The sequence below is a fragment of the Tasmannia lanceolata genome, unplaced genomic scaffold (assembly GCF_043159265.1).
Source record: "Tasmannia lanceolata isolate RefF3 unplaced genomic scaffold, GAP_Taslan_0.1 ptg000035l, whole genome shotgun sequence".
Classification (NCBI taxonomy): domain Eukaryota; kingdom Viridiplantae; phylum Streptophyta; class Magnoliopsida; order Canellales; family Winteraceae; genus Tasmannia; species Tasmannia lanceolata.
The window spans coordinates 1,394,941-1,467,029 of NW_027518712.1; positions in this window are offsets into that span (position 1 = coordinate 1,394,941).

Here is a 72,089-nt window from a genome sequence, read left to right on the forward strand (position 1 = left end):
TCACACGACAAGACACATCATATCAACACAAACAAGACAGACTCCTAACTCTAAAACACCCAAACAACTAGGACAGACTCCTAACTCTAGGGGAAGATCTTTTTGAAAAGGTTTTGAAGATTTTTGTAATTTTGAAAGGTTTGAAACGTTTATTTTTAAAGGTTTGGCTGGACTTGGGATATAGATCCCAAGCTGCACTACGTACCCTGTGGAAAGAGATCAAGCCAACGTAGTTCGGAATAGACTTTCTTAACTACTCCTAATGACTCAAGACTTTTTTGAAAATGCTTTTTTGGATTTTTCAGATGTTTTTGACTCAAGAGGACAAAATCCTATCATCATAAGGGTAAGAAAAGCTCCTGATATCCCGCAAAGGTTGGACAACATCCTATGCTTTGCGGGGAGGGCTGGATGGAATCACATCTCTGCAAGGGTTGGACAGCATCCTATACCTTGCAGGAGTGGATAAAAATCACATGACTTGATAAGAGGTTAGACGGAAATCTAACCCCTATGATGATAGGACTGACCCCTAAAACTGAAGGACTGACTCTCTAACTAAGGAGAAATTCCTATGCTAAGGACTGACTCTGAAATTAGTAATTTTAAGAAGGAGGTGCTAATGAGACAAAGCCTGTGTCCAAATGGTTTGACTTTTTTACTGAGACATAGCTTGTCTCTTTAAAAATAGGTGGGCTCTAGATGACTCTTTCATTGCCCTTGCAATGAATAGGGGAACCTAAGGTCTTAAGGGATATACATATAAAAGACTTGGGCAAGTCTTTTGAATAGAATAGGTGAGTGCTACTTGGACTGAGCAAGTCCCCTAAGGATGGGCTTGAGCTAACGCCTTCATCGCCCCAAACGAAAATCCTTCATTCATATTATTTTGTTATATTTACAAAAGCACATGTAAAGCCTAACTCATCATACTAATGTTAACAGATTATGGCACCAAATTTATCTCTACCCTGTTACAAAGCCCATGTAAGCCCAATCGTTTCCATCTTGGCATTCCCATCTTATTTTGATGATTCCAATACACAAGTGATTTATGATCACTAATGTGTTTGATTGTCTAAGTTGTAGATCACATTGATGCTAAGACAACATTGCTTGGATTGTGGCCAAGAAGATCTCATTGGACCACATCATGAAGGCCAAAGACATCGAAGTCCAAGACAAATGAAGACTTAAAGAATCCATTGAAGATCAAGTTATATTAGATTGTATTAAGATCCAATACTAGTTTAGGATTTTGAAAGGCATAATTAAGTAAATAAACACACACCCTAAAAATGTATAAGTGATTGTCGTTGTGGTGTTCCAACTATGTGGAACCCTCATAACAATCCCAAGTTGGTGTTAAGTTGGAAGCCTAAAAACAAGAAATGAAAATCTGCATGAAATAGGCTTCTCGGAACTCCGAGAGAAATTCTCGGAACTCCGAGAAATGGTCCAGTAGACTTTTTTCCAACTTCTGTTTGTATTCCCGGAACTCCGAGATTTTTTCTCGGAACTCCGAGAAATATTCTTGGAACTCCGAGAACACTACAACGGTCGGATTTTTAGCCGTTGCGATTTTTCGTGGAATTACAACAATGCCATTGAACGGTCATATTTGGTTTTCCCTATATATATGGGCATTCCAAACATTACAATCATGAATCCTAACACTCTAAAACTTCATTTGAACATCCAAAGAGTGAATCAAACTTGATTATGCCTCTCATCCTCTAAAGCTTAGGATTTGGATCATAGGCTAAATTTGTACATCTTCTACAATTCTTGTAAACCCTTGTGAGGGATTTTTTGTTCTCTCTTTCTTATCAAGAACTTTGTATCGGACGAGTGTTCGGAGAAGCGTAGCCCACTCTCCGTGGTGAAGATTGCCACCAAGGTTAAAGGTAATCGGAATTTGTAATCGGCACCGATCTTCGCCGAAGTTAAGAAGATCACATAGAGAACCATCAACGGGTTTGGTTGGTGGAGTGGAGTAGGCCTCGCGTTTGGAGGACCGAACCACTTTAAATATCGGGTGCAATCTCTCTTACTCTTGCTCTTTATTTGCATTTGCACTTTAGATTTAACTTGTGTGCTTGAATTTCTTTTTTGATCTCTTAATCTTCAATTTAGGTTTGAGTTTTCAAAAGGGTTAAAACTTGTTAGAAACCTAATTAATTTTCACTCCTCATAGTTGCCGTACTCGGGACCACCCTTGGAATTTCACTTGGTATCAGAGCAAAGGCTCTTAAAAGATTTTCTTTTCTATAAATCTTTGGTAAATTTTTCTTTAAAAAATTTCAACAAGGGAAAGATCATAAGATCTTTGGCAACTTTCTAATTGTGAATTGGCGGATAGAAATGGAACCGGACTTCCGGAGGGCCATTCCACAACTAGACCTCCCTTCTTTAATGGGTCCAACTATGGACATTGGAAGGCAAGGATGCGCATCTATCTTCTTTCGATAGATGTGGAACTTTGGCATATTGTTGAAAATGGATACATTTTGCCTTCCACACCATTTGAAGAATGGAATACGGTAGAAAAAAGGCATGCAAATTTAAATTACAAAGCTATAAATTCTTTGTTTTGCGCCTTATCTACGGAGGAGTTTAATCGAGTTGCTCTTTTTTATTCCGCCAAGATTATTTGGGATACACTTGCCCTTACCCATGAGGGAACATCACAGGTTAAAGATTCCAAAATAAACTTGTTAAAGAGCAAATATGAAATGTTTAGAATGGATCAAAACGAAAGCATTTCCGAAATGTATACACATTTTTCTAAAATTTCTAATGAACTAGCTAATCTTGGTAAATCTTATCCTACTAATGAGCTTGTGAGTAAGTTGCTTAGGTCTCTTCCTCTATATTGGGATCCAAAGGTAACCGCCATACAAGAATCAAAGAATCTCAAGACGCTAACCATGGAGGAGCTTGTAGGATCTCTCATCACCCATGAGATGCTCCTCACTAGCTGACAAGAGGAGAAGAAGCCGAAAGCGAAAGAAAAAGAGAGTTGATCTCTAGCTCTAAAAGCCTCCAAAGCAAACGCATCATCCTCTAGCGAGGCGGATAGTGATGAAGAAAAAGCTTTAAGAAAATTTTAAAGCTTATGGAGAAAGAAACATGAAAAGGATAAAACGAAGAAGAAAGAAGAAAGTGAAGTAGAAGGAAGAATAAGGTGCTATAATTGCAAGAAGACCGGACACAAAAGACCGGATTCTCCACTTCTCAAGTCATCTTCTTCAAAATACAAGGGAAAGATGGAATGGAAGAAACATAAAGCTCTTGCCGCCAGATGGGATGCTACTAGCACCTCGGGAAAGAGTTCAAGCGAAGGGGAAGAAAAGAAAGATGATCTTTGCTTCATGGCACTCACCCATGAAGATGAGGTAAACTCTAACCCTTCGTGTTATTCATCTAGTAGTGATAGTGAAAAAATATCATATGATGAATTGTGCTCAACCTTGCACTCTCAAATTTCTAAAAATAAAGTTCAAAAGAAATCCATTTCAAAATTAGAAAATGAACTTAATTTTTTGAAAAATGAATCTTCTTCCAAATCTCAAGCTCAATTTGAAAATTTTAAACTTGAGATTGAAACCCTTAAAGGTTGTTTGGATGAGAAAACTTGCCAAATTGCAAAACTCCAAGATGTGGCAAGCTCTTCCAAATCTTATGAAGATGAATTTAATGATTTTCTAAATCAAATAACTCATCTTCATAATGAAAATGAAAGGTTAAGATTATGTCTCCATGGATTCTTAAATGGTGACAAAATTATTGACATAATCTTAAAGAAGACTAGTCAAAGACCTAAACATGAACATGATAGGACTAGCGTATCTAACCCTCATGTTAGATGCCATTATTGTGGAATAAATGGTCATTACCAATTCCAATGTGCATCTAAGATTAGCGATAGTGTTGGAACCAAGAAATCTTGGGTTCCCAAAGCCCCCATATGATTTTCATCATATGTGCTTAGATTAGGGGCTTGCTCTATATTTGAATATCTTTCTCTGGATAATTAAAATATCCCCTCTTATGTTGAATAAAAATTCTAAATAGGGGGAGTTCTAGGTTTGTCTTTTTCCTTGAAAAAGGGGGAGCTTTAATTGAATATTTCAACTCTTTGTTTCTCTTTTACCCCAATCTTTTTGATTGATGCGAAAGGGGGAGAGAATTCAAGTGTAAGGAAAATATGTGCTTTTTATTAGAAAATCTCTTATGCTTGTCATCATAAAAAAGGGGGAGATTGTAAGCCCAATGGTTTCCATCTTGGCATTCCCATCTTATTTTGATGATTCCAATACACAAGTGATTTATGATCACTAATGTGTTTGATTGTCTAAGTTGTAGATCGCATTGATGGTAAGACAACATTGCTTGGATTGAGGCCAAGAAGATCTCATTGGACCACATCATGAAGGCCAAAGACATCGAAGTCCAAGACAAATGAAGACTTGAAGAATCCATTGAAGATCAAGTTATATTAGATTGTATTAAGATCCAATACTAGTTTAGGATTTTGAAAGGCATAATTAAGTAAATAAACACACACCCTAAAAATGTATAAGTGATTGTGTTTGTGGTGTTCCAACTATGTGGAACCCTCATAACAATCCCAAGTTGGTGTTAAGTTGGAAGCCTAAAAACAAGAAATGAAAATCTGCATGAAATAGGCTTCTCGGAACTCCGAGAAATGGTCCAGTAGACTTTTTTCCAACTTCTGTTTGTATTCCCGGAACTCCGAGAAATATTCTCGGAACTCCGAGAACACTACAACGGTCGGATTTTTAGCCGTTGCGATTTTTCCTGGAATTACAACAATGCCATTGAACGGTCATATTTGGTTTTTCGTATATATATGGGCATTCCAAACATTACAATCATGAATCCTAACACTCTAAAACTTCATTTGAACATCCAAAGAGTGAATCAAACTTGATTATACCTCTCATCCTCTAAAGCTTAGGATTTGGATCATAGGCTAAATTTGTACATCTTCTACAATTCTTGTAAACCCTTGTGAGGGATTTTTTGTTCTCTCTTTCTTATCAAGAACTTTGTATCGGGCAAGTGTTCGGAGAAGCGTAGCCCACTCTCCGTGGTGAAGATTGCCACCAAGGTTAAAGGTAATCGGAATTTGTAATCGGCACCGATCTTCGCCGAAGTTAAGATCACATAGTGAAGCCATCAACGGGTTTGGTTGGGGGAGTGGAGTAGGCCTCGCGTTTGGAGGACCGAACCACTTTAAATCTCGGGTGCAATCTCTCTTACTCTTGCTCTTTATTTGCATTTGCATTTTAGATTTAACTTGTGTGCTTGAATTTCTTTTTTGATCTCTTAATCTTCAATTTAGGTTTGAGTTTTCAAAAGGGTTAAAACTTAGTAGAAACCTATTTAATTTTCACTCCTCATAGTTGCCGTACTCGGGACCACCCTTGGAATTTCAGCCCACTTGGGCTTTATTAAACCTATAGCAAACCACATCAATACACATAATGGAAACAGTTCATTGACAAGGTCAAGATATCATGTCTGCATAATTCTGCATTTTCAATTCTATTCCAAACATACAGGCCTAATATGGGTATCATTCTAGGTTGAAATAATCTCAAATAAGAATGAATTGAATCAAATAAAAGCCACTGAACATTGATAATTCTAGAATTTTCCTTCCTCAGACCATGATTTTAATAATTGAATATACACTAAAAACAATAGATATGGGAGAACTAATGTAACTAATCAAGAATGATAGTATCTATTTCACTAATTTTCAATCACACAATGATGGAAATTTTTAAACCCAGCCCCCATCAGGATCTATAAGAATGTCTAAAAGCTAACATCTACTTTGACTAAAATGATCTAATGCATAAAGTGATACAGGTATCTAAGACTAGAGACAAAGTGAATCACTAACAAGATGATACAGTTTCTGAGTGATCTAGGGTACCAATAAAGTTATGAGCTGATTTCAACAATTTAAAATGAGCCAGACCCCAATATTTGGATCACACAAACACCACTGTCATTACTAATTATAAACATTGAATCATCTCAGCTACTTGCATATGAAGGGGAAGAATTCCACATTAAACATCATGACAAACAAAAGCATTATTTATAAGAAATTTATTCTACCTCAAAATTACTAATATATTTTCCAGAGATCAAAATACACAGAGATAATCATGTACACATAAACTATCGACAATCATATCTACTTATACCCATTAAGAACCCTACAAGTACTTCTTAAGTAAACAAAAACCACATAATCCGCAAGTGTAAAGACTCATAGAAACAACAATATCACAGAATACCGCATTTCAACTGTCACACTAAAATCATAGGTTGGGAGAATAAAGGAACTTTGTGTAATCATCAACATCAAATAACTCAAAAAAAAAATTTCTTAGTTTTTTTTAAATTGCTCAACCTCAATTCTAAATTCAACTCAAAACTGAACCATTGAACGCATAAGGCTAGTGAAGATGATATTAATCTGGTCTATGACATATATCCTTGGACGTAATATTATATCTAACAGACTCTAAAAATTCTGAAGAAGAACTGAACATGGAAACCCCCATAATTTCTCATGATAAAACAATGTATGAATCTTTTCACTCTGAAGAACAAAATAATAATAAAAAATTAAAACAAAACATAGAATTTTTAATTCCTTGGAAAATAATAAAAAAAACTACTATAAACCTTTTTTTTTCATTTTCAAACCAATAACCTGATCCTTTAAATTTATAAATTCTTCCTTATAACAATATACTAGAACTAAAGAATATGTATTGTAAAAAATAAAATGAACTACAAGGAAAATATGAAAAAGAAATCATAATTCACAAAGCTCAAAATCAACTTCTTTGAATTCTGAACCTTCATATCTTTCTATAATAGAACAAATTCCTAGATAATTTGCAGAAGAATAATATACCCAGCCAATGAAACGGAAATCCTATGATTCCAAGCTATAGAATATTCACTATCCATGATTTTCATCACCATATAAATCACTATGTACATCTTATATATATACTAGATCATGAAAACAGAGCAAAGGGAACAAAAATCATATAAATTTACTATTTAACTCAAGATAAAATCTCAATGAGAATTGAGAGAGAAAAAGAACAAAAATTGAAATAAACTTACCTGATCAATTGCAGAAAGTAAATCTTGGATCTCCTTTTTCTTCTTCATTAAAGAGATACTGAATGCGGCAAAATGCCTCAGATTTCTTTGGATCGTGATTTTTCTTGCCTCCAATCTTTCCAGTTTAGCAACAATTTTTAAAGTTTATGATCAGGTAGGTTAAATTTTCAATAGGCTTTGACTCAAATCCATGAAAGATGTATCCGATCTAAGGTTTAGTATTAGAGAAAATAGGAGAATCTAAAGTTTCAGGGCTCAGGAACCATAGATATGGGGTTTCAAGAGATGTAGAAGAAGTAGATCTTGAATTTTAAGGGTTAAGGACAGATCAAACGAAATAAGGCCGAGATCAAAGTTTTTATGTGTAAAAATGAGAAGAATCAAACTAAAAGCCTCAGATAAAAATAATCCGGTAAGAACTCCGGCTGAAATTCTGATGATTTTCGTTGGAGAAGATGAAGACGGTAGTTAGGGTAGCTAGATTGAGCTTTGAAACAGATCAGAGATGGAGGCAAGAGTAAAAAGATTGTAATAGTAATGAAGATGTCACTGGAAATAGATCTGCATCTGGGCGGAATCCAGTAAGGATCTGATCGGAGAAGGTTAGGGTTTAGGTAGAAAGAAAAAAGGAAAAAATTGGGGAAAATCTCTGTCTCTTTCTCTAATTAAAAGAAAAACTTTTTGTTTTTTTAAATGTGAAGGTTAAAACGTATTTATAAGCATTTTCGGGTGTTAATATTGGCACTACCATTTTTCATTGGCGCGCGATTCACACGAAAATTTATGGGCACACACCAGAATCGTGTCCCATTCGGAATTGAATCGCACCGTTCCAGGATAAATTCGCCCCCCTCTCAGGATAAACTCACCCCCCTTTCTGGTTTATACTACGGCATTCTCTCAGCTCGATCGCTAGGCAAACGCGCTCGGATTCTGATGAAATTTTGTAGGGACCTAGATGAGACCCTAACCTAGCTTAGGGTGAAGTTTGGGACCCTAATTCATTCATTTGATGGGGTTTTGCATAAAATTGGAAGGTTAAGGGCACGGTCAAAATGGGGTGTCTACACACTGCCCTCTGCTAATGCTGGAACTGGGCTAAAAGCCTATCAACCTCTGAGCTTTGCTCTGCTTTGCATTTGTTCACCGGAGCCACAAATTCTCTTCTTCTCTGAGTTTTTTTTTTTTTTACCTGTCACCCCGGCTTTGGCGGGAATACTAACTAAACAGGACTCTAAAAACTGACCTCGACTCGACAAAGAAAAGACTTTGACGAACAACAAACGAGGACATTGAAGGACACCTGACTCAAATACCAAGACAGACTGAATTCTACTTTTTAGTCTGATAAATGAAATGGTTAAAAATCCACCACTCATAGAGTCTTTTGAATACCATGTTTAAGGTGTTTCATTCTTCTTTTCGGTATTTTCGTTATGGTTACTTCCCTTTGGATTGTTAGTTTTAACCTCCCTAACTCCAAGAGTACTAAAGAAAGCTTTACTGGCACTTACTCAGACTTCAAGAAGGTGCCAAAGAAACTGAAAGTTTATCTGGCTCTTTAAAGCTCTGTCCTCTCTTCATGAAGTCACTGCCATGACCAAATCGCCTTTTCAGGTTTTTGATTCAGCGGACCGCATGCCTTAATTTTTGCCTGGAGAGTCTACCCTTGCAGATTTTCTATCCAGCAGGCTCAGCACCCTGATTTTTAACTAAGTTGCCCTTTCGGGTTTTCAACTTAGCGGGTGAATGACCATAACTTTTGCCTAGACCGCCCTGTCAGGTTTTCAGTCTAGCGGGTCTAAGACTCTATCATTTTTCTTTCTTTCCATTTTTTTTACAAACCGGGGCCCAAAATACACCAAAAGAACTTTCAGGTAGGCGTAGGATCAAACAGGTTAAACTTTGGTGTGTTTGCATGTATTTGGACCGAATCTGGACCCTCCAGACTGCCTATGTATCGCCAAAGAAATTGGGAATCAGGTCCTGCGTAGTTCGGGTTTAAAATCTTTTATGACGAAAGTCATAAAAGATGCCCCTGGTTTAAGTTTAACAAAAAAATTTTAATTTTGCTTTTAGCTCAAAGGTGCTTTTAGCAGAAAGGGTTTCCATCATTCCTTTCTCCTTTTTTTTAGGGCCAAAGGGTTTGCAAATGGTTTAAAATATTTGGAATATTGGCTTGAAGCTCAAATCGTCCAAGGATGGCCTCCTGGTGTACTTAAGCATAATATTTCTTTAATTGATCCAAGTTTGTAGGTTCATTTAATTTTTCTCCATTTTCATTGAGGAGTCTTACGGCTTTTCCAGGCAGGACTTCATCAACGAAGTAAGGACCAGACCAGTTTGGCCTCAACTTTCCTCTTGGGTCAAATACTGGTGCCCTATAGGACTTCAATACAAGATTTCCAGGCTTCAAATCTCGGACATGAACTTTCTTGTTGAAAACTCTCTCAATCCGCCTCTAATATCCCTGGATATGATACAAGGCTCTCAGCCTCTTTTCATCTATCATCTGCAGCTCATCATTCCAGCCCGATGAACTTTCCGTGAACTTGGGATCACTAAGGCAATCCGAATTCCACGCAAAAGAGAGTGACAGAGTCGCCACCTAGATGAGGGATCTAGGACCCATAATTTACTAGAAATCTAGACTCGTTACCTGGTTACGAGAATGAAAGGTATGGGGAGTTACCACCACATGCACCATTCCAGCCCGATAATCGGTCTTCAATTCCAAAAGTTAACTCTTTTGAATTTCTTTTAAATGGCTCATTTAACTCTATATTAATGTACGAACTACATGACATGCATCCTAAGATCTAATTTCAGTGTAATTCCTAAATGTGTATCTTGATTTTCTTAATTTGTTTGAATTCAATCTAAGTGAAAGTTCTCCTAAAATTCTAATTTTACGGAAAGTCCTAAGTGATTTAATTACTTTTAATTTAAGGATTAATGTTCAAAACCCCACCACTTATGTGTGGAGCCGACTCGGGCTTGGTATGCCACTCAAGTATCCAAGTTGCCTACGTATCCCAACCTCACTGGAATCAAAGTCGATCGTAGTTCGGTGCATCTGAACTAAGCTACTTATGCCTAACTCATCTAGGACACCGACCTAGACTAGATTGACTGTTTTAACTGTTTAAGAGAAATTGTTTAATTCAAGTTGAAGATTTTATTATCTTAGGACTTCATCTAAAATACTATATGGTCCTATCTATGTGCAAGATGTCCCTTAGACTAATGTAGGTTAACCTACATCCTAGGTAACTAGGTTTGTCCTAGGGGAAAATTGGGTGACTAGTATAACTAGATCTATGGCACGGTTGCTATCCATAGCAAACGCCCGTGATGAGGCTGGACTCTTAACTCTAGGACTCCCTAAAACTTAGGATACAACATGACATAAGTGTTCCTAAGGGGCCCAAAAGGTTCCTACGATAGGAGACCGTATTCCAACGGCTCCTAAGACGCTGATCGAGTTAATTCAATTTGTTGAACTTAATGATTTTCAATTTTTGAGAATTTTTGATTCCTAAACATCTAAGGAATACCAAAGGCTCTATGGTTCGCAAGTTTCGGCCTCGAATCGCAACCACGGAAGGGAATCGTGCTCTCAACCCTTGTATAATTTAGCACGTAAGTTATAGTATCTTATTGCTTGCCATGTTTCTCAGGATTTTCGTGGAAAGTGGACCTCGGAGCCAATAACATACTATAATTTACGCACTCCAATTATGCTGGATTGATCGTAATTAGTATACGATTATTGTTACGATCTCGGCAGTTAAATTGTCACAGCATAGCCAATTTACAAAGGCAATCTATGAACCCTAAGGTTTTTGTTTAAAAAAAGTTAGGGATTGAATTTATGATGAAAATTTAAGATTTTTTGGAGATTTTTACTGACTTTTGTATTGATTTGCTATTAAATTGTGATTTAATATCATTAAGACCAGATTGCTAGGATTAGACAGTAACCCTAAGCAATCAAACTTCAACTCAGATGAAACTTTTCCAGTAACAAGATATGGATGATTGTGGCTTACTGGAAAATTTTCATGAATTATCATTAAGATTTGATATCAATTTCCGATTTGCTAAAATTCAAATCAGATTATAGATTAATCCAGTACCCTATATCATATCAATTTTAAATTACTCCAAACTTTTACAGAATAAAGATATAGATGATTAAATCTTACTTAAAAATTTGCATGAATTAGCATTAAGATTAAATATCAATTTCTGATTTTTCAAAATTCAAATCTGATTATAGATTAACACAGTAACCTATAGCATATCAATTTCAAATCAACTTAAACTCTTACAGTATAAAGATAATCATGATCTTAGACTAGTGTATGACTTTCATGGATTTTTATTACAATTGGATGCCCATTTAAATTCACACAAAAAACAGATGAAACCAAAGAATTACTTAAAAAGCAAACCTAATGGTATCCTAAAATCAAATAAAAACTTTCAGTAGATATATAATAGATTATAAAATTTTTTATCAAAATTTCAAAACTTAAAAATTAAATCTCTTCCTTAAAATTGGTTTTTAAATATAAGAGATTAATTTGTGTCCTAGGCGTTAAAACCCGTTTATTAAAATAATTGTAAAACCTTATCAAATCTTTGCAAAATTAATTGAAAATATTTCTCTAACATTCCAGTAACCAAAGTTCCTGGTTTGTAAAGAAAAATTTTGAAAATATATTAATTTAATAAGAAAAAGAATTATGGCACATAAAACGGGGAAGCGATTAGAAAACAGTAAAAAACATATTTTTTTAAAATATTTTTCAATGGAAACTTCAATTTATTATTAGGCTTTAATTCTGAAAAGTTTCATCAATTTTTAAAACGATTTGGTATTTATTAAAAATAGCCGAAATTTAAAATAATTAATAATCCGATTAAATAAATTCTAAAAAAAATAAAAAAATTTGGGTGATCTAAAAACCTTGTAAAACTACTGGAAACAAACTTTCACTAACTTTGGACATGATTTGATATACTTTCGGCTCCATTCATCAAGAAATAACTCTTTTCGGGGTTATTCTTTGAAAAATAGAATGAAAAATAAAACGGTCGAACCGCGGTTGGAAATTAAGTTTCCAGTAGTTTTGTATTTTATATAAAATCCAAAAAATATCAGTTTTAAAAAAGAACCATGTTTCCAAACACTTGCTTTGATAATCTAATTTAAATCCACATTGAATAAAAACAAAAGAAAACCATTTTTAATTGGAGGAAAATTAATTTTTGGATCAAATTTTGGATTTTGAAAACTCATAATCTATATTATAACATACTGGAATTTCAAGGAAAAACTCGTTGACTTGATCCATCAAAATTAAAATCCTAGCAAGCTTTTTCTACTTCACAAAGATGAGGAATCCTTACCATTGATCGCGATCCTTGTCTCTAGGGTTGGTGATCCAAGATATACGCTTTGTCCAACCCTTTTATATGCTAAAAAAGATCCAAAGAACACTCCAATAATCCTTTATTGTGTGATGCCTTGGAGAAGAAGAAGGAATTCAAGAATTCCTTTTGTGAAGAACACTTGAGAGAGAGATGAACACACTTCAAGAGATAGGAGGTTTTTTTCTCTTTTTTTTGGAGGAGAGAGAAAAAGGACGAATTTGGATTTTTTTGGATCCTTCCCAGGATTGTTTGCTTGATTTTTATACAAAAAAGCTAGGGTTAAGAGAGAAATAGTAGTTTCCAATGTGAGAACTCTAATTTTTTGTTTGTTTCCAATTTTCCCCTCTTGCTTTCTTTCTTTCCTGTTTTCAAATTGGATTTGATTCTAATCTTAATTTCTTGTCAATCAAGACATGCTATTATCATTCCACATTGCTTCTTTGGAAGAAAACCTTTTTAAGCAATCATTCCCCTTTTCCTTTTTTCCTTCTTTTCTTTTTTTATTCTTTTTATTTTTCTTTTAACAAATATGATGTCACCATTGTGACATCATCAAGATTTGGTGCTCAACTCATGTGGGTCAGCCATGTTGGGCGCCCACCATGGTGGTCGACCCATATGGGTGAACCCACATGAGCTCCATCTTTGCGGGCTTTGCTAAAATTTATTCCCTATTTATATGAGATTTTATATGGTTTCTAATATATGCATAATCATGCTATTTTGTCTTGTAGCAAAAGAGCACCAATTCCCACGTAAGAGTAAGAGGAGCAAGAGAAAACTCAACAAAAAATTATTAAAAGGGAGTACCAAGTTGCTGAAATTATGAAAAAAGAAAAGAGGAAGTTTGCCATTACCAACAAATACTCAAAGTCACAAAATTGTCAACTACAGGTGGTGATTTCCAAAATTACAATACACTTTCCAAAAATTAGTGTTTCTCTTGAGTGTTGAAGATAGAAAGGGAAAAAATTATTATATTGAAGAGAACTCTCCTCTCTCTCCATTCTCTCTTTTTCACTCCACTACTCTCAAGCTCTCTCCCTTAGGTTTTCTTGTTCTTTCTTTTTCTTTTTCTTTTCAACTCTCAATCCAAGGCATCATCATCCACCATTCAATCTCAAGGTGACATCAAAGCTTGAAGGAGGAAGATTCAACCAAAGTTGGAGGAGAAAAAGACTAAGTTCTATTTAATTTTTGTTATTTATTTTAAGTTCAATTTGATGTAATTTTGTTTCAATTCAAGTTAGTGAAGAAGTAATTAGCTTTTGTTTAATTTTCTTTCAAGTTCTATATGGCAATTCTTCTCCCATCTATCTCGTTTATTTTTGTTTTTCTTCCCTTCTTCATGAGTAACTAAATCCTATTTACTTAGGGTTTAGTTGAAACCATGGGGATGGAGAAATATTTATAATTAAATCAATCTACTCAATTGAAAAATTGTGTAGGATTTTGTGTTTGGAAAATCCCAATCATTCATGCCATTGGCTTTCCCCTTTCGTATGAATGATTGTTGATTAACAAATATAAAGTTCTATATAATCAATGTAAATTGGAGAGTGGATTTGATTAATTACTTATAAGGAATGGCATCCCTTTGATCTTATTCCTTATTGACTACTTAATCGAATTTTCAACCCAATTCAAGAGTTGTTTTAATTAATCAATTTAATCCAAACCCATGGTGGATTCTAACCCTAAGTATTCTCTTTTATTAAATTAAAGTTTTTACACTATTCCAAATTACTTTTGCAATTTTTCAATTTACTTAAGCCCTTAGAATTTTAGTTTTCTAATTAGATTAGATAAGTAGTTAATAAATATCATTAGAATTTTGGTACACTTTGCCTAAATTAAGATTTCCAAATCAAGATCGTAGTTGAATTTGATTCTTAGATTGAATAGAATACACGCTTATATATAGTGTTGGCTCCGAGGTCTAAGTCCACGGAAATCCTGAGTCCATTCCAGGCAACATTATATCATAGCTAGTATTCTAATCTGTACAAGAATAGGATTGACAACTAGATTTCTCTTCCCTGAGATCAACCCGTATTTACACGATCCGTGCACTTGCGGTTATTTAATATCTCTAACATCCACCCTATTGGGCGCTTCTTTTTTATTTTGAATTTCAAACGCGCTGCAGTCAACCGGGTGTGTCGCGGTCGCCCGCGGAGAGCAACCTGGACATTTTTATTTCTGTCCATGTTCCTATCCGCGGTCGGCCCGCCCTATGGCGGTCGACCGGCCCGACCATGGTGAATTTTTAGAAACACATCCACGGTCGCCCGTGAGGTCACGGTCGACCGACCTGCTATGTTCCGGTAGGTGCTAGACTTCAGCCACCCTACTGTGGTCTACCGCGAAACCCCGGTCGACCGGCCCTGTTTGAAAATCCAGTTTAACAATTAAAAATTCAGGGACTTGGGCCATGGTCTTGGGTCCTATTGAAATTCCAAGGGTGGTCCCGAGTATGGCAACTAATGAGGAGGGAAAATTAGGTTACTAACAAGTTTTAATACTTTGAAAACTTCTAAGCCAATTTTGAAGATTAAGAGATCAAAGATGAAAAATTAAGCACAACAAGTTAAATCCTAAGTGCAATGCAAATAAAGAGCATGAGACAAGAGAGAGTGCACCCGTGATTTAAAGTGGTTCGGTCCTCCAAACGCGAGGCCTACTCCACTCCACCAACCAAACCCGTTGATGGCTTCACTATTTGATATTCTTAACTTCGGCGAAGATCAATGCCGATTACAATTCCGATCGCCTTTAACCTTGGCAGCAATCCTCACCACGGAGAGTGGGCTCCGCTTCTCCGAACACTCGCCCGAATACAATCTTGATAAAGAAAGAAAGAACTAAAAGAATCCCTCACAAGGGTTTACAAGATGTGTAGAAGATGTACAATTTGAGCCTAATGATCCAAATCCTAATCTTAGAGGATGAGAGGCATAAACAAGCTCGAATCACTCTTAGGATGTTCAAATAGAGTTTTTGAGTGTTAGGATTGATAATTGGGAAGTAGAGAAAGGCCATATATATAGAAAAACCAAATATGACCGTTTGAGGGGCATAGTCGTAACTCTGGCAAAGTTCCCCACGGTCACAAATTTCTTCCCGTTATAGTGTTCTCAGAGTTCTGGGAATTGAAACAGAAATTGGAAAAATGCTACTGGACCATTTCTCGGAGCTCCGAGGAATCTCTCGGAGTTCCGAGCTCGGAGCTCCGAGAATTCTCTCGGAGTTCCCGAGAAGCCTATGTCAAGCGGATTTTCAATTCTTGTTTTTGGGCTTCCAACTTTACACCAAGTTGGGATTGTTATGAGGGTTCCAAAGTGTTGGAACACCGCAAGGACAATTACTTAAACATTTAGGGTGTGTATTTATTTACTTAATTTATGCCTCTTAAAATCTAATACTAGGATTGGATCTTATACATTCTAATATGTCTTCGATCTTCAATTGATTCTTCAAGTCTTCATTCGTCTTGGATCTCCGATGTCTTTGGCCTTCATGAGCGGTCCAATGAGAGCTTCTTGGCCTCAATCCAAGCAATCTTTGACTTAGCATAATTATGATCTACAACTTAGACAGACAAACACATTAGTGATATAAATCACTTGTGTATTGGAATCATCAAAATAAGATGGGAATGCCAAGGTGGGAACCATTAGGCTTACAATCTCTTAACTTCGGCGAAGATCAATGCCGATTACAATTCCGATCGCCTTTAACCTTGGTGGCAATCCTCACCACGGAGAGTGGGCTCCGCTTCTCCGAACACTCGCCCGAATACAATCTTGATAAAGAAAGAAAGAACTAAAACAATCCCTCACAAGGGTTTACAAGATGTGTAGAAGATGTACAATTTGAGCCTAATGATCCAAATCCTAATCTTAGAGGATGAGAGGCATAAACAAGCTTGAATCACTCTTAGGATGTTCAAATAGAGTTTTTGAGTGTTAGGATTGATAATTGGAAAGTAGAGAATGCCCATATATATAGAAAAACCAAATATGACCGTTTCAGAGGCATAGTCGTAATTTTGGCAAAGTTCCCAACAGTCACAAATTTCTTCCCGTTATAGTGTTCTCGAAGTTCTGAGAGATTTTCTCGGAGTTCCGGGAATTGAAATAGAAATTGGAAAAATGCTACTGGACCATTTCTCGGAGCTCCGAGGAATCTCTCGGAGTTCTGAGCTCGGAGCTCCGAGAATTCTCTCGGAGTTCCGAGAAGCCTATGTCAAGCAGATTTTCAATTCTTGTTTTTGGGCTTCTGTAGACACCCCCATTTTGCTGCGCCTTAGTCAACAAAGAAGTTAGTATTTTTCTATCGGTTTTCCAGTGTTTTCTATTTCTGTGTCCGTCTCTTACATTTTCTCGATCTTGTCGATCATTTCTGCCGTGTTTCGCATTATCCCGCTAAGTGTTGAGAAAGGTTATTCACGAGAATCCGAGCAAGGGGGGAGTTTGGATCCGTTCAGTGGGCCCGCATTGAGCATTTTTGTTTAGACTTGGGACAAACAATGAAACCATGCATTTTTCCATGGAAAATGCATTTCGGCTTTATTTGGAATTAACATTGAAACATTAATTTGTATGAGAAGGTGCTCATGTGTTTTAAGCCATGAGATGGGGCCCACCATGTGCTCAACATGGTGTGGGCCCATCACCTTATTTGTAAAAGCATTTAGACAAATTGGAATAGAGGCCACCATGATAAAAAGTTTAAAGGTAGGGCCATTATCATTTGTGGGGCCACTATCATTAATTTTTTAGTTTTTTGTGATGGTGCCACTATCATTAATTTTTTAGTTTTTTGTGATGGTGCCACTATCATTTTGAGCATCATAATCTGATGTGTGGGACCCTCAATTACGTGCGTGATGTAGATGACCATAACTTTTGGTAATTCCACCACCTAATAAATAAATTCGGCAATGTTTGGGGATTCCCTATGTCATTGTTTTGAAAAGGAAAATTTTTAGGCATGGTGTAAAGTTACTCTCGGTCATCGAAAATAGTTGGCAACATCCTCTCCCTTTCTAGAAAGAGTGCTCGGATATTCCTTTGATAGAGGGTGGGTTTTTTAGCAACACAAAGGAAGTGGGTAGGAATAAAAGAAAAAAAAAGAACCAGGGGAGAGGAGAAGAATCCGTTTTAAGGCAAGAGAAATATGGTTCTAAAAAAAAAAAAAAAAGATTGTAGATAGCAGCTTTGGTGTTTGATAAAAAAAGGAAGACAGCAAGTGATCCACCCTCTAGTGTTAGGAAGCTTTTAAGAAAAAAAGAAAGATACCCATTTTCGGGATGAGGTGGCTCGGTTTTTCTAAAAATAAAGAGCAACTCTATAAAAAAGAAAAACCGTGAGATTGCTAGGGGCGGTGTTTTCCCTCTCCCATTGCTAGCTTCTGGGTTTTCCCTCTCCCATTGCTAGCTTCTGCGTTTCCCCGTCCCCTCACTCACTCTGTTTGTCTTCCTCTCTCCGATCCCTCTCCATCTCACCTTCCTTCGGTCAAAAACAGAGTGCCATAACTCTCTAACTCTTTATCTCTCTGTCTCGGTCTTTCTCACCCTCTCTATCTCTCTATCTCTCCCTCTCTATCTCTGTGTATCTCTCACTCATCTTCTCGGTCTCACTTACACTCTCTGTCTCTCTCATTTCTATCACTTTCACTCTCTCTGTTTATCTCCATCTCCCTCTCTATCATTTTCTCTCCCTCTGTTTATCTCTATCACTCTCCTTCTTTATCATTCCATCTCTCTATCTCTAACGTTCCTCTCTATCACCCTCTCTCTCACTCACTCTCTGTTATCCCTATCTGTCGTCTGTATCTCTCTCTCTCTCTCTCCACAGTGGGAAAAAAAAGAAAGAAAGAAAGCGGAGCGGATTGCACGTCGGCGAGATTTTTCGGATTTTTTAGCTCTTGGATTCGGCGAGGATCGCGATCAAAGGTAGGTGCACAATTCTCAGATTTTTCCAAGATTATTTGGCATTTTTTATATATTTTTTGCATGATTTTTAGCATTTAATTGAATTTAATTCAATATTATATGTGTGTGCTCAAAATCATGATCTACATGAGTGTTTCAATTCCGATTCGTCCCGAAATTTAATACACTGATCTATTTAAATAGACTAAAATAACCATCGGATCGAATCGGACATTGAATCAAAGGATTTCGAAAATTTGAGTGAAGAGAGGAATTTTATTTAAAATAGTGGCTGAGAAATTACAAAATTTGAAAAAATAGCTATCTTAGGATGATTTATTTTGTGGAATTTCAAATTTTTCTTGTGTTCATCACATCAGAACAAGATTAAAGGACATTTTCCGGAGTCGTAATTTTCTCAAAAATCATGTTTTAAAAAATAGAAAACTCTTCGAAAACATGTTTTTGACGAAGAAAAATAAAATATATACTAAATAGATTCTACAATTAATGAAATTTCGTGGAAAAATAATATGGTACTGATCTATTCTACCATGAATTTTTAAGAATTTTTGGAGTCTGTTTGGTATATTATTTGATGCTTTCTTTGAAAATTTTCAGATTTTGTGAGATTTGTTACTGACATCAGATCACAATTAAAATTCTCAAAATTTTTAAATTAGTATTATATTTTATATTTCTTACTGTTGTAAAATTTTCAATTGATTTGGATTTTTTTTCCTAAGGGATGTAGTGTAAATTCATAATTTGGTCTTAAAATTGAAAAATCCGAAATTGATAGTAAATTGTCTTTAAAATTCATGAAAATCTCACAGCATGCTATGTTTATTCATATCTTATTACTTTAGAAATTTGAATGAATTTAGATTTCTATTTCTACTAGTTTCTGTGTTATTTTTACAATCTGGTCTCATTATTTTTAAATCAAAATTAAATAGGAGCTTAATGTAAAAATCTGCAAAACTCTATTAATAAGCTACATACATTCCCATCTTGTTGCTGTAGAAGTTTCAATTTGTTTCGAATTCGTTTGCAATAATTTCACTTGTAAAATCACTCATATGTTTGAAATTGATAAATTCCATTGAAAATTCGAAATTAATTAAAAATCATAGTGAAAATTTCCAAAGAACGTTAAATATCTGTCACATGTTCACTCCTTACTCCATTGAAACAGAAATCTTAGGATCTTTAGATTTTCCTGGAAAAGTGGCTAGTGCATCCATAATCGTATCCTAATTGCAATCGATCTTAGACAATTTGAATATTTAAGCTATAGCATGTTATTGGCTCCGAGGTTACTGTCCACGGAAATCCTGAGATATGCTAGGTAATAAGGTGCTATAACTTAAGTATTAAATTGCACAAGGAAAGAGCGCACGATTCCCTTCCGTGGATGCTATTCTAGGCCGAAATTGGTGAACCATAGAACCTTTGGTATTCCTTAAATGTCCATAAACCGAAAATCCTTGAAATCTGAAATTAATTAACTTCAAGAACTTGAATCGATTTGTCTCGAGTCTTTCGGAACCATTGGATTATGGTTTCCGATATAAGAACCATTAGAGCCCAACTTAGGAACACTTATGTCAGGTCGTGTCCTAGGTCTTAGGGAGTCTTAGGTTTTAGGGAGTCCTAGAGTTAGGAGTCCAGCCTCATCACGGACATTTGCTATGGATAGCAACCGTGCCATAGGTCTAGTTACACGAGTCACCCAATCTTTCCCTAGGACAAGCCTAGTTACCTAGGATGTAGGTTAACCTGCATTAGTCTAAGGAACAACTTGCACTTAGATATGATCATATAGCATCTTAGATGAAATCCTAGGATAATAAAATCTTCAACTTGAATTAAATAACTTCTCTTAAAACTGTTGAAACAGTCAATCCAGTCTAGATCGGTGTCTTAGTTGAGTTAGGCATAAGTAGCTTAGCTTAGGTGCACCGAACTACGTCGACTCTGATCCTAGTGAGGCTTGGATTCGTAGGTAGCTTGGATGTCTGATGGCATACCAATCACGAGTCGGCTCCACAACAAATTGTGGGGTTTTGTATATTAATTTTCTTGTAAATTCTTAATTAAATCATTTAGGACCTTCCATGAAATTAGAATTTTTGGAGAACTTTCACTTAGATTGAATTCAAACAAATTAAGAAATCAAGATACACATTTAGGATCTACATTGAAATTAGATCATAGGATGCATGTCACGTAGTTAGCACACTAACATAGAGTTAAATGAGACATTTAAAAGAAATTCAAAAGACTTAACTTTTGGAATTGAAGACCGATTATCGGGCAATAATGGTGCATGTGGTGGATAACTCCCCATACCTTCCATTCTTGTAACCAGGTAACGAGTCTAGATTTATGGTTAATTATGGGTCCTAGATCCCACATCTGGGTGGCGACTCTGTCACTCTCTTTTGTGTGGAATTCGGATTGCCTTAGTGATCCCAAGTTCATATAAAAGATGAATTAAAATCAATAATAAAAGAGCACACGCCAATCGCGTGGGTACGAGAGACCAAGAGAGAGCGTGGCGGCTCGCGCCCCACCCCTCTCGCGGGATCGGGTCCCACAGCTTCCAACTTTACACCAAGTTGGGATTGTTATGAGGGTTCCAAAGTGTTGGAACACCACAAGGACAATCACTTAAACATTTAGGGTGTGTATTTATTTACTTAATTTATGCCTCTTAAAATCTAATACTAGGATTGGATCTTATACATTCTAATATGTCTTCGATCTTCAATTGATTCTTCAAGTCTTCATTCATTTTGGATCTCCGATGTCTTTGGCCTTCATAAGCGGTCCAATGAGAGCTTCTTGGCCTCAATCCAAGCAATCTTTGACTTAGCATAATTATGATCTACAACTTAGACATACAAACACATTAGTGATATAAATCACTTGTATATTGGAATCATCAAAATAAGATGGGAATGCCAAAGCGGGAACCATTGGGCTTACACCTATACTTGGAATTGATTTTCCTGTGGGTCCAACAAAGTGTGGACACTGCTAAGGTCAATCATAGTCCAGTTAGGTCCAATTAGGGTGTGTTGTAGTCTCCTTGAAAATAATTTTTTTAAACTATTTAGGGGATTTTAAAGTGTGCCTTGACAAAGAGAGAATGCAAGAGAGAGAGGAGATACATGCTACCCTTTCTACCACTCTCTTGAACTTCTCGAGCTTCAGGATATTCTCCTAAGTTGAGCCTCCACGCTTGATATCTTCAAGTGATGCTTCAAGCTCCTTTGTCCTTTGGATTGCTTGTTGATCCTCTAGCTTTGGCCTGTATGATCTTCGTTTGTATGTTCAATGCTTTGAGATAGCAAGTGTTGAGCTTGAGCTTCTCCTTGATTGTACTTTCAAGGCATGATTGGTCCGAATATGCTCCAGCTCCTTTGTCCATTGTTTGGTTGATCTTCAAGCATAGGCCAATTGTGTGTGTGCTAGCATGAATTATCCTGTGAATTACCTGTCTAAAACACAACACTCAAGACAAACGATTAGTCCATAAAGAACTAATTAATTTGGGTTTGTTAATCATCAAAACAACGTAAGAGGATGAACCCTTGGGCTTACACTTTTAAAAGTGAAACTACATTTGAGCAAGAGGACTCCAATACAATCTAAAAGCATAAAACTTGAGTCTTCTTGATGTCGTGGCTCCTCAGCACTTTCTTGGACATCTTCAACTTGAGAGAAAGAACTCTTCAACTTTCTTTGGGCTTTGTGACTTTCTCCATTCTTTGAACATCTTCAATTGTCCATGAGGTGGTCACCAATGCTGGTTCATCTCCAAGGTTCTTCTAGCACTTTGCTAGGCATGCTTGTGGGATCTTTGATTTCAGCTCTTGACTCGAACATCTTCCAAGGATGATTTCTCCGATGCGTGTACAAGATCTTTGGTTCATTGTGCATGTTGATCCACAAGCCATGTCTTGAGTTGTGTTGTGTAATGGCGATACGACATGTAAAGTTCCTGTCTAAGGCACAACACTACAAAGCAACACATTAGTCCATAAACAATAATCAATTTGAGTTTGCTAGCATTAAAACAACAAGGTAAAGGTGAATGATTGAACCCATGGGAACCCTTGGGCTAACACAAAGGTCTTCTAAAGCTCCGATAGGGTTTTTGCTTTTTCCAATCAAAGAGGACTATAAAGATTCCATCCGAATCTCCACTTCCTTACTAGTGATGAACAAAATTGGGGATCCTCCAATCTGATGAGTAATAGTGCACGTGTCGGGCCATGGGTCATCGTCCAATTGGGTCAACACCGGGCTGGCTTGGGGCCGGGATAAGGGGCGAGGAACCAACTTAGAGGGGGTTCTACTTCGGCGACACCAACGACAATTCTTTTGCCATTCGAAATTGAGGTACCGGCAAGGGGTACAATGCTAGTTCCCCCTGTCTTTCTCTCGATTACTTTTAAGAGCACCCCCTTTCCCCAACGCAATAAGATGCGGCCCAGGACGATTGCATATTCTATAGATCTTCCGCCGGCTAAAATATGACAATGGCAATGCCTTATTGCAAATCCTCATACCCATTATCTCCCAAATTTTTACCCATTATCTCTCTACTTTCCTTGTCTCTATTATTTTGTTCTCCTCCTTCAAATGAAACCCTCTTGATAAAAGAAACCCTCTTTATAAAATATTAAGTTGTAAATGGGGATTTAGATCGAAATGATTAATCTCCATGGCCTTCCATAGTCATCTATTGGTTGGCTAGTTTAGAGAACAAGACGGTCATATGCCAAAGAAGAAGCCGATCTTGATTTTCTATCTAGAGTAACTAATAGATTCCTATAAGGATAAGGGATATTTACAAAATACATTAGTCATATGCCAAAGTAGAAGCTAGTATGTTTTGTAAAATGATTCCGAGATAGTGGGTGTTAGCTTAACCAAGCAAAGAGTGTTGATGCCCAAATGATAGATACACTGCGATGCTTGGAGGTCAAAATCAAATTGGATATCATATTAATAATTGATGGATTAGATGAATCCACTCTTACTTAACAAAGTTGTTGTTAATGGGCATCCTATGCCCATTGGAGAATCACCCTATTTCCCTTGATTTATGTGTTTGAGTGTCACATAAATGAGACAAGATATGGGCAATACCATTACAGATCAAAAATCCAAATCTAATGGTTACATGTCATGATAAATCTAAAATGGTTAGTCTTGCTTATTTTATGCCTCCTTTCCATTGCATTAGATATGTCATCATTCAATCCATTAGCTAGGATTTTTGAGAACAACAAACTTACTGGTCCAAATTACGTGGACTGGAAGAGGAACTTAACCCTAGTGCTCATAGCAGCGAAAGTTCATTAGGTCATGACTATTGAGGCGCTTGAGTTGCTTGGTCCCGATGCTCCCCAGAATGTCAATGTCGAATGTGTTGCAACAACGACATGTCGGAATGGCTTCGTCCATGGATATTATATACAATCTTAGGAAAATGTTTGGAGAACGAAATCGCAGTGCTAGAGAAATAGCGAATAAGGGCCTAGTTTCCACTAAAATAGTGGAAGGAACCCCAGTTAGAGATCACATGTTGAAGATGATGGGCTATCTAAATGAGCTCGAAGTTTAAGAGGCCATGTTAGATGGAGAGTTGCAAGTCGACATGGTGTTAGCATCCCTACCACATCATTCAATGACTTTGTCATAAATTACCATATGAACAAACTGTCAATGACGTTGACAGAGTTGTTGAATCATCTTCAATCTACTGAGGATCTTCAGAAAAAGAATAAAAAATCCTCTTTCTTAGTTGATGCTAATGTAGTCCCAACTCCCAAATCGAAAGGCAAGGGAAAAAGAAAGGGTAAATGCCAGGGTTCTAAGAAAAATATTTTCAAAGTCAAGAACAAGAAAACTTTTAAGAAGAAGTCAAACAACACCAATGATGCTTTCTTCCATTAGGAAAGGTTGACTGAGTGCGAACTCTACCTGCAGGTTAGAACGGATGGAATGATTGCAGTCGAAGCTGTAGGTGATTGTAGACACCCCATTTTGACCGGACCCAAGTTCGCTGTGTTTGTGCGAAACCCCATCAAATCAACTAGGTAGAGTCCCAAACTTCACCTTAAGTTAGATTAGAGTCTCACCATGGCCCCTGCAAAATTTCGTCGAAATCCGAGTTGATTTGCCTTGTAAACGAGCCTCGAGAGCATTGTAGTATAAGTGTATAAGGGGGTTGAATTAATCAAGGTAGGGGCTGTCCATGGGGAAAAGGAGATATAAATAACATTTTCATATAAAAGGAGGGTGCATGATCCCGTTCGGACCCGAGCCGATTTCGCACGCTCATCAAAAATTGGCGCACTCACCATTTCTGTGCGCCCATTAATTTGGGGTGTGCCGATATCAATGGCTTTCTTGTGGATATATAAGAAAATCAGCAAAAAAAGGAAAGGGGACTGTTCATTTTTTTTAGAGAAAATTCTCAGAGAGAGAGCAAGATCCCCAAAAATCCCCAATCTTACCTTTCTCCGATCTTCTCAGAACTTCGGCCATTCTTTTCCTTATGTATACTTAGAATCGATCTTCACATCTTTTCTTACTGTAGATCTTTAAAAAAAAAAAAAAAAACCTAGATCTTAATCACTTTTCTCAGATCATCTTTTCCGATCGTTCCTCTGGCAGATTTAGCCAGATTCCGGTCATTTTATCACTTCTTCTTTTCTTTATTTTCTCTAAGTTTTTCTAAATCAGAGAGAGAAAATGAGAGATCTGTATGAAACCCTAGATTTCTCTTCTGAGCTTTGAAACTTTAATTTAAGCTAGGAACCCTAGTTTGAACTCTTAAACTTGTGGATTCCAAAATCAGCTCTTGAAGATCTTCGATCTAGCCTACATTTCTGTAATCTTTGCTCGAATTTTTGTAATCTGTACAAGATTTTGAAGCAAAAGAAGAAGGAAAGGATCTATAGCAGAAAATGGAAGATTATTAGTTTTTCTTGAAGGATACAGAAACATACTTTACAAGAGGAATTTGCTTCTCATTTTGTCTTTGGCAGTCACAATAACATTGAGCATTTCAGAGTTCGATCTATACTTTTCTTAGTTAGGAATTTAGCTCAACAACTTAGAGAAGAGAAGAAAAGGGCTTAGATCGAGGGCTATAATCATTAATCGGACAAGATCTTGTCATTTACCTTCTTCTAGCAAGCATATTGATATCTTTTTCAGGTAAGTATCATAGCAAAGAATGTAATAAGTTTTTTTTTTTATTATATTTGATCGTTTTCATGTCTTTGAATATTTAATTAATTTATTTATTTTATTATATTTTTTCGCTTGATGGTCGGTTGAGGTAGTTTATACATTTAGAATATATATATATATTTTTTAGAGTATTATTTTCTGTAAATTTTTCAAAGGTTTCATATGATCATTACATGAATGTTCACAGAAATGATGTAGTTTCAATATATGTTCCTTCAAGTCATGAAATTTTTTAATTGTTTTATCTGGAAGAAAAGAGAGTGTGATGATGTTTTTCTTTATTAAAGGTTCTTTATGTAAAGGATCCGTATGTGGATTGAAGAAATGGAGGAAAAACTTGATATTCCGCAAGAACAGGGATGAACGTTAGGATATGATACCTAACAACAAAACTCTAAGGGTTTCATAAATGTATTGATTGAAATTATATGAATTGTGTTCAAGATCATATTTTTGTAGTTTATGTACTTACAGATCACTGAAGGTTTCTGTTGATTATGCAAAAAGAATTAGAATAAATAAATAAATTCAGCTTTAGGACATTTTAGTTGAAATTCTCTGTGCTTTATGCCTACTCTAATTCTAGTAACTTCTCTTTCATACTATTCTGTTTTGGCTTGGGAGTCATACCAATTATGGTTTAGAACTGAACTTATTGAGGCTACAGTGCATTAGTTCATGGCTGTTTATACATAAGCATGCCTTGATGATTGCATTCCATTTGTCAATGTTCTATTCTTCATGTTGATTGATTAGTAATAGTAGATAAATAGGGTAAATAAGTAAAATGATTTATATGGTTGGAGATGGTTTAATCATTTAGCTATATTGGTTCAATTTTGTCATAATGAGTGCACAATTTAGTTAATGCTAAGGCCTAAGAAAATGTTTTAATTTGTAGGTCATTTTGTTTAGTTAAGCTTCTCTTTGAATTATGACAACTGTATGAGTTAGAAAAAGTCCTTACCATTTTGATATTTTCAGCCCTTATTTTGCTTTGATATATGTGGCCCTCCTTGGCCTTGAAAATGTTCATAGCAGCCCTCACCATGGTAAGTCCTCACCAACTAGCCAGTGCCTAACAAATGCCTAGCCAGTGCCTAACAAGTGCCTACCCAGTGCCTAACTAGTGCACAAGCTAACCAGTGCACAATCAGTCCAGTGCCTACCCAGTGCCTTAACCAGTCCAATTCTCATCCAGTCCTATGCCTAACCAGTCCATAGCAGCCATGAGTTAATTCCTCATGTTCTATCAGCAGGTCACTAAGGCTAGTGATATATTTCTTTCCCTATTTCATCACACAAACACACACACACACACGCACGCGCACACACACACACACACACACACACTCAAGCCTTATTTATTAATTCTGGTTGCAATTACTTGTTGGATGTTTCACTTCTTTGTTTTCATCAAAGCTGTCAATGATTAAGGATTCATTAAATTGTTTTTGTTAGAAGTGTTGTTTTGTATATCAAGGAGTTCAGAGTGAGTTGTCCATTGAATGTTAAAACCATCTATGATACTCTGAGTTTCATTCTATACGTTTTTTTTTTAACGAGGGAGGTTATAGGCTCTTGGTATTAGTACTGTTTTATGGTAAAGAATACTGTCATATTGTTTAGTATATTCCAGTAGTAATGGATGGTTTTATACGTGCATGGCTGATGCATATGGTCAACATTTTTTTTTACAGGGATATGGTAAGGCTAATAATAGCTTTGTCAAATGTGTTAGTGTAGATAAGCATGTGACATACCTATATAGGAGTTGTTTGGATGTAATGCATTTGTGTCTGTGTTATTAATTCATTAGTGTTTGTACTATTCTAATTCTGCCATTATCTTTAGTTCGTTTGTGTTGGGAATAAGTCCAAGCTTGAACAGAGGCATGTCTTCATATTTCACTTACTTCAGCCCCTGTTTCAACACAGTTTTCACCCCACTTCCGCCCTTATTTCAACACAGTTTTCACCCCACTTCAGCCTTTGCTTTAACACAGTTTTCACCCCACTTCAGCCCTTATTTCAACACAGTTTTCACCCCACTTCAGCCTTTGCTTTAACACAGTTTTCACCCCACTTCAGCCCTTATTTCAACACAGTTTTCACCCCATTTCAGCCCCTGTTTCAAAACAGTTTTCATCTCACTTTTAGCCCCTGTTTCAAAACAGTTTTCACCTCATTCCTACCATTACATAGAAAATGAGACATTCATTTTCACAGCATGAATTTACTAGTTGCAATTCTTCATTAGCTCTTTACGTTTTCAGTTATTTCAAATAAGCTGAGATTGAAAAATCATACAAAACAGAGTGTTATGATAAATAAAAGGAATTGTTTTAGTTAACATGGTACAGATTCTAGAAAAGAGTGTTATGTGTGCTTGTGTTGTTTCCAAAGATGCATTTAAAGAGCTGGAGATTATACTGTCATGTTTTGATAATGGTTGGTCATGAAATTTTTCTCCTTTGAGATTAACCCCTTTATTGCTATCTAAAGTTTCATCTTCAATTAAAAGGATAAAGTTTAGGCATATCACGACATGTTGCATTTGTTGGCCACAATGATTGCTTCTTATGTATGTGCTACCATCAACAAATGAATATTCAAATAAACCATTTTAAAAGGGGCAGTCTAAATGAAAAATGGAACAACTATAATTTGATTTTTTTTTTCTCAAATAGCTACAAGAGAATTGCTTTGAGATCTCAGTATGAATTGAAATATGAGCCAATGAAAAGAAGACAGAGTTATATTGTCTAATCATATTGGGGGTTTATGTGTTAAGAAAATTGGATTGCTATTTACTCTTCACCTGTTGGATAATACGCTATTCATATCATTGGTGTGTAGTATACATTAGGAAGGAACAGGTATAGCATTATTCATTTTGATGTATTAATTTGAACCATTTCTTTATCATTGCTTTCATCTAGTGGAGGCATGCCACACATATCTTATGTTACTTGTAGTAATTATTTGCCTTCATTTTTGGTATGGGTATTAAGCTCAGTAGTATAGCTAAGCCATGTCAATAACCATGTTTTGTTGTATGCGGAGCTAGATTGTTTTCCCTTTGCTCAATCTATTTTAGAGACATTACGCTTGATATGGGAATGTAGTTTTTTACTTCGTCTACTCCCCATAAATTAGCTTAAGTTAACTTACTTGGTCGAGTTCATCATTTATGTAGGTTTAAGCGGTGTAAATTTTATCTGTGGTATATATCCTTAAGCTTTATCAAAGAATCTTTTTTTTAACTCCAAAGTTGTTTGTAAAAGATGTATTTTAAGCATGGGTTCAGAATCACATGTGCTCTGTCTTTTTCTAGTGGGATTTGTAGCTTATACATGTTTTGATTATATATTTGTGAATATAAATCAGGGCTGCAACTCGAGCCGGGTTTTACCCGACCCGCATCGACCCGACCCGAAAATAGCCTGGGTGGGGTTTAGGTTTCATGGGTTTCGGGTCGAGCCGGGTTGAGCATCCAAAAGCCCGCATGAATCTCGGGTCGAGCCGGGTTTGAAGGGGCCCAACCCGACCCGACCCGACCCGAGTTAGATAAGTTATAGTATGTACTTTTTTTTATTGTTAGTTAAAAGTTAAAAGTGAAAACCCACGCACCCACTGTTGTAGTATGTGAGTGTAATTTCTGCTTCTATGAGTTGAGTTGATTCAAGTGTTTGATTCAGCATTGTTTGATTGTCATTACAACATTGTTTGATTACAGCATTGTTTTATTCAAGTGTAATGTGAGTGTAATTACATCATTGTTTGATTCAAGTGTAATGTGAGTGTAATTACATCATTGTCTGATTCAAGTGTAATGTGAGTGTAATTTCTGCTTCTATGAGTTGAGTTGCCTTGCCAAACAAGAGTTTTCCTTAAAAAATTGCTTCAACCTGAAAAAACCCGACCCAACCCGACCCGACCCGAGATTTATCATGGGTAGGGCCGGGTTTGGGAATCGTGGGTTTTCCGAAAAAAGACCCGACCCGACCCGACCCTAGATAATTCTCAGGTAGGGTTGGGTTCTCCAAAACCCGACCCGAGTTGCAGCCCTAATATAAATCACCATGTTTATGAAAGGCTTCTATAAGGAGTAGATTTTGGAAATTTAACCCCTTATCAGTGCAATTGTATCAGGTACTAAAAAAAAAAGGAATTTTATTTTAAAAAGGAGACAAAAGATAAGATAGTGCATGGATGTAGCATAAATTGTTGATCATCAAATGTTATGGGTCATTAAACGGTACAGGCTTGTATACTTGGCTATTTTGAAATTAGCACTTATCATGTTTAAATCAGATTGCAGAGACTTAGTACATTTAGAATATTAACCTACATGATTTCCAATACTAGAATTATGGGAGTAATTTTGAGTTAGTTATGTTTATAGTGCTTGTCAATAAAGTTTTTTTTTTTTTTTTTTTAAAAATACTAAATGATTTCGATATATGAATGGGTCATTGAATGATATAGTACCAATGTTAGTGATAGCTTGATATTCTACTGAAGGAAATAACATTGTTACCCGATGATGCACTATTCTATTAGTTTAGCTGTATACTTTTGTATATGGTATGATAATGGTAGTTTTGGTTTATCTTTATATCTTGGTTTATCATGTTAATTTTGATTAGCTTAATAATCTCTCCTCATTGCAGGGGCGATGAAGGCGCTAGCCCAAGCCCATCCTTAGGGGACTTGCTCAGTCTAAGTAGCATATCCCTCCTTTGTATAGTAGACTTGCCTAGTCTTTTAGACGCCTTTAGATATTAGAACCCTTTTCATTGCAAGGGCGATGAAGGCACTAGCCCAAGCCTATCCTTAGGAGACTTGCTCAGTCTAAGTAATGCTCTCCTCTTTATTTGGTAGACTTTCCAAGTCTTTCAAATACCTTTAGATAGAGTTTTTCCCTCATTGCAAGGGCGATGATAGGGATACTTGGAGCCCTCTCTTGTTTAGGAGACTTGCTCAGTCTCGTTGATCCTTTGTCTACATCCTTTGTGTATAGGAGGCATGTCATGCCTCATTTCTGGAGCCCCCATAGGAGACAAACCTTGTCTCGTTTAGAGAGATACCCATAGGAGGCATACAGTGTCTCATTTATAGAATCTCCCCTATTTGTACCTCAATTTGTAATCCCTTTTTAGTGTCGCTTGGTTTAGAGGTTTATCCTTAGAGACTGGCGTAGTCTTGTTCGAGTTTGATTTGTTAGAGACCTTATCCTTTCTCTTTTACTTTAGATTTGAGTTACTTGTTTGTGGTTTAGTTCAAGTGTCTTTGACACTAGTTTGCTTGTTCGGGGTTTCCCCGTAGCTTTAGGGTTTTGCCCTAGTTTGTCGTTTTGCGTGTTCTCTTTAGGTCTTTGACCAAAAGAGTGAAAATGTTTTAAAAATCTAAAAAATACTTGAATACTTTGAAATTTAAAACAAAAAAACATTTGAAATATTTTAAAATTCAAAAAAACATTTGAAATATTTTAAAATTCAAAAACATTTGAAATATCTTAAAATTCAAAAACATATGAAAACTTTTAAAAAAATATATCAAAAGCTTTTAAATCATTTGGAGTGTTAAGCTTTTTAGCATATTAGGAGAGTTCGTTTCGAACTACGTTGGCTTGATCCTCTTTCACGAGGAACGTAGTGCAGCTTAGGATCTTTATCCCAAGTCCAGCCAAAACTTTAAAAATAAACATTTCAAATTTTCCAAAATTACAAAAATTCTTCAAAACCTTTTAAAAAGATCTTCCCCTAGAGTTAAGAGTTTGTCCTAGTTATTTTGGGTGTTTTAGAGTTAGGGGGCTGTGTTGATTTGTTTGATATGGTGTGTCCTGTCGTGTGAGTGTCCCTAGAGTTATGAGGCCTTGAGTCGATCGGTTAGACATTTAGTCGAATCGGTGGCTAGACAGGATGTAGGGCCAACCTGCATTAGCTTAAGGCTAACTAACTTGCATTAGTTAGGGCATATAGGGAGTCCTAAAAATTACAATTCACCTGAACTTAAGCAATCATGCAAAAAGCTTTAAAAATCAGTCGAGTCTAGTGGATCGAGTCTAGGATAGCGATTCTAGATGGTTAGGCATCGTAGTTTAGAATAGGGCATCGAACTACGTTGACTCCGCTTCTTCCCGAGGCCGGGATACGTAAAGCAGCTGGGATGGACGGCCATCTTGGTCCGAGTCAAGTCGCATTAGAGTTAGGATTTGTCTTGTCCTGTCATATATAGGATTGATTTGTGTTTTGTGTTTTGATGTATTTTCTTACTTTCTTGTACCGATACTATACCTTTAGCTGTAGCTTGCATGTGTATGTCCACCAGAACTTAGACCCCCATTAGGCATGTCACTTATAACCTAGCTTTGCTTAGGTGACACATTTTTTTCATTTCATTTTGTGTATGCTTATTTCTTTATCCTCAGGAAATGCATGCTTAGGTAGACGATTCCTGAGAATTGTTCCCATTTCATATGATTTTTGCCCGAAACTCTTTAAATTTAATAATAAATGGCATAAGAGACCAAGTGCTTGCACTCAGACGAATTGGGGGTGCTCTCTCCATTCGTAATCAGGCACGAACCCATATATATTTCTGGTTATCCATGGTATACAGAGCATATTTTTGTTTAAAGGATCCATGGCCGTATACCGTGGATGGCGACTCTGAGTTTGTTTAGGTACGTTTCGAATCCGGACTTGTTCCCGAATCGAGAGGTATCTCTTATATATCGCCACTCGTGCTATGCTATGAGGGTGGCATCCGTTTCGAGAGTTCCTTGATAGAGCTCTCCATTCATGTGGATGATCCTAAGAGGCCGCTGGGGGCTCGTCCCCCACCTCTCTCTCGGATCGGGGTCCACAGGCTGGCGACTCTGCTGGGGAGTTCTTGAAACATTGCCTAACTCTATAAAAATGCCATTTTTACTAACTTTGAAGAATTCTGGGCTAAAATCGTTATAAATGGGAATTTAATCGATTAGAATCCAGGGGCGCCAAATAAATGCGTAAATAAAATAAGGGTTTACACACCACTTTCATCCATGCATATATTATCTGTTTTGTGGTTACTTTCTGCTATGGTTTGCTGTGGATATACTATCAGATGACCTATTAGAGATACTATGAGTAGGAGCCGTGAGGGCTATACCCGCCTTCTAGTGCCACCGCACCAGTAGTATACTCAGCACCTGGACACTTCGTGTGTAAAACGGACATTTCGTACATTGGACTCTATGTCACAGTGTACAAGTAACTATGCACCCGGCCAGGTGAACCTCGCAGCGGTACCCCTTCTATATATTGCATTGTCCTCTTGTTTGCATATAGTGACAAACATGTATTACTTACGCTTGTGGAGCTTAGAGTTAGGGGCCTTATCCTATTTATAGATTAGGGTAGCTCACTTTATGTGGCTACAGACGCTGTCCTAGTACACTCATTAGTCTGTCAGGAGTCAAGATTTCTTTGACTCTGCTAAATTAGACTAGGGTTGGTGCCCCTGGTTAGGGTATATATATATACCTATATTTATTGATTATTAGATTAGGGCCTACTTATTTAGTAAGGTTCCTTATTTAATCCAATCAATTATATCAATCAATTTTTCAGATTTAGATCTAACCTGTGGCTCTTTCCTTGTCACCCTTGTGGTTATGGTCTATCTTTTGATTCATTCATGGTAAATTCGATCCTTTTAGACTCGGGCTTACTCATCTTGTGAGGCTTCCTTGTTTAAATCTATCCTTGATATCAGTTCATCTTTCAGATTTAGACCTGGTCAGTGGATTCTATGATGACCCTATTATGACCATGGTCTACATCTTGTTTCATTGATGATAAATCCAATCTTGGTATTTCTTGATTCTTAGACCAAGATCTACTTCTTAGTAGGAGCTTCTTGTCTAAGTTGATCAAATGTATCCACCCATTATGCAGATTTTAGATCTGGTCCTTGACCCTACTTTGTCATTCTTATGACCACGATCTATCATCCAGTGACTATCCATTTGATCCATGTTTATCATTTATCTCTTTACCCTTGGATCATATCGAGATCATTGATGGAAAAGTTTGATCCTACTTGTATCTTACCTGTATCCTTTGAGTATATGATTTATTGTCAATACCTTTCCTTTTGTAATTCAATATTTAGAGTTGACCTTATTCTCATCTTATTTACCTTCCTTGATTATCAGGTGATTTATCATGTCTAATGAGGTGTTAAAAGAGTGGATTTCTGATCGTAGAGGTGGTCGCCTTAGCTTCTCTGGTCATGACTTTTCCCATTTCTACAGTCTTGCTACCCATAAGATTGATTGGAACCTCCTTAAGGCAGCCGCCACCTTTTGGCAACCTGATGTTCATGTGTTTCGATTCGGCATGCAAGAGGTCTGCCCCATTTTTGACGAATGGTGTTATTTGATGGACCGCGATCGCTCTAGCCCCTTGGTCAAAATTGATACCAAGTTAGGTTATAATCATGTCTTTGAGCAGCTTATTTCCCCCCAAGTTGTTCCAGTTGAATCCATCTTAGGGGAGAAAGGTGTGTCCATTAAGCAATTGGTCAAATTTTTTGCTCAGCCTGGTAAGCTAACCAAGGAATTCCAAACCAGCCGTAGTCATGCCCTGGTTTTGTGTGTTTACTCCAAATGGTTACTTTCCCAAGATATCCATTATGCTTCCCCTAAGCTTTTAGACTTTGTATATCAAATTTCCAAAGGGAGTAATCCAATCCCCACCATGCTTGTAGAAACCCTAAATGGATTGGATGACATTGTCAATGGAGTCCGTACCACTTTTGCTGGATCCCCAGTCCTTCTGTACATTTGGCTCTGTTTAAAACTCCAAATTTATGTACCTTTGCAAAACAAAGACTTTACCTTGTCCAAGTTTGACCAATGGGAACACAAAACTTTTTCCTATTCTAAGGCTGAATGGATTGAGTGGTTAGCATCCCGTCAAGCTGATCAAATTGCTTGGTGGTTCCCTGTTTATCATCAGTTCGTGACCTAGACCCGAGCTAATAGAATTGTTCAATTTCTTGGTCTGGAGAAAACCTCATTCTATATCCCAGACGGTATCTTCCGTCAATTCGGAGGACTTCAAACTGAATGTTCGCATGGGGATTTTCGAACTGAGTTTTATATCCCAGCACCTGATCGTCCTCTTGTACAATTCAATCGTCATATTGCCGACGAAATCTGTAGAGATTGGGATCATAAAGTAATGCGATTATCGTGGAGCTTGCGAGGCAAGACTTATTGTGGAGTATTCGAGGGGTATTATCAGTGGTTATTGGAGAACATCGAAAATTGTAAACCTAAGAGGGCTAGGTTGGAGGAAAAAGATGATTGAGAATCTTCATCTATCTTGTCCTAAGCATCTTATTGTTCAGAATTTCACTGTTTTGGCCATGCTATCCTTTCTTTTACCAGTTCAGCTGTTGTAATCACAATTCAAATTTTATCAATGAAAGTGTGTTTGTTTTCTCTTATCTTTATTTGCTCAGAATGTCTTATTTCACTCATCACTCATTTAATCTAATATGTTAATTTCCATTCAGGATTCTGAAAGAGAGCAACCATCGCTCCATCAAAAGATAACCAGTCCAAACCTACCTGGTCTAGATCTTCCTCTGTTTCTAGACTTGTCCATCATTTTGACTCACCTATATCATCCAGAGAATATTTATCCCCTACACTTGAGTTACTTAACTCATCTGATTCTGACCAAATGGCTGATTTGACTGATCCCATGGTGATCATTCAAGAAATGGTGAGAAACATGTCTCGAGATATCTCGGGATTGAAAGAGGAAATGGCCGTGTTAAAATCCCAAAATACTGACAAGACCTCCACTTCTAGAGCGCCTGTCATCCAGCCTACTCCTTCTGCATTTCCTGCTCCCAATAGACCTCATGTTCCTGCAGAGGAGATTGACCTCGACGAGAATCAATATGCCGAAGAATATTGCGCTCCGCAGACGAATAGGGAGAAGGAGTTATTCAGTATGTGTTAGAAGATCGCCAAGGACATTGAAAGCGTGAAATTCTAAGGGCCGAAGAGGTTCGATATCTCTGAGTACTTTGAGACTCACATTGTTACTTTGCCGCCAAAGTTCAAGGCACCAGACTATGATAGGTATGATGGCACTGGATGCCCGAGGAACCATGTCAGATGGTTCATTACCCTCTCTCAGCAGCATGGTTTGAGTCGTGAACAGATGGCTCAGTTATTTCCCATGTCTCTCATAGGAATAGCTAAGAAGTGGTTTCTAAGGTTAAAGCCTGAAGAAACCAGATCTTTGGATGATATATCGAACTTGTTTGTTGAACAATTTTCGATGGAGGAGGGGATAGAAATAACAAAGAGAGATTTGAAACAGCTGAAGCAAGGTCCCCAAGAGACTTTCACGTTGTTTATCAGGCGCTGGAGGCGCAAGTCTGCACAGTTGAGTCAGAGGATGCCAGAAGAAGATCAAATTAAATTGGTGATCAAAAGTCTGTCTCCACAATACTTCCATTTCATAGCACCCCAGCACTATCCCAGTTTTGATCATTTGATAAAAACTGGCACCCAGACGGAGGACGCTATAGCCAAGGGGCTTAGAGCAAGGGCACTGTCCGATGTGCGGGAAGGCAAGAGGCTTATGGCCCCACCTAAAGAGGTTCATGCAGTGAATTATTTCAAGCCAGCTTTCAGACCAGAGGTCAAAGTTGTTGCTGAGGTGGCTAGACTAGTAAGGAAAAATGTTTTCAGGCAATTCGATCCCCTCTCTTATCCTTTACCAATGATATTGAAAAAGCTGGTAAGGGACAAAATGATAAAACTTCCGGATCTGAAACCTGTGCCAAATCCATTACCACCATACTGGAGGCTAGATCAGCATTGTGAGTATCACAGGAATTCTGGCCATTTGACTGAAAATTGCCTCGCCTTGAAGCATGCAATTCAAAATCTGATTGATAAGGATGAACTTTCAATTAAAGGGCCGAATATTACTCAAAATCCTCTCCCGAATCATCGTGCTGCTCCTCCTCCTACAGCCAATGCCATCTTTTTGGATGAACCTGTCCTTGATCCTTCTACTCTTATATGTGCTATCATGTCAGATAACACATATGTTTTGGAGTTTGACGAGAAGGAGTTTGAGGATGTGAAAGGGAAGCAGCCTTATATATTGTCATTCAGTGACATGGAGATTGCTGAGTCCTCTTCATCTCAGTCATATACCTCTCATTATGGTGACATGGGGAAAGGAAGGAAGGCCGCATACGTTTTAGGGATGAACGACTTCGAACAGGAAGATGTCACAATTCCTTATGTGTTAAGTATGGACGATGATGAATTATTGCTGCTAGATGATCAGTGTGACGAAATGCGTCACATGACCAGAGGAGGGCAAGTCTTTAAACCTCCTGAGTTGAGCGCTAACAATCCGGCTGAGATTGCAAGGGCTGCTGATGGCCAGAGGCAGAATAGACTTATTATAAATGAAGAAGATGATAATCTTTTGAAGCAGTTAAATAAAACCCAAGCAAACATCTCTGTTTGGGGTCTTTTGATGTCATCCTCGAAACACTGGAAAGTGGTGTTGAAAGAGTTGAATTCTGCTCAAGTGTCTGTTGAGATAACTCCTGACGAGCTGGTCAGCATAGTTTCCGTAGCAAGAGCAGCGAAAACTCTTTCATTCGCAGACAGTGATTTGCCCCCAGAAGGGAAAGACCATACGAAGCCGCTCTGAATTACTGTCATCTGTAACAAGAAGAAGGAACCTGAGGTCCTTATTGATAATGGGTCTGCACTGAATGTATGCCCTCTTAGTACAACGACTACTCTTGGTTTCAGACCTGAGAGCTTTGTCCCTTCTGACCAGGGTATTCTGGCTTATGATGGGACCAAAAGGGATGTGATCGGGACTCTAGTCACAGAAGTATTGATAGGAGGAGAAGAATTTGATATCGAATTCCAAGTGTTAGATATTAAAGCCTCCTTTTTGTTGCTTTTGGGGCGTCCTTGGCTACATAAAGTCGGAGCTGTCCCGTCCACCTTACATCAGAAATTAAAATTCATTTTGAACCATAAGGTGGTCACTGTTAAAGGAGACTCGAATTTGGAAGTGGGTCAGATTTCGCAAGAATTGACCTTGGGAAAGGAGGGAGATATTAGTTTGACTGGTTTCTGCTTAGAAGTGGCAACTATAACTATTAAAGAAGCAATGAATGAAGAGATTTTCTTCTTGAGCAGTACAAATTCAAAAGTCGTCAGAATGATCCGTATGCAGGGTTATATCCCAGGGGCAGGACTGGGTAGATACCATCAGGGTATGACTGAGTGGCCAGTCTTCAAAACCTTTAATGGTTTGTTTGGGCTTGGATATGAACCGACCAAGGCAGAGGTCCAAGAGATGAAGCGATACATGATGAAATGGGCAGAATGTCGCCGCAGAGGTATGGACTTACCGATGGGACCATTTGATCTAAGAATGAATGGGCGTTTCCGTAAGGAAGGAGCAAATTTTCCTTTCTGTGGCTTTACTGAAACCTGGATAGACGAGTCTACTGGGCAGAGACTTCATGGGTTGGAAATTTTCTTTGATTGTGATTTAGATGATGAGCCGATAAGTTTGCAGACCGCTGAAATAGATTGGGCAGATGCAATGGGGCCGGATGCACTGAGTTCCCTTTTTCATGAGAGTTCGCAGACTGTAGCCGTGATCAGCAAAAGCCCTCTCATACTGAATCCCACTCACCTTATCACCCCGGCTGATGGACCTTTGACTAACTGGACCTCTCAGGTCCTACCTCAGGTTACTTTTTAGTCCTGTCATTCTCCCTCAAAAGAGTCAGTTGTTTATAAATATGTGTCATTCTCTGAGTCTAATTCAGAGTCTTCCATTTCTAATGATTCTTTTAATGCAGGTACCATAGAGGTCAAGTCTATTTCTGAGGTAGGTGATGAGTCCATTTCACCTAGTGAAGTCAAGTTGAAGGTTGTTTCTGCTTATGGGCCTGGCGTTTCTTCTTTACATTTGTTTGAATCGGTTGATACTGATGTCAACCTACCATTTGAGTCTGTAAATACATTTCATGAGTCCATTGTAAAGCCTGATGTGGGCCATTCGTCATTGGATGTATTCAATTCTACTTTCAATGAAATAAAGGAGTTTTCTTCTATGTATATTCCTGTTTCTATTTCATCTACTGAATCTGGTTTAAAATCTGATAATAATAATGATAATCAAGATTCCCCTTCTGATGAGGATGCCGACGAAACTTCCCCTGAAATCAAACACATGATTCAACAGGAGGAGAGTCGCCGAGCAAAACCACTCGAAGAGGAAATTAAAATCGTGAATATTGGTGATGAAACCTTAATTCGGAAAATAAGGATTTGTAAAACTTTATCTCCTGAGGAGCGCAAGGAATTAATCTCTTTACTTAAAGAATTCAAGGAGGTTTTTGCTTGGTCTTATGATGACATGCCGGGATTGAGTGAGGAGATTGTTCAGCACAAATTGCTTTTAATCCCTGTCATTAATCCAAAGAAGCAAAAACTCTGAAAACTCAAAACTGAATGGGAGTTGAAAGTTTATGAAGAAGTCAAGAAGCTTCTAGAGGTGAAATTCATCCAAGTGGTCGAATACCCTGAATGGCTCGCTAATGTAGTACCGGTGCCTAAGAAGGATGGGAAGGTTCGAATGCGTGTTGATTTTTGAGACCTCAACAAGGCAAGTCCAAAAGACGATTTTCCATTGCCAAACATTGATCTTCTGGTGGATAATACTGCTGGACACGCACTCTTATCCTTTATAAACGGATTCTCCGGGTATAATCAAATTAAGATGGCGCCCGAAGATATGATGAAAACAACGTTTATCACTCAGTGGGGTACTTACTGTTACAGAGTAATGCCATTTGGTTTAAAGAATGCTGGTGCAACTTATCAGAGGGCTGCAACCACTCTTCTTCATGATATGATTCACAAAGAAGTCGAAGTCTATGTAGATGACATGATCGTTAAAGCAAAGACTAGACCGGAGCATACAGTTGCCTTGAGAAAATTCTTTGAGAGAATAAAGAAATATCAGCTTCGCCTGAATCCAAACAAGTGTGTATTTGGAGTTACATCAGGGAAACTCCTTGGATTTATGGTCAGTGAAAGAGGAATTGAGGTGGACGCTCAAAAGATCAAGGCGATTCAGGAAATGGAGCCGACAGAAAGGCAGATCAGAGGTTTCCTTGGGAAAGTTCAATACTTGAGAAGGTTCATATCTCATTTAACTATGACATGTGAACCAATTTTCAAGCTTTTAAAGAAGAATTCCTCGAAGAAGTGGAATGATGAATGCCAGGGAGCATTTGAAAAAGTTAACCAATGTTTATCTTTGCCTCTTGTCTTATCACCCGTCATTCATGTCCAACTCTAGCTGATGTATTTGTCGATTACAAATACTGCGATGGGGTGTATGCTTGCTCAGAAAGATGCAGGGTCTAAAAGGGAGAAGCCCATCTATTACATCAGTAAAATAATGCTAGAATATGAGTTAAAGTACACTGTTTTGGAAAAGACTTGTCTAGCATTAGTTTGGGCTACTGTGGGACCCGATCCCGTGAGAGGGGGTGGGGCGCGAGCCGCCACGCACTCTCTTGGTCTCTCGTACCCACGCGATTGGCGTGCACATTTTTATTATTGATTTTAATTCATCTTTTATGTGAACTTGGGATCACTAAGGCAATCCGAATTCTACACAAAAGAGACTGACAGAGTCGCCACCTAGATGTGGGATCTAGGACCCGAAATTAACAAGAAATCTAGACTCGCTACCTGGTTACGAGAATGGAAGGTATGGGGATTTATCCACCACATGCACCATTCCTGCCCGATAATCGGTCTTCGATTCCAAAAGCTAACTATTTTAAATTTATTTTAAATAGCTCATTCAACTCTATGTTAATGTGCGAACTATGTGACATGCATCCTATGATCTAATTTCAATGTAGATCCTAAGTGTGTATCTTGATTACTTTATTTGTTTGAATTCCATCTAACTGAAAGTTCTCCTAAAATTCTAATTTCATGGAAAATCCTAAGTGATTTGATTAAGCATTTACAAGAAAATTAATATACAAAACACCACAATTTGTTGTGGTGCCGACTCGCGGTTGGTATGCCATCAGACATCCAAGCTGCCTACGTACCCAAGCCTCACTGGGATCAGAGTCGACGTAGTTCGGTGCACCTAAGCTAAGCTACTTATGCCTAACTCAACTAAGACACCGATCTAGACCTATTTGACTGTTTCAACAATTTTAAGAGGAGTTATTTAATTCAAGTTGAGGATTTTATTATCCTAGGATTTCATTTAAGATGCTATATGATTCTTATCTAAATGCAAGTTGTTCCTTACACTAATGCAGGTTAACCTACATCCTAGTTAGCTAGGCTTGTCCTAGGGAAAGATTGGGTGACTAGTGTAACTAGACCTATGGCACGGTTGCTATCCATAGCAAGCGTACGTGATGAGACTGGACTCCTAACTCTAGGACTCCCTAAAACCTAGGACACGACCCGACACCAGTGTTCCTAAATTGGGCTCTAATGGTTCCTATGACGAAAACCGTGATCCAACGGTTCCGACAGACACGAGATGAATCGATTTCAGTTCTTGAAGTTAGTTAATTTCAGATTTCAAGGATTTTCAGTTTTTGGACATTTAAGGATTACCAATGGCTCTAGGGTTCACCAATTCCGGCCTCCAATAGCATCCAAGGAAGGGAATCGTGCGCTCTTTCCTTGCGCAATTTAATACTTAGGTTATAGCACCTTATTGCCTGGCATATCTTAGGATTTTCGTGGACAGTTACCTCGGAGCCAACAACATGCTATAGCTTAAATATTCAAATTGTCAAAGAACGAGTGCAATTAGGATACGATTATGGATGCACTGGCCATTTTTCCAGGAAAATCTAAAGATCCTAAAATTTCTGTTTCAATGGATTAAGGAGTTAATATGTGACAGATATATAAGGTCCTTTAGAAACTTTAAGATGATTTTTAATTAATTTCAATATTTTAATGGATTTTATCAATTTTAAACCATATGAGTGGTTTTACAAGTGAAACTGTTGTAAACGAATTCGAAATGAGTTGAAATTTCTACAGCAGCAACATATGATGAGATGTAGCTTACTGAAAGATTTTTGCAGATTTTTACATTAAGTTCATATTTAATTTTGATTTAACAATTAATTGACCAGATTGCAAAAAAATCACAGAAACTACTAGAAATAGAAATCTAAATTCATTTAAATTTCTACAGTAACAAGATAGAAGTAAAAATAGCAGGCTGTAAGATTTTAATGAATTTTAGAAACTATTTACTATCAATTTCGGATTTTTCAATTTTCAGACCATATTATGAATTAACACTACATCCCATATGAAACAAGACCTAAAGCACTTGAAAATTTTACAGAAACAAGAAATATGGAATATAAGACTAGTGTAAAAATTTTAAGAATTTTATCTCTGATCTGATATCAGTAAAAATTCTACCAAAATCTGATAATTTTCAAAGAAAGCATAAAATAATATACTAAACAGATTCAATAAATTCTCAAAACTTTATGGTAGAATGTATCCGTATCATATTATTTTCACACGAAATTTAATTAATTTTGGAATTCATTTAGTATATATTTTATTTTTCTTCGTCAAAATGATATTTTTGAAGAGTTTTCTATTTTTAAAACACGATTTTCGAGAAAATTACGACTCTGGAAAATGTTCTTTAATCTTGTTCTGATATGATGAACATAATAAAAATTTAAAATTCCAAAAAATAGATCATTCTGAGATGGCTATTTTTTCGAATTTCGCAATTACTCAGCCATTATTTTAAATAAAATTCCACTCTTCTGTCAAATTTTTGAAATCCCTTGATCAAAAGTCCGATCCGATCCGATGGTTATTTTAGTCTATTTAAGTAGAACATCGTATTAAATTTCGGGACGAAACGGATTTGAAACACTCATGCAGATCATGATTTTTAGCTCACACATATAATATTGAATTAAATTCAATTAAATGCTTAAAAATCATGCAAAAATCTAAAAAAATACCGAATCATCCGGGAAAAATCTGAGAATAGTGTACTAACCTGTAGTCGAGATCTCTGCCGAGTCCAAGAGTCGAAAAATCCCGAAAATCTCGCCGACGCTCGATCCGATGTCCGCCTTCTTTCTTCCCTTCTTTTTTTCGTTTCTCTCACTGTGGAGAGAGAGAGAGTGAGAGATTGAGAGAGAAGGAGAGCGAGCACGAGTGATAGAGAGGGAGTTGAGAGATGGAGAGTGAGAGAGAGTGAGCAAGATAGAGATTGAGAGAACGAGATTGAGTGAGAGAGGCAGAGAGTGGAGTGAGAGTGAGAGAGAGTGAAACGTGGAGTGGAGTGTGAGACAGAGATCGAGAGAATGAGATTGAGAGAGTGAGTTTGAGACAGAGAGGGGGAGGGATGAGCGTGAGAGAGAAAACAGAGAGATAGGGGCTATGGAGAGCAAAGGGAGAGAGAGAGAGAGAGAGAGGGAGAGATTGAGAGAGAATGAGAGCGAGCATGAGTGATAGAGAGGGAGTTGAGAGATGGAGAGTGAGAGAGAGTGAGCAAGACAGAGATTGAGAGAACGAGATTGAGTGAGAGAGGCAGAGAGTAGAGTGAGAGTGAGAGAGAGTGAAACGTGGAGTGGAGTGTGAGACAGAGATCGAGAGAATGAGATTGAGAGAGTGAGTTTGAGACAAAGGGGGGGAGGGATGAGCGTGAGAGAGAAAACAGAGAGATAGGGGCTATGGAGAGAGAGAGAGAGAGAGAGAGAGAGAGAGAGAGAAAACAGAGAAGATCAGAACGCCCGGAATGAGAGATGGCTTTAAAAAAGAAGAAGAAGTGGAACGAGACTCTCCTCCTCCTTTTTTTTTTTTTTTCTAGCCCCCTAGTATAGAAAACCAAAGGCTACCAAAATTCGGCGAGATTGCCACCTGCTAATTCTACATCTTTAGAAAGAGAACTGGTAGACCCAATAGAAAGTGCCACCCTGCTTCTAAAAATATGGGATAATCATATAATAGAATTGATCTCTTGCAGCTGGTGACCGAACATTGCCCAAAATCTATATTTTTTTCTTTTACAAGGCTGCACATTACCATTTCAATGTACAGAGAGGACCATGGCAAGGATGTGTTTCCACTTTATTGCTGTTTCCTATATTCTCCCCCATACGGGCATGTTGTATAATTAGAAGGTATAAACATAGGCATGCTAAATTAAAGGCCACTGTTTCTCAATATTATTCTCCATTTCCTTTTTCTTTTAACATGCAAAAGAGAGTAATTCCCAAAATGAATGCCATATTATTGCGCGCTATTAGAAGCTTTTATCATGGCGGGTCCCACTCAATTTTGAACAAATTCGTATGCCTCTTGGCTTCAAATCTATGGACTCGTTCAGTAGTAGCTAAATTCTACATCTTCCCCCATGATTCTCAAAATCAGTAGGGTCCACTCCAAGCTTGGCCGAACGACCAGAGATCAATATGAGTGTGCACTCATAGGCTAGACGCATAGGCTGCTCCGATCCGTCCAAGTAATGTGAGCCTTAACACATGAATCAGTTGCTCCCCCTCCAATCGATTTTATGGGTTGATCCAAACCACCCAATTGATGCATCATAATTTAAATTGGTTGTTAAAATAACCTCCCTGAGATCTTGACTGCTCCCTTGATGGGCATCTTTATGCATTGGATCGAAGTAGATTCAAAATTCATTTTTTTATTAAAACAATGTGCGGGCCCCCTGTTTAATCCAAATCTAAACAAATGTTCAATGCGGGCCCATCAAACGGGTCCAAATTCTCCCTTGCTCGGATTCTCATGAATAACCATTCTCAACACTTGACGAAAAGAAAATATGGAACACTGCGGAAATGATCGGAAAAATTGAGAAAGCATAAGGGACGGACACGGGAATGAGAAACACTGAAAAATTGACAGCGAAACCCTAATTTCTTTATTGATCAAAGCGGAGCAAAATGGGGGTGTCTACAGCTACCCAAAGGCTTAGACACTACCTGTTATCGAAGAAGGTATTTTTATTGTCATGGATGGATCCGTTGAAGTACTTGTTTGAAAAACCCGCTCTTACTAGAAGAACCGCGAGATGGTTGTTATTGTTATCTGAGTTTGACATCACTTATGTCACTCAGAAGTCCATCAAAGGACGGGTCATAGCTGAGCAATTGGCTGATGCTCCTGTTGAGGAGAGTGCTCTTCTGAAAGCCAAATTTTCTGATGAAGAGATCATGGATATTGAAGAAGAAACTCCGAGTACCAAGTGGTCGATGTATTTTGACGTAGCAGTCAATAACCAGGGTCAAGGAGTGGGTGCAGTTTTGATATCGCCAAAGAAAGAGTATATCCCTATATCCATCAAGCTTCAGTTTGAATGCACGAACAACATGGCAGAATATGAAGCCTGTATTGCAGGACTTGAGGCGACTTTAGCTCTTCAAATTCAGGACATAGATGTGTTTGGGGACTCAATGCTTATTATTTGTCAGATCAATGGGAAATGAAAAACTCGAGAGGATAAATTGATCCCTTATAATACATATTTGGAATATTTGGTTAAAAAATTTAAGAATATCATTTTTACTCACTTGTGAAGAACCAGGAACCATTTTGCTGATGCTTTGGCTACTTTGGCTTCGATGCTTGACATCTCTGCAACTATGGAAGTTCAACCCTTAGCTGTGAGATTACAGTGGGCTCCTGCGCATGTGAATGCCATTGAAATATCAGCCAGGTGTCCAGATGGGAAGCCGTGGTTTATTGATATCAAAAACCTCATTTTTGGTAAAGGACATCCTCCTGAAGCTTCAAGTAAAGAGAGAAAGACTCTTCAAAGATTAGCTGTCAACTTCATCATTTGTGGTGAAGAGCTGTACAAGCGATCTTTTGATGGTATTCAACTCCTATGTGTTGATGAGGACAAAGCTGCAGAGCTTATTGAGCAGACTCATGAAGGAGTCTGTGGCCCTCATATGAATGGTAAGATGTTGTCCAGAAAAATTTTAAGACTTGGTTTTTATTGGCCCACAATGGAGGCAGACTGCTTTGCTTTTGTGAAGAAATGTCACAAGGCCAGGTCTATGCGAATCTCATTCATATTCCTCCTTCAGAGTTGCATTCTTTGTCTTCGCCATGGCCATTCTCAGTATGGGGAATAGACATAATTGGGAAGATTTATCCGCAGTCCTCAAGCGGGCATGAGTACATTTTGGTAGCTATCGACTACTTTACGAAGTGGATCGAGGCTGCATCCTATGCTTCCATAACTTCGAACACAGTTGCAAAGTTTATCCGTACAAACATTATTTGCAGATACGGAGTACCTCATGAGCTGATTTCAGATAATGGATCGCATTTCAAGAAAGATATTTTGCACCTGTGTGAAGAGTTCAAGATCAGACATCATAAGTCGTCTCCTTACAGACCTCAAACAAACGGGGCTGTATAGGCAGCGAACAAGAATATCAAAGTCATTATCAGTAAGATGACTGAGACTTATAAAGACTGGTCGAATAAACTTCTATATGCTTTGTGGGCTTATCGGACATCGATCAGGTCTTCGACAGGTATGACTCCGTATTCTTTAGTGTACGGAATGGAAGCGGTTTTGCCGGTCGAGCTGAGAATTCCCTCTTTGAGAGTGATGATAGAAGCTGATTTGCCCGAGTCTGAGTGGGCAAAAGCCAGATATGATGAGCTGCAGATGATAGATGAGAAGAGGCTGAGAGCCTTATATCACATTCAGGGATATCAAAGGCAGATTGAGAGAGCTTTCAACAAGAAAGTTCGAGTCCGTGACCTGAAGCCAGGAGATTTGGTTTTGAAGTCCAATAGGGCACCAATATTTGATCCGAGAGGAAAATTTAGGCCAAACCGGTCTGGTCCTTACATCATTGATGAAGTACTGCCTAGAAAAGCCGTAAGACTCCTCAATGAAAATGGAGAAAAATTAAATGAACCTACAAACCTGGATCAGTTAAAGAAATATTACGCCTGATACACCAGGAGGCCATCTTTGATCGATTTGAGCTTTGAGTCAACAACCTATATGTTTAAAACCATTTGCAAACCCTTTTGAGCCAATTAAAAAATAATACTTCCTTTCTTTGACAAACTCAAACCAGGGGCATCTTTTATGACTTGCGTCATAAAAGATATTGAACCTGAACTACGTTATGACCTGATCCCTTTTTAGGGGTACGTAGGTAGCCAGATTAATTCAGGTTCGGTCACATTTTTCGTAACATTTTGAAAATAAAAATCTTTAAAATCCCAAATGGGTGAACTACGCAGACCTGATTCCTATTTTCTTCTGGGATACGTAGCCAGTCTGGAGGGTCCAGATTCCGTTTAAATACATTCAAACACACCAATGTTTACCCTGGTTGAACCTAAGCATACCTGAAAGTCCTTCTGGTCTATTTTAGGCCCAGGTTTGTAGAGAAAAAAATAAAAATAAAAATGATGGAGTCTTAGACCCGCTAGACCGAAAACCTGCAAGGGCGGTCTAGGCAAAAGTTAGGGTCATTCACCCGCTAAGCTGAAAACCCGAAAGGGCGGCTTAGGCAAAAATTAGGGTGCAGAGCCTGCTGGATGGAAAATCTACAAGGGCAGATAGTCCAAGCAAAAATTAAGGCATGCAGTCCGCTAAATCGAAAACCTGAAAAGGGGATTTGGTCATGGCATTGACTTCATGCAGAAAGGACAATTTCAAGAGCCAGCTAGACTTTCTTTTCTTTGGCATTACTTCATTGTTTGAGTAAGCACCAGCAATGTTTCCTTTGGCACTCTTTGAGTTAGGGAGATTGAGACTAAACAATCCAAAGGGATAATAACCATAACTGAAACACTGAAAAGAGGAATGAAACACCTTTAAACGTGGTATTCAAAAGATTCTAAGAGTGGTTGACCTTTACCATTTTAAAACATTTATCATTCTAAGAAGCAGATTCAATCTCTCTTAGTATAAAATTCATGTGTTTGTTAGAGTCCTCGTTTGTTACTTGTCAAAGTCTTTCCTTTGTCGAGTCGAGTTCAAGTCTTGAGGTCTTGTTAGTTAAAGTTCTCTCAAAGCTGGGGTGATAAAAAACCCTCAGAGAAGCAGAGAATTCATGGCTCCTGTGGACAATGTGAGACCGAGTAGAATTCAGAAAGTGACAAACTCTTAAACTCCTTTGCAGTATCAACAGTTGGCAGAGATGAAGAGAATTTTGAGCAGAACAAGTTTCTTGTACCTGTGAAAAGCCTTGTAAATTCAAGTGTTCGTGAGATGAATCTTTTGTAAATCCCAAGTGTTTGATAATGAAAAACCTTTGGCCTATTTTTCTTGTGTTGCTCTATAATGAATCTTGTTAAAGAATACTGTCATATTGTTTAGTATATTCCAGTAGTAATGGATGGTTTTATACGTGCATGGCTGATGCATATGGTCAACATTTTTTTTTACAGGGATATGGTAAGGCTAATAATAGCTTTGTCAAATGTGTTAGTGTAGATAAGCATGTGACATACCTATATAGGAGTTGTTTGGATGTAATGCATTTGTGTCTGTGTTATTAATTCATTAGTGTTGGTACTATTCTAATTCTGCCATTATCTTTAGTTCGTTTGTGTTGGGAATAAGTCCAAGCTTGAACAGAGGCATGTCTTCATATTTCACTTACTTCAGCCCCTGTTTCAACACAGTTTTCACCCCACTTCAGCCCTTATTTCAACACAATTTTCACCCCACTTCAGCCTTTGCTTTAACACAGTTTTCACCCCACTTCAGCCCTTATTTCAACACAGTTTTCACCCCACTTCAGCCTTTGCTTTAACACAGTTTTCACCCCACTTCAGCCCTTATTTCAACACAGTTTTCACCCCACTTCAGTCCTTGTTTCAACACAGTTTTCACCCCATTTCAGCCCCTGTTTCAAAACAGTTTTCATCTCACTTTTAGCCCTTGTTTCAAAACAGTTTTCACCTCATTCCTACCATTACATAGAAAATGAGACATTCATTTTCACAGCATGAATTTACTAGTTGCAATTCTTCATTAGCTCTTTACGTTTTCAGTTATTTCAAATAAGCTGAGATTGAAAAATCATACAAAACTGTAGACACCCCATTTTGACAAGCACTAAATTCCCAAAAATTAAATAAGAACTTCAAAAATCCAATGAAATTCCCAAATTCCTGAAGGCCTGGGCCCAGAATGAGGGGAAGGCCTGAGTCTTTGAGCATCTTATTGCGCATATTCCTGGGTACAAATTCCCCAGGAGGTTGTCAGTATTCTCGAGAATCCCCCTGCAAAATTTCAGGACAATCGGGCGAAAAATGAAGAATAAGACAGGCGAAGTATGTGCGACAATCAAAGCTGGGTTGTGGTAGGGTGAATTATCAAAGCATGGTTGTGTGGATATCCCCCCTTTTTCCAAAAAAGACAAGATATTTTGTTTGGCAAAATGGTGATTTGCCATCCTTGGAGGGGCAATGTTGGAATTCCAACAATACTTAGGGTGTAAGCAAACCCTAATGGCCCTTGGATCAAATCAAATGGTCAGGATCGTTTGAAGAGAAGAAAATTTCTACCCTTGTTTTCCAATCAGCCCCCCCTTTTGGGGTTAAAAATTGTCAAAGAATACACTAGGGGCGGTTGTCCAGGGAGGATAGGGGGGGAGAAAATTCGGCATTGTCCCATATATGTCGTCGGTTTAGGGTTCGAGAAGAAGAAAGGGAGCCTCATTTTTCTTTGCAAAAAAAAAAAAAATCGAAACAGAGAGAGGGAGGAGGAAGAAAAGCCGTCGGCCATCCACCCTTTTCTGGCAACCCCCATCTCCCACCACCTCCGCCTTGCCCTCTCTTCCACCTTCACCTCTAACCCAAACCCACCTCGCTCGACCTCCACCATACCCTAACCACGCCCATCTCTTAAAACCTGCAAATCCACATCCACCAAACCCACCTTCTTCTCCGGCAGGCCTCCGGAGTCTGGCCGAGCCACCATCAAGCCCCATTTCTACCTACCATCTTCTCCACCCTCTGCAACTCCACCTCCACCTCCACCATCAGCCACCGTACCCCACCACCTCTGCAACTCCACCTCTACCATTTTATTTTTATTTTTTAAAAACCCATCTCCATTAAAACCGCCCATCACCACCATCCAAACCCCATTTCTACCCAAAACCACTTCAAACCCTTACCCAAAACCCATTTCACCCTTAAACAGAGAGAGAGAGAGAGAGAGAGAGAGAGAGAGAGAGAGAGCAGAGAACAGAGAGATTCGCCCATCTCCACCGACTCCGGCGACTTTGCTGGTATCCAACCCAGCGGCCATCCTCTCCTCCCTCATCTCCATCGGCCATTGTCACCACCGGTCATCCTCTGCCATTTTCCCGAGCCCATTTCAAAAACCCAAACCATTTTCCAAGCCCATTTTGAAAACCCAAGCCATTTTTCCAACAACCCAACCACCCAAACCCACCTCAGATATCCCACCTTTTTCCGGAATCCGGCCCCATCTCCGGCCAGCCCAAACATCCCCGGCCGGCCACCTCCGCCTTCCCCTTTATTTTCACCCCAACCACCTCCTCCATTTTCTCCGGTCAACCCAAACCCCCATTAAAACCCAATCAGGCCAAACCCATTTCGTTTTTCATCTCCACCATCCACAACCCCCCCCCCATTTCTTCTCCTCCACCACCCTCGGTACCACCACCATTTTCTATTTTAGAATCCTAAACCTCCATTCAGCCCAACTCCATCCCCTCCATCTCTTTTTCTCTAATTGCATCCCCATTTCCTTTCATTGATTACTTGGGCTTGAGGTTACCTAGGTCTAAGATTGGGTAGAATAAAAGGAAGAAGCTCGAATCTAGAGTTGAAATCCCTAATTTCAGTAGAGTCACCCATGTGTACAGCCAGAATTGGAATCCCCTTCATACGAGAATTTTAGTGAAGAGATCTGAGATCCGAAGCTCATCCACTCCTTTCAAAGAATTCAGGTAATTTTCTGTTTAGCTCTCTAATTTATGATTCGTATATGGATTGTGGTTGTTAAGGTTTGTTGCTAGATGCCTGTGTGATTTTTCCTATTCTACCTTGTTTCTTTCTGAGGTGCAAAAATCTGGGTATGTTTTCACCGTGATTCAATGAAGAAATAGGTTGGGTTTGGAGCCATTATCAAAACAAAGTAGTGCCCGCAATTATGCTTTTGCAAGCTAAGGTTGACACTACTATGTCTTAATAATTGCATGAACCAAGCTGTTCCTACTTTCAACAACTTTTCTTGTGAATTTCTGGTAAGAATGCAATGATTTTTTTTTCTTATATAAAAGGTGTTTCTGCAGTGGTATTACTTGGTTCCGGTAAGCATAAAAATTGGTTTGTCACCTTGATTTTACCTGGCATTCCCCCGAGGTCTCGCTGGAATCGTAATAATGTAGATGACAGATCTGTTTGCCATAGTTGTCACTTCAATGGTATCTCCCTTCATCATCGCTAGGGTAGAGGTGTCTATGCTTGTTTTGTCCTTTATTTCTCTAAATACTACTCAGTTCACTTGGTTGTCTGGAACCCACTATTCTTCCCCCTGTTTGTTAAATTTCCCTTATATTTACACCCAAAGGATCGAAATGGTTGTTGGAGGGAAGGGCGAAAATGGTTCGGCTTTAAAAAAAAAAAGAAAAAGAAAAAAAGGAGGTTCTGGACTCTTGATTAAGGTCCTAAATTGCATTGCTTTAATAAATCATATTGTTATCTATGATAGTTCAAACGAAGTCAGAGATAAATTCTTTTAGCAATCCTTTTGGTTGAGAAAAAAAAACAGTGAAATGGGTTCTATGTTGCTTTCAAAATGAGGTAATTCTTGTGTCAAGTATCATTACAAGCTCTTAGTATCAATTTATAATTTGATTGACCTAGGAGATGTATTAGCTCTCATTAACTGTCTTGGTAAGAGAATATAGGTGCAATTTACTCATTATTCAAATGTTTGTCTAGTTTGAAGGCTTTGGTGTTGTCGTCTGAACCATGCTAGCTTAAAGTCATGTTATTCTCCAGGTTATGTTCTAATTGTCAATGACAAACTCTAGCAAATGCTTTTAAATGTATGGTACTGGAATTTGGCTACGTGCTTCAGCTATTGATGTGACTTAGTCCCATGTATAGTAAAGTGGTAGGTGTGATCATTGGTTTGGATTGACTCTTCTGATCTCTCATATAGCCATGCCGAAAGTGGTGTTCAAAAGTCAATCTCTTAGTCCTATTCCTCTCAAATTTTCATTAGTTTCAAGATCTTTGTTGGCCTTCGTGACCTTCTTCGCTGTAGGGATGTTCATCAGTCAAGGCTATGACGGAACATATCTTGAGCCAACCCCTTCCCTTCCTGCCTTAGAGTCTTCGTAGGTTAAGGGATTTCTTCCTCTTTAGAGTCAGTCCTAGAGAGTTTAGGAGTCAGATTTACCATCCTAGGGTTTAGGTGTCTGTCCTACCCTTGTAGAGTTTAGGATTCTGTCCTTCCATCTTTCGGAGTCAGTCTTCAGCATAGGAGTCAGTCCTTCAGTCTTTCAGGAGTCAGTCCTGTCATCATAGGGGTTAGGATTTTGTCCATCCTCTCATCAAGTCATGTGATTTTTATCCGCTCTTGCAGGGTATAGGATGCTGTCCAACCCTTGCAGAGTTGTTATTCTGTTCATTCCCCTGCAAAGCATAGGATGCTGTCCAACCTTTGCGGGATATCGAGAGTCTGTCGTACCCTTATGATGATAGGGTTCTGTCCTCTCGTGTCAAAGATTCCAAAAAAACATTTCAAAAACACTTAAAAATTCAAAAAAACATTTAAAAATCAAAAATCTCAAAATCTCGAGTCATTAGGAGTGGTTTCGTCCGAACTACGGATGGCTTGATCCCTAGCTGAGGGGTACGTAGGCAGCTCAGGCGTGCAGCTGGCATCCTGAGTTCAGTCACCTTTTTTGTAAATATTTCTCACAACTTTCACAATTTTCACAACTTCAAAACCTTCCAAAACTACAAAAATTCTTCAAGATAACCTTGCAAACAATTTTCAAAAGATCTTCCCATAGAGTTAGGAGTCTTTCCTGACCTTGTGGATTTGTCATGCCTGGTCGTGTGAGTGTCCCTAGAGTTAGGAGGCCTCAGGTCGTGGTCGGTTAGACACTTAGTCTAGCCGATGACTAGATTAGAATGCGCTTAGATAGCCCATGGTTTTCCTTAGGACGCACAGCCTAGTCGCACATAGGGTGTAGGGTCCACTTGCATTAGTTAGGGCATATAGGGAGTCCTAAAAATTACCATTCACTTGAACTTAAGTAATGGCGCAAGAAGCTTTAAAAACTAGTCAGGTCTAGTTGATCGAGTCTAGGATAGCGGTCCTAGAAGGTTAGGCATTGTAGTTTAGCATAGGTCACCGAACTACGTTGGCTCTGATTCTTCCCGAGGCCGGGATACGTAGTGCAGCTAAGGTGGATGGCCATCTTGGTCCGAGTCAATTATCGCATTAGAGTCTAGGGTTTGTCATATTGTATGTTTTGCTGTGTTTTCTTACTTTCATGTACAGATCCTATACTTTTAGTTGTAGCATGCATGTGTTTGTCCACCAGAACATAGACACCAATTAGGCATGACACTCATAACCTAGCTATTCTTAGGTGTCATATCTTTCATTTCTTTTTGTATGTGCTTCTTATTCATCTCTGAGATATGCATGATTAGCTAGACGTTATCTCGGGGATATTCGTTCCCATTTCACATGATTTTTACCCAAAACTCTTCAAAGTTAATAATAAATGGCATAAGAGACCAGGTGCTCGCACTTGGGCGAATCGGGGGCGCCTAATCCCTTCCCCATTCGTCATCAGGCACGGACCTTTTATATCTCTGGTTATCTGTTGCGACAGAGCACATCATGGGATCTAGGGCCCACTTCCTTGGATGGCGACTCTTTCTTTGTTTAAGGTGCGTCTCGAATCTGGGCTAGTCCCCGAATCGAGAGGTACACTTCACATCGCCGCTCATGCTGTGAGGGGCACTCTTTCGAGAGTTCCTTGGCGGAGCTCTCCTTCACGTGGATGATCCTGAGACTCTCGTGGGGGCACGTCCCCCCGCCCCTCTCGGATCGTGGGTCCACAGATTGGCGACTCTGCTGGGGATTTTTTGAAACATTGCCTAACTCTGTAAAAATGCCATTTTTAATTAGTTTTGAGGAAATTTGGGTCAAAACCAAGTTAAATGGGAACTTTATCGTTAGAAATCCAGGGGCACCAAGTAGGTGCGTAAATAAAACAAGGGATTCACACACTGCACATCATGCATTATCATATTCTTTATTTCTTTCATTATTTTCATTATTGGCCTCAGGGAATAGATATGACGCATACCAGATGGGTAATTATGACCTTGAGGGAACCGTTGTATCTATTTCCGAGCTATGCGCCGGAGTTGCAGCCGTAGACACTGGATGTGCTGGTGTTCTACAGCAGCCGATGAGCAATGAACATACTTTGTATAATGCTGGGTGTGCTGGCATTATACATCAAGGGTATGGTCATAAGCATAGTACCCTGCAGAGATGCCTGGGCCCTACTTTTACTTCATTATATTATGTATGTATATATTAGTTGCTCCCTTTAGAACCAAAATTAGGGAACCCTTGCTAGGACACTATATATATGTACTCATATAGGATGAACATGTGCGACCAGCATATGTGAGCCTAGGATAGAAGTCAGCCTACCCATGTAGTGTAGAAGGGTAAGCCACACCGTGGTTACCCGTCGCGTTATCTAGTACACTCACAAGCACTTTTGAGTCAAGATTTTCTTGGCTTCGCTAGATCAGGTTAGGGCCGGTGCCTCTGGTTAGGATATGTATGTATATATGTACGTGTATGTGTTGTATTTATTCTCAGATTAGGACCTGTCTCCTAGATTAAGTTTCTGCGTCTGTCGCAGTCGTGCATTCCTTCAAATCTGATCGATGACCCTCACTCTTGCTTGGTTGTCAGCTAGATCATGATTTACCCTGTGATCTCTTATCATATGGTCACCCCGGTGTGTTGGGTTCATGTGTTTGAGTTGTTCTGATCCATTATCATCAGGTAGAGTCTATTCCTTCTTTCAGTTTGGGTCTGGCCGACGGTTTTGTTCACCACCTTTCATGGTCATGGTCCAGTCCTTGATTCCTTATTTTCCTGATCGGTCTTTGTGCTAACCTGTTAGACCAGGGTCTGTCTATCAATAGAATTTTCTGGTCTAACTATCAGCTACATAGTTTCATTCCCCAGTCTTCAAAATGGTTAATCATTTTCCCTGGTCTTTATCCTGATCATGGTCTATGTTTTGTCTCCTGAGTGTACGGTGGTGTTGTTCTTTTGTACATGTATTACTCGCTGAGTCGATGTACAGTTTTGCCATCTTCTTGTACATACCCTATTTGTCGAGTCGGTCGTTCGGATCAGGCTCCCTTTTGCAGTAGGTGTTCCAAGTCTGATCCATCCTATTCGCACTACTTCGATGCAGTCGATAGTATTTCTTTTACCTTTGTTGAGACTATATCTGTCGTTTTGTCCTCAGATTGTACAAATCTCTTTGGTATGTTCTGTTTTGTCGGTTGGTTAGATCAGAACCCTCTTTTCCAGTGAGGGATTCCTGGTTCAATCAATCATATGTACATTCTTTCAGAGTCACCTGGTTAGTGGTCTATACTCGTCACTCTCATGGCCATTCATGTGTCATAGATCCGTGTTGTGTGTGGATATTACTCATTGGGTTAGATTTTCGCTACTTGCATGCTCTGTCTTAGATGTGGTTGATGGCTTGTCCGCTGTCTCTATGACCATGATCTATCATTATCGATCCTCTTGATCATACAGTTGTCAATGTCCATCATCAGATTTGAGATCCAGTCGACATACTTCTGTCATTTTGTGGCCGTGGTCTACCTTTCTGATCTATTCGAAAGTCTATGATTATTGATGAACAAAATCAGTGTCACCCGTTGTATCCTTCCCATATGATCGGTCAAGTTTATCCCTATTATTTCGTTATTCAAGGTTATCTTCACTCTCTTCTGATCTTATCCTATCTGTGATTAGGTTAAATCATGTCGAACAAAGTGATGAGGGTTTGGATAAGTGAGTCAATTCGAGCTCTCCCGCGCGAGCATGCAGCGTGGAGTATGGCCGACAGGTTCATCAGCACGTTTAATAATTTGAGCGCATCCGGTGTGAATTGGCAATTTCTTCAAGCAGCTGCAAGACTCTGGGATCCTATTCTTCATGTTTTCCAATTTGGTCCCTTTGAAATCTGTCCTATATTCGAGGATTGGTGCGCCCTATTAGAACTCCCACCCGAGGGACTCTGGATCCAACCATCGAGTATAGCGTCTTCTCGTTCCCTTTTCTGTAAGCTTTTCGAGAACAAAACTGTTGATGCTATGCCTTATTTCAAGGACACGTACGTGCAATTCGATGACCTCATTGGGCGTTTTTCTAAAAACGTTGACCCTATCAATTCCCATTTTCAAAATTGTCGACGCAGTGCCTTAATCTTTGGTGTCCTTGCACGTCACGTCGTCCGTGAAGACTCCAGTATTGCCCCTGTGACCTTACTGAGTTTAGTCGATCAAATTAGCGAATGAAGGAATCCTGTCCCAATCATGCTAGCAGAAACCTTCTCTGGGCTGGATCTAATTGCTCGGCAAGAGGTGAAGGATAATTTCCATGGGTGCGTCAAGCTACTTTATTTATGGCTCAGTGAAAAACTCACCATCCTTCGGCCACAGAGCTCCCTTCAATACACCCTCAAGGATCATCTTTCGTGGCAACCAATGGCCAATAAACCCCAATCCATTGATGAGTGGCATAATTGGTTGCAACACGTGGAGAAGGATCAATTTCACTGGGTGAGTCATTCATGCTTACATGTCATCACTAGCACCTGCCCGCATCCATTTGTGTATCTTATGGGTTTGGAAAGGTCAACCTTTTATGCACCCACTCGTCTGCTTTACCAGATCACGGAAAATCCATGTCCTCCCGGATTTGTAACCCCTCCTCCTTGCGAAAAGCTTACTCCTGGTCTCATAAAGTCTATTGTAGCTGCTTGGGGAAACAAGGTTACCGCTAAGAGATTTGCTCTATCATCTAAAGTTCATCGGAAGGAGTTACCAGAAGAGCCTGCGGGAAAGAGAGCTCGGATCATGGAGCATTGAAGACCCTTTTCATACAAATTGTCATTTTAATTTCAAGTTTCATTATGCTCACTTGGTTCCATTTACTTGTAATTAAAAGTGACATGTTTTATCAATCGTAACTGCAGTTTGATTTATGATCAATGAAAATGTGTTCTCTTCTATTTCTCTCGTCTTGAATTTGTGTGAAGTGTTCCATCTCAATTATCAAATGTGCAACTTAACTAATTAACTTCCATTCAGGAGTCTTAGCGGGACATCATCGCTCCCAAGAAAGTCAATTCGAAATCGGCCTGGTGCCATCAGTCTTCAGATTCCAGGCTGAATAGACTTTCTTTTTCCCCAGAATCCTTCACCTCTCCTGCGCCGCTTCTCCTTGGTCGTCCAGAAATTCTTTCATCCTCTCCACTTGCATTTGAATCAATGGAAGGGACCGGAAACAACAGTCCTGATACGAATGAAATGATGAAGGCTATTCTCCTTCAGTTGAGTGCCATGAAGGATGATATAGCCCTCCTGAAGAATGATCGTCTTTCTACCTCTAAAGACCCGGCCAATCAGCAGTCACCAGTTATACCTTCCGTTCCTCTTGTTTCTCCTAGGCCAGCTGTATTGCCTGAAATTGAAGACTTTGATGAGTGCCAATATGCAGCAGAGAACTGTCTTCCTAACCTAGGAAATCCTGATAAAGCACAGGAATTGGTCGACCAAATTGAGAAGCTGACCCGGGATATGGAAACCATGAAGTGCCAAGGTCCCAAAAATTTGGATATGTCTGAATTCATGATAGCTCCAGGGGTCGTACTTCCGCCCAAGTTCAAAATGCCAGACTTTGACAAATACGACGGAATGGGGTGCCCTCGTAGCCATCTCAAGTCAGTCATTCCTCTGTTGCAGCAGCACGGTTTATCCCCAGAGCAGATTGCTTTAGTGTTCCCTAGGACTTTGACTGGGACAGCCAAGAAGTGGTTTTTGCATCTGAAACCAGAAGAAAGCAGGACCCTTGAAGGTGTGGCTAACAAATTTGTCCAGCAATTCTCCATGGAAGAGGGGATTGACGTGACAAAAAGGGACCTGAAATCGCTGAAGCAGGGACCCAATGAGACCTTTACTTCCTTCATTCGGCGATGGAGGAGAAAGGCAGCCCAAATGACCCACAAGTTACCGGATGACGATCTTATCAAGATTGCCGTCAAGAATCTTTCCCCCTTTTACTTTCCTCATATGTCCATCCAGTACTTCAATGACTTTGATCACTTGATCAAGACCGGTACTAGAATCGAAGACATATTGGCTAAGGGCGGCCTGAGAACTAGGGTCTCCTCATCAGATGTCAGAGAGGGGAAAAGGTCTATGGCGCCTCCGAAGGAAGTTAACAATGTGAATACTGCTCGTCCAGTTAGGAGAGAAGGTCCCGGAGGAGTTCGTCAGGAAAGAACCGAGCCCAGACAAATCACCCCTTTACCCTATTCTCTATCTGTGGCTCTCAAAAAGCTATTGAGGGACAAGAAGATCACTCTACTAGAACCCCGGGAAGCCCCGAATCCTCTCCCGAAATATTGGAGAAGAGATCAGTACTGTGAATATCACCAGGGTGTTGGGCATTTGACTGACAGATGTATGGCACTAAGGCATAGGATCCAGGATAAGATCGAGGCAAAAGAAATTGCGGTGGAAGCTCTCCCTAATGTCACCAGGAATCCATTGCCAACGCATACTATGCCTCCTCCAAATGTCTATGCTATTCTCACTGAAGAGGTTGTCCTGGATCATTCCCGTATATGTGCCGTTATTTCTGATGAGCCGTATATCCTGAGATGGGAATCCGATGATGAGGAAGTTAAACGTTAAGAGCCTTATGTCTTGTCCTCTGCGCAAGAAGTTGGGGAATCCTCTGGATGCCCTTATGTCCTCAGATTCGAGGGGGAGGAAGAGAAAGGCGAAGTCCCGTATGTCCTTAAGCTTGAGGATGATGATTTGCTTCTGTTGAATGATCCCTGTGATGAGGTTCGCCATGTTACTCGTGGTGGACGCGTCTTTAAGCCTCCCGAGCTGAGAGCAGAGAATCTCGCTGAGATTGCCAGAGCTGTTGAAAATCAGAATCAGAGGTTGCGTCTTGAAGAAGATGAAGACGTTCTGTTGAAGCAGCTTAGAAAGACCCAAGCTAATGTTTCTATCTGGGGTCTGTTGATGTCATCACCTAAGCATCGTCAGGTTATACTTCGCGAACTGAATACAGCACAGGTGTCTGTGAATATAACCCCTGACGAGCTGGTTGGGCTCGTATCTATGTCCAGAGCAGCTATGACTGTGTCTTTTTCTGATGAAGATCTGACTCCAGAGGGTATGAACCATACAAAATCTCTCCGAAATCGAGATTGGAGGTGAAATGTTTGACATAGAATTCCAAGTTCTGGATATCAAGACCTCCTTCTTTCTCCTTCTCGGCCGACCTTGGCTTCACAAAGTCGGAGTGGTTCCTTCCACTGTCCATCAGAAGCTCAAGTTCATCAAGAATAACAGAATTATCACAGTTAGAGGGGACCCAGAACCAGAGGTTGGACAGATATCCGAAGAGCAGATTGGTTCAAGCACCATAGATGTCAGTCTGACTGGGTTTTCACTCGAAGTTTCGACCATTACTATGGAAGAAGCTATGAGCGAAGAAATTCTGTTTATGTCCAGTGCAAATGCGCAGGTAGCCCGAATAATGCGCAAATATGGGTATATTCCTGGAACTGGTCTAGGGAGAAATCTGCAGGGTTTAACTGAGTGGCCGGAGCTGAAGGTCGCAAACAATCTGTTTGGGTTAGGGTATGAACCCACCAAGAAAGAGATCAGGGAAAGAAAGCAGTACATGCTGAAGTGGGCAGAGCTGCGTCGTCGGGGCCTAGAGCTGCCTATGGGACCGTTCAGTCTATTGATGAATGGTAGGTACAGGAAAGAAGGAGATGATCGCCCGTTCTGTGGTTTCCCCGAGCCGTGGTTGGATGAGTCTGGGAAAGAGCTGCCAGGTTTTGAAATCTTTTTCGCTGATGAATTGCCGGATGAGTACTTCCATGGGCAGATTACAGCTGTCGAAAAACAGAAATCTGATTGGGCGGAGAACTTAGAGCCGCGCCTTCTAGACTCCCTCTTCGAGGTTGAGGCACCGGTCATTGCCATGATCGGAGAAGATGCGCACATCCTGAACCCTAAGGGCCGAATTACCCCAGCTGAGGTACCCCTTGATAGCTGGACCTCTCAGGTCATTCCTCAATTAGTCCTTCAGCATAGTCACGTTCCTCCAAAAGAGTCTAAAGTTTCTAAGTATGTGTCTGTTTCCGAGTCAAATATAAAGTCTGTTATTTCTAACAATTCTTTGGATGCAGGTACCTTAGGAAGCTTAGACATTCCTGGTGTGGGTGGCGAGTCCTCCGGTATAGATGCTGTCTATGAAGATGAGTCTGTTATAGAATATACCACAAAGTCCATACATAGTCCAGTTGAGTCAGGTGTCAACATTTCAGTTGACGATACAAACTTTTCTTTTGAGCATACTGTAAAGCCTGCTGTGGGCCAATTGATCAATGATGTAAATTTTGATTCTATGAATGAAATGAAAGACTCGTTTCAGTATCTTCCTGTTTCTGTCTCTGTTTCTGCTTCTCAAATTGATAAAACTAATAACAATGATCAAGACTCCCCCTCTTATGAGGATGCCGACGAGACTCCCCCTGAGATCAAACACATGATTACTCAGGAGGAGCAGCGTCGCGCTAAACCACTTGAAGAAGAAATTGAAATCGTCAACATAGGTGATGAAACCTTAATCCAGGAAATACGGATTGGCAAAACGTTATCCCCGGAGGAGCGTGAAGAATTAATCACTTTGCTTAAGGAATACAAAGAAGTTTTTGCTTGGTCCTATGATGACATGCCGGGATTAAGCGAAGACATTGTCCAGCATCGTCTTCCCCTAATCCCAGGTGCCAAGCCGAAAAAGCAAAAACTTCGAAAATTAAAACCAGAATGGGAATTGAAAGTCCATGATGAAGTCAAGAAGCTGTTAGATGCGGGCTTCATTTAAGTGGTTGAATATCCGGAATGGCTGGCTAACATAGTACCGGTGCTCAAGAAGGACGGAAAAGTCAGAATGTGCGTGGATTTCAGAGATTTGAACAAGGCGAGTCCCAAAGATGACTTTCCTTTGCCGAGCATCGATCTCCTGGTGGATAATACAGCTGGTCATGCTTTGCTATCCTTTATGGATGGGTTTTTCGGATATAATCAGATCAAGATGGCCCCTGAGGACATGATAAAAACTGCGTTCACCACTCCATGGGGAACATATTGCTACAAAGTGATGCCGTTTGGGCTGAAGAATGCAGGGGCAACCTATCAAAGGGCGGCTACCACCTTATTGCATGACATGATTCACAAAGAGGTCGAAGTTTACGTCGATGACATGATTGTTAAATCTAAGACTCGACCAGAGCATGCCGTGGTCCTGAGGAAGTTCTTTGAAAGGATCCGGAAGTATAAGCTTCGCTTGAACCCGAGCAAGTGTGTTTTCGGGGTTACTTCAGGGAAGTTGTTGGGATTCATGGTCAGCGAAAGAGGGATCGAGGTAGATCCTCAAAAGATCAAAGCAATCCAAGAGATGGAGCCACTGAGTACCGAGAGGCGGATCCGTGGTTTCCTGGGAAAGGTTCAGTACCTCCGAAGGTTCATAAATCAGTTGACAATGACGTGCGAACCCATCTTCAAGCTATTGAAGAAAAATTCTCCAAAGAAGTGGAATGATGAGTGTCAGGAAGCATTCGAGAAAGTCAAGCGGTGTCTAACTTTGCCTCCTGTCCTGTCACCAGTTATTCCAGATCAGCCGCTGTTGCTGTAGCTATCTGTCACCGACACAACTATGGGTTGCATGTAAGCCCAGCAAGACCCTGAGTCGAAGAAAGAAAAGCCTATCTACTACATCAGCAAGAAGATGCTGGAGTACGAAATCAAATATTCTATCTTGGAAAAGACTTGTCTGGCACTAGTTTGGGCAACTCAGAGGCTCAGGCACTACCTGTTATCGAACAAGGTTCTCTTACTCTCACGTATGGATCCGTTGAAGTACTTGTTCGAGAAGCCCGCCCTCACCGGGAGAACATCCAGATGGTTGCTGCTATTGTCTGAATTTGATATTGCCTATGTAACCCAGAAATCAGTTAAAGGGCGTGTGATAGCTGAGCAGTTGGCTGATGCGCCTGTGGATGAGAATGCAGTTCTGACGGCAGATTTCCCTGATGAAGAGATCATGACTATAGAAGATGAGGTCCCAAGCACCAGGTGGTTGATGTATTTCGATGGTGCTGTGAACAACCGAGGTCAAGGGGTTGGGGCAGTGTTGATATCTCCGAAGAAAGAGTACATCCCCGTATCCATCAAATTGCAGTTCAAGTGTACCAATAATGAGGCCGAATATGAGGCGTGCATTGCTGGTCTCGAAGCAGCTTTGGCTTTGCATATTCAAGAGATAGATGTTTTCGGAGACTCAATCTTGATCATTTGTCAGATCAATGGTCAATGGGAAACAAAGGAGGATAGATTGATCGCGTATCACACGCATCTGGATTCCCTGGTCAAGAGATTCAAGAATGTTACATTCACTCATCTGTCGAGGACAAGAAATCATTTCGCGGACGCTTTGGCTACACTGGCCTCAATGTTAGATATCTCTGCATCAATGGAAGTTCAGCCTCTAGCAGTGCGGTTACAATGGGCTCCAGCGCATGTGAACGCTATAGAGATAGTAGCTCGATGTCCAGATGGAAAGCCATGGTACACTAATATAAAGAATCTCATTCTAGGCCAAGGGCACCCCCCTGAAGCATCAGGAAAAGAGCGGAGGTCTCTCAAGAAGTTGGCGGCTAGCTTCATTATCTGCGGCAATGAGCTCTTCAGGAGGTTATTTGATGGAATCCAGCTTCTTTGCGTAGATGAAGATCGAGCAGCTAATCTCGTAGAACAGACGCATGAAGGAGTCTGTGGGCCTCACATGAACGGGAAGATGCTGTCAAGAAAGATCCTGAGACTTGGGTACTACTGGCCAACCATGGAAGCTGACTGCAAGTGTCATAAATGTCAGGTTTACGCCAACCTCATTCATGTGCCGCCTTCTGAGTTACATTCTCTGACTTCGCCGTGGCCGTTTTCAGTCTGGGGAATCGATATTATCGGAAAGGTGTTTCCGAAATCTTCAAGTGGGCATGAGTACATCCTGGTAGCCATCGATTACTTCACTAAGTGGATCGAAGCCGCATCGTTCGCATCGCTGACTTCAGCCTCAGTTGCCAAATTCATCCGAACAAACATCATCTGCAGATATGGGGTACCGCATGAGCTGATCTCAGACAATGGATCGCACTTCAAGAAAGAAGTGGTACGCCTATGTGAGGAGTTCAAGATTAAGCATCACAAGTCCTCACCATACAGACCCCAGACAAATGGAGCCGTCGAAGCTGCAAACAAGAACATCAAAACCATCATCAGCAAGATGACAGAGACGTACAGGGACTGGTCAAATAAGCTACCATACGCTTTATGGGCTTACAGAACGTCGATCAGGGCCTCTATGGGAGCTACGCCATATTCACTAGTGTATGGGATGGAAGCGGTCCTACCAGTTGAGCTGAGAATTCCTTCGTTAAGGGTAATGATGGAAGCTGGTTTGCCAGAATCAGAATGGGCAAGGGCCCGGTATCAGGAGTTGCAGATGATTGATGAGAAGAGGCTCAGAGCTCTATATCATGTCCAGGGATATCAGCGTCGAGTTGAGAAAGCCTTTAACAAGAAGGTGAAGATCAGAGATCTCCAGAAAGGTGACCTCGTTTTGAAATCCTACAGGGCACCGGTCCATGATCCCCGAGGGAAGTTCAGACCAAACTGGTCGGGTCCTTACATTGTCGATGAAGTCCTGCCTGGAAAAGCCGTCAGACTCCTTGATCAAAATGGTGAAAAACTAACAGAACCCACAAACCTTGATCAACTTAAAAAGTACTATGCCTAAGACACCAGGAGGCCGTCCTTGGTCGATTTGAGCTTCAAATCCAAAAATCCAATTGAAAAACAAAAGAGAAAAGTCAAAGACCGCTTGCAAACCCTTTGAGCCAATAAGCAAAATCAAAATTTCTTTGTCACCCTCAAACCAGGGGCATCTTTTATGACTTACGCCATAAAAGACGCAAAGCCTGAACTACGCCATGACCTGATCCCTTTCCACAGGGTACGTAGGCAACTTGACAACGTCGGGTTCGGTCAAATCTTTCAAAATTGCTGAAAGGAAAGAAAAGAAAAGAAGAAAGCAAATCTTTCAAAGCTGTTAAAAAAAAAAGGGAGAGAACTTTCAAAAAGAGAGAGCTTTCAAAAAGAAAAAAAAAAGAAGTCAAATCAAAACAATCTCAACCCAAAGTCCCCAATGGGCGAACTACGCGGACCTGATCTTCACTCTTTGGAGGTACGTATGCTATCTGGAAGGGTCCAGATTCGGTCCAGTCAATGCAAACACCCTGATCCAGTTCTTTCAAACCCTAACCCACCTAGAAGTCCTCCTGGTGTGATAAGGCAAAGGTTTGTGGAGAAACAGAAAAAGAAAAAATAATAATGGAGTCTTAGACCTGCTAGACTAAAAACCCGAAAGGGCGGTCTAGGCAAAAGTTAGGGTCATTCACCCGCTAAGCTGAAAACTCGAAAGGGCGGCTTAGGCAAAAATCAGGGTGCAGAGCCTGCTGGATGGAAAACCTGCACGGGCGGGCAGTCCAAGCAAAAATTAAGGCAAGCGGTCCGCCAGATTGAAAACCTAAAAGGGCAGTCTGGTCATGGCAGTGACTTCTCGTAAAGGACTAAATTCCAGAAGCTAGCAAGACCTTCATACCTGTATCGGCCTCACTTCCAAGGTCTGAATAGTGCCAGCAAGGCTTCCTTTGATATTCTTCTAAGCTAAGGGTTAAAACCGAGCAATCCAAAGGGTATAATAACCATGACTAAATATCAGAAAGAGGCGAAATCACCTTAAAACGCGGTATTCAAAGAGTTCCAAGAGTGGTAAGCTGTACCATCTTAAAACAATTGTCAAATTAAGAAGCAGATTCAGTCTTTGCTGAAAGTCGGTCTTGTAACTCGGTCGTGTACTCACCAAAAGTCCTTTGTCAAGCAGTTGTCAAGGTCATTCTTTGTCAAGTCAAAGTCATGTACTCAGTCGAGTCAGGTGTGTCCCAAAATGACCTGTTTGGTCCAGTATCCTTTCAAAAGCTGGGATAACAGGTACCAGAAAATGAAGTCGCATCTCCAGAAAGCGAAATGACTTATACATGGTCTAGAAGCGCGGCAAGCTCTCGGGCCCATTTGAAATTCCTACAGCAGGCAGGAGGTTGAAGATGTGTCAAGCAGAATCAGTCTGCTTGGAAGTTGAAAATCATTGTAACCTGAAATTCTGACATCTAGTGGAAAATTGAAAGTGTTTCAGGCAGAATCAGTCTCTTGTGCGTTTTGAAAGCCTTTGAGGCCCGGAGCCCTGCTATTGGCATAAAAGTGTTATACCTTTCAGCAAGAGTCAGTCTCTTGTTCCTTCAAAATCTTTGTAACCCGAATCTCATGAAAGAAAGCTTGAATTCGTTCGAGTTTTGTTAAGGTTCCTGAATTGGAAGCGAAATTATACTAGGGGAATCTTTTATGTTCTGATGAAAGTCAGACCATAAAAGATACCTAGCTTGCATTGATAGTCGAGATAGCAGTCTTAACAAACCCAAAATTTGAGAAACTTCAACGCGTTTTTCAAATCAAATTTTTAATTTGGGAATGATCATGATAACTGTCTAATCATTCCGCTTTGTCGATCTGTCAAGATGCTGTCTTCTCAGATCCTAAGTTTGGGAATGATCATGATAACTGTCTAATCATTCCGCTTTGTCGATCTGTCAAGATGCTGTCTTCTCAGATCCTAAGTTCAGGTTTGATCATGATGCTGTCTAATCATTCCGCCTTGTCGATCTGTTAAGATGCTGTCTTCTCAGATCCCAATTTAGGAATGATCATGATGCTGTCTAATCTTTCCGCCTTGTCGATCTGTCAAGATGCTGTCTTCTCAGATCCTCAGTTCAGGTTTGATCATGATGCTGTCTAATCATTCCGCCTTGTCGATCTGTCAAGATGCTGTCTTCTCAGATCCCAATTTAGGAATGATCATGATACTGTCTAATCTTTCCGCCTTGTCGATCGTTAAGATGCTGTCTTCTCAGATCCTAAATCAGGTTTGATCATGATGCTGTCTAATCATTCCGCCTTGTCGATCTGTCAAGATGCTGTCTTCTCAGATCATAATTTAGGTTTGATCATGATGCTGTCTAATCATTCCGCTTTGTCGATCTGTCAAGATGCTGTTTTCTCATATCCTAAATCAGGTTTGATCATGATGCTGTCTAATCATTCCGCTTTGTCGATCTGTCAAGATGCTGTCTTCTCAGATCCTAATTCAGGTTTGATCATGATGCTGTCTAATCATTCCGCTTTGTTCATCTGTCAAGATGCTGTCTTCTCAGATCCTAATTTAGGTTTGATCATGATGACTGTCTAATCATTCCGCTTTGTCGATCTGTCAAGATGTTGTCTTCTCAGATCCTAATTCAGGTTTGATCATGATGTTGTCTAATCATTCCGCTTTATTCATCTGTCAAGATGCTGTCTTCTCAAATCCTAATTCAGGTTTGATCATGATGTGGTCTAATCATTCCGTTTGTTCATCTGTCAAGATGCTGTCTTCTCAGATCCTAATTTAGGTTTGATCATGATGACTGTCTAATCATTCCACTTTATATTCTCACTATCCCTCGAGAGTCCCTCTCAGTTTTCTTTTCGAGAATCTGCCTCGTCAATTCATCTTATCATTCCTTCTCGATGAGAATCTGTCTCGTCGACCCATCTCGTCGCCCCCTTGCATCCCTTCTGTTTGAAACCTTGGGCCAGTCAAAATGTGTTGTCTGCTCGGCTTTGGCTTCCGTGCGACAAGCACACTCTGCCAAAGAGGGACATCTGTAGACACCCCATTTTGATAAGCCCTAAATTCCCAAAAATTAAATAAGAACTTCAAAAATCCAATGAAATTCCCAAATTCCTGAAGGCCTGGGCCCAGAATGAGGGAAAGGCCTGAGTCTTTGAGCATCTTATTGCTCATATTCCTGGGTACAAATTCCCCAGGAGGTTGTCAGTATTCTCGAGAATCCCCCTGCAAAATTTCAGGACAATCGGGCGAAAAATGAAGAATAAGACAGGCGAAGTATGTGCGATAATCAAAGCTGGGTTGTGGTAGGGTGAATTATCAAAGCATGGTTGTGTGGATATCCCCCCTTTTTCCAAAAAAGACAAGATATTTTGTTTGGCAAAATGGTGATTTGCCATCCTTGGAGGGGCAATGTTGGAATTCCAACAATACTTAGGGTGTAAGCAAACCCTAATGGCCCTTGGATCAAATCAAATGGTCAGGATCGTTTGAAGAGAAGAAAATTTCTACCCTTGTTTTCCAATCAGCCCCCCCTTTTGGGGTTAAAAATTGTCAAAGAATACACTAGGGGCGGTTGTCCAGGGAGGATAGGGGGGGAGAAAATTCGGCATTGTCCCATATATGTCGTCGGTTTAGGGTTCGAGAAGAAGAAAGGGAGCCTCATTTTTCTTTGCAAAAAAAAAAAAATCGAAACAGAGAGAGGGAGGAGGAAGAAAAGCCGTCGGCCATCCACCCTTTTCCGGCAACCCCCATCTCCCACCACCTCCGCCTTGCCCTCTCTTCCACCTTCACCTCTAACCCAAACCCACCTCGCTCGACCTCCACCATACCCTAACCACGCCCATCTCTTAAAACCTGCAAATCCACATCCACCAAACCCACCTTCTTCTCCGGCAGGCCTCCGGAGTCCGGCCGAGCCACCATCAAGCCCCATTTCTACCTACCATCTTCTCCACCCTCTGCAACTCCACCTCCACCTCCACCATCAGCCACCGTACCCCACCACCTCTGCAACTCCACCTCTACCATTTTATTTTTATTTTTTAAAAACCCATCTCCATTAAAACCGCCCATCACCACCATCCAAACCCCATTTCTACCCAAAACCACTTCAAACCCTTACCCAAAACCCATTTCACCCTTAAACAGAGAGAGAGAGAGAGAGAGAGAGAGAGAAGCAGAGAACAGAGAGATTCGCCCATCTCCACCGACTCCGGCGACTTTGCTGGAATCCAACCCAGTGGCCATCCTCTCCTCCCTCATCTCCATCGGCCATTGTCACCACCGGTCATCCTCTGCCATTTTCCCGAGCCCATTTCAAAAACCCAAACCATTTTCCAAGCCCATTTTGAAAACCCAAGCCATTTTTCCAACAACCCAACCACCCAAACCCACCTCAGATATCCCACCTTTTTCCGGAATCCGGCCCCATCTCCGGCCAGCCCAAACTTCCCCGGCCGGCCACCTCTGCCTTCCCCTTTATTTTCACCCCAACCACCTCCTCCATTTTCTCCGGTCAAACCAAACCCCCATTAAAACCCAATCAGGCCAAACCCATTTCGTTTTTCATCTCCACCATCCACAACCCCCCCTCCATTTCTTCTCCTCCACCACCCTCGGTACCACCACCATTTTCTATTTTAGAATCCTAAACCTCCATTCAGCCCAACTCCATCCCCTCCATCTCTTTTTCTCTAATTGCATCCCCATTTCCTTTCATCGATTACTTGGGCTTGAGGTTACCTAGGTCTAAGATTGGGTAGAATAAAAGGAAGAAGCTCGAATCTAGAGTCGAAATCCCTAATTTCAGTAGAGTCACCCATGTGTACAGCCATAATTGGAATCCCCTTCATACGAGAATTTCAGTGAAGAGATCTGAGATCCGAAGCTCATCCACTCCTTTCAAAGAATTCAGGTAATTTTCTGTTTAGCTCTCTAATTTATGATTCGTATATGGATTGTGGTTGTTAAGGTTTGTTGCTAGATGCCTGTGTGATTTTTCCTATTCTACCTTGTTTCTTTCTGAGGTGCAAAAATCTGGGTATGTTTTCACCGTGATTCAATGAAGAAATAGGTTGGGTTTGGAGCCATTATCAAAACAAAGTAGTGCCCGCAATTATGCTTTTGCAAGCTAAGGTTGACACTACTATGTCTTAATAATTGCATGAACCAAGCTGTTCCTACTTTCAACAACTTTTCTTGTGAATTTCTGGTAAGAATGCAATGATTTTTTTTTCTTATATAAAAGGTGTTTCTGCAGTGGTATTACTTGGTTCCGGTAAGCATAAAAATTGGTTTGTCACCTTGATTTTACCCGGCATTCTCCCGAGGTCTCGATGGAATCGTAATAATGTAGATGACAGATCTGTTTGCCATAGTTGTCACTTCAATGGTAGATCCCTTCATCATCGCTAGGGTAGAGGTGTCTATGCTTGTTTTGTCCTTTATTTCTCTAAATACTACTCAGTTCACTTGGTTGTCTGGAACCCACTATTCTTCCCCCTGTTTGTTAAATTTCCCTTATATTTACACCCAAAGGATCGAAATGGTTGTTGGAGGGAAGGGCGAAAATGGTTCGGCTTTAAAAAAAAAAGAAAAAAAGAAAAAAAGGAGGTTCTGGACTCTTGATTAAGGTCCTCAATTGCATTGCTTTAATAAATCATATTGTTATCTATGATAGTTCAAACGAAGTCAGAGATAAATTCTTTTAGCAATCCTTTTGGTTGAGAAAAAAAACAGTGAAATGGGTTCTATGTTGCTTTCAAAATGAGGTAATTCTTGTGTCAAGTATCATTACAAGCTCTTAGTATCAATTTATAATTTGATTGACCTAGGAGATGTATTAGCTCTCATTAACTGTCTTGGTGAGAGAATATAGGTGCAATTTACTCATTATTCAAATGTTTGTCTAGTTTGAAGGCTTTGGTGTTGTCGTCTGAACCATGCTAGCTTAAAGTCATGTTATTCTCCAGGTTATGTTCTAATTGTCAATGACAAACTCTAGCAAATGCTTTTAAATGTATGGTACTGGAATTTGGCTACGTGCTTCAGCTATTGATGTGACTTAGTCCCATGTATAGTAAAGTGGTAGGTGTGATCATTGGTTTGGATTGACTCTTCTGATCTCTCATATAGCCATGCCGAAAGTGGTGTTCAAAAGTCAGTCTCTTAGTCCTATTCCTCTCAAATTTTCATTAGTTTCGAGATCTTTGTTGGCCTTCGTGACCTTCTTCGCAGTAGGGATGTTCATCAGTCAAGGCTATGACGGAACATATCTTGAGCCAACCCCTTCCCTTCCTGCCTTAGAGTCTTCGCAGGTTAAGGGATTTCTTCCTCTTTAGAGTCAGTCCTAGAGAGTTTAGGAGTCAGATTTACCATCCTAGGGTTTAGGTGTCTGTCCTACCCTTGTAGAGTTTAGGATTCTGTCCTTCCATCTTTCGGAGTCAGTCTTTAGCATAGGAGTCAGTCCTTCAGTCTTTCAGGAGTCAGTCCTGTCATCATAGGGGTTAGGATTCTGTCCATCCTCTCATCAAGTCATGTGATTTTTATCCGCTCTTGCAGGGTATAGGATGCTGTCCAACCCTTGCAGAGTTGTTATTCTGTTCATTCCCCTGCAAAGCATAGGATGCTGTCCAACCTTTGCGGGATATCGAGAGTCTGTCGTACCCTTATGATGATAGGGTTCTGTCCTCTCGTGTCAAAGATTCCAAAAAAACATTTCAAAAACACTTAAAAATTCAAAAAAACATCTAAAAATCAAAAATCTCAAAATCTCGAGTCATTAGGAGTAGTTTCGTCCGAACTACGGATGGCTTGATCCCTAGCTGAGGGGTACGTAGGCAGCTCAGGCGTGCAGCTGGCATCCTGAGTTCAGTCACCTTTTTTGTAAATATTTCTCACAACTTTCACAATTTTCACAACTTCAAAACCTTCCAAAACTACAAAAATTCTTCAAGATAACCTTGCAAACAATTTTCAAAAGATCTTCCCATAGAGTTAGGAGTCTTTCCTGACCTTGTGGATTTGTCATGCCTGGTCGTGTGAGTGTCCCTAGAGTTAGGAGGCCTCAGGTCGTGGTCGGTTAGACACTTAGTCGAGCCGATGACTAGATTAGAATGCGCTTAGATAGCCCATGGTTTTCCTTAGGACGCACAGCCTAGTCGCACATAGGGTGTAGGGTCCACTTGCATTAGTTAGGGCATATAGGGAGTCCTAAAAATTACCATTCACTTGAACTTAAGTAATGGCGCAAGAAGCTTTAAAAACTAGTCAGGTCTAGTTGATCGAGTCTAGGATAGCGGTCCTAGAAGGTTAGGCATTGTAGTTTAACATAGGTCACCGAACTACGTTGGCTCTGATTCTTCCCGAGGCCGGGATACGTAGTGCAGCTAAGGTGGATGGCCATCTTGGTCCGAGTCAATTATCGCATTAGAGTCTAGGGTTTGTCATATTGTATGTTTTGCTGTGTTTTCTTACTTTCATGTACAGATCCTATACTTTTAGTTGTAGCATGCATGTGTTTGTCCACCAGAACATAGACACCAATTAGGCATGACACTCATAACCTAGCTATTCTTAGGTGTCATATCTTTCATTTCTTTTTGTATGTGCTTCTTATTCATCTCTGAGATATGCATGATTAGCTAGACGTTATCTCGGGGATATTCGTTCCCATTTCACATGATTTTTACCCAAAACTCTTCAAAGTTAATAATAAATGGCATAAGAGACCAGGTGCTCGCACTTGGGCGAATCGGGGGCGCCTAATCCCTTCCCCATTCGTCATCAGGCACAGACCTTTTATATCTCTGGTTATCTGTTGCGACAGAGCACAGCATGGGATCTAGGGCCCACTTCCTTGGATGGCGACTCTTTCTTTGTTTAAGGTGCGTCTCG